This window comes from Leucoraja erinacea, chromosome 9 (genome assembly GCF_028641065.1).
Source record: "Leucoraja erinacea ecotype New England chromosome 9, Leri_hhj_1, whole genome shotgun sequence".
Lineage (NCBI taxonomy): Eukaryota > Metazoa > Chordata > Chondrichthyes > Rajiformes > Rajidae > Leucoraja > Leucoraja erinaceus.
The window spans coordinates 43,566,789-43,638,877 of NC_073385.1; positions in this window are offsets into that span (position 1 = coordinate 43,566,789).

The window sequence follows — 72,089 nt, forward strand, 5'->3', positions numbered from 1 at the left end:
CCTTTGAACGTGGAACATCCCTCAGGCTTGGACAAAATGTGGGCACAAGGAACAGTGGACGCTTGTTTACACAAACAGATAAAAAGTGCTAGAGTTACTCAGCGGGTCAGACAGCATCTCTGGAGAACATGGATGGGTGACAATTCAGGCTGGGACCAACCTGAAACATCACCAACCCATGTTCTCCAGATATGCTGCCTGATGCATAGAGTTGCTAATGTATCCCAGATTTTTAAAGGGACTAAGGGTGGAAATGGCTTTATTTCTTTTTTTTTAAATCATTATTTTGGTCATTATTTTGTAATCATTAGCTGAAGGCATGTTGCCAGAAGACAGGGAGGATGGTACAAGGGTAAAGTTGTTAAAAAAGATAGTAAAATATTTATTGGGGCCTTGAATGCAGAGCTGGTGAATTTCAGTGGTAGACATATTTCCAGACAAAGAAAACTCTGTTAATATTCGTGCAACAGGGAACAAAAACTGTCATCATGTGTTTGTAAGAGAATACTCGTACTCATAATCACATACTCTTATGTGAGTAAACTTTCCTTCCTTGAAACAATAAGGAAGATGAATAAAGAGAGGAGATTTGAAATACACATCAGCGAACAATTTAACAAGGTATCAGACAGAAGACTGGTTAAAAATCAAAAAGATACAGGAGGAAATGTCAAATTGGATACTAATTTGGGTTCAATGGCAGGAAACGAGGGGCGATGATTTTCAGGAGCTCCGGTAACTGGAAGGCTGTTGGCTGTGGGGTTACACAGGTTCCACGGAGTTTAGTTTAGAGATACAGCTTGAAAACAGGCCCTTCGGTCCACCGAGTCCATGCCGGCCCGTGATCATCTGTTTGCTAGTTCTATCCTGCATACTAGGGACAGTTTTACAGAAGCCAATTATCCAACAAACCTGCACGCCTTTGGAGAATGGAAGGAAACAGAACACCCAGAGAAAACCAATGCAGCCATAGGGAGAACATACAAACTCCGTACAGGCAGCACCCGTTGTCGGGATCGAACCCGGGTCTCAGGTGCTACAAGGCAGCAACTCTGCTGTTGCCCTATTGTGCTGCCCTTTGCATTTCATAGATAATAATAACTGCTTGAGGGTTAATTGCTGGAGCCATATTGAGGGAGTTTTTATAGCTGTTATGAAAATTAGTCATATTATTAATAGTGAGAAAAATTGTGTAATTTGCTGGGGGGGGTGAAATGGGCATTAATAGGCAGGAAAGTGGTGAATGCAATGCAACCCAAGGATATGTAAGAGAGTGTACTTTGGCAGTGCAATGTAGGAAAGAATGGCCTGCAAAAATCTGAGGACTAGAGGTAAAAATGAGTCTGTAAGACTGTACAAGAAGAAAAAAAATGCATCTGTTTCAAACTTGGGAGAGAAACAGAAACTGCTGGAAATACTGGACAGATTGGGCAACAGCAGTGGTTAGAGAGTTAATGTTTCAGATGTGATGTGCATATCCTCATGTCCCTGAAGGTAGCAGTATTGGCTGATACAGAGAATAGGAAGATCATACCAATTAGGTCACAGAGTACTGTTTACAATTCTAGTCACAACATTACAGGAAGGATGTGGAGGTGAATTACAGGGACATTTTCAGGCTGGCGAATTATAATCGTGGAGAGGGATTAGCTAAGCTATTGTTGTTTACTTTGGAGCAATGGGACCTGCAGGGATATGAATTGCGATGTATATACATATGAGATACCTCGAGAGGAAGGGCATGATTCTCTTATGAAGGTCAATAAGCAGGGGATGCAAATTTAAGGTACAAAAGCAGAAAACACTTGAAAGACAGCGCAGCAAGCATTCATGGGCAGAGAAAATACATTGATGTTTTGGGTCAAGAACCTTTCATCTGATAAGGAAAAACGAGGAGACCAGTTGTAAGACAATGTTTTAATTGCAAGGGAAGGCTGGTAAGAACAGTTGCAGTCTCAAGTTCTCCAGGAAACATTTACTTTAAAACCTATTACTTGGAGACATAAGACAGGATGAAAAAATTAAAACAGAATGGTGGAGCCACTCTGTAGAAAGAGGGAAACAAATGAAGGGTTAAAATCCCAGGGGTTTCAATGCACCCAGATGGAAGATAAAGAGTTTGTTGGAGCAATTAGAGTCATAGCGTTTAGGTAGACAAAAACGCTGAAGAAACTCGGCGGGTGAGGCAGCATCTATGGAGCGAAGAAGGGGAGGAGAAAGTAGGGACTACCTGAAATTAGAGATGTCAATGTTCATACCGCTGGGGTGCAAACAGCCCAAGCAAAATATGAGGTGCTGCTCCTCCAATTTCCAGTGGTCCTCACTCTGGCCATGGAGGAGGCCCAGGACAGAAAGGTCGGATTCGGAATGGGAGGGGGAGTTGAAGTGCTGAGCCACCGGGAGATCGGGTTGGTTATTGCGAACCGAGCAGAGGAGTTGGGCAAAGCGATCGCCAAGCCTGCGCTTGGTCTCACCGATGTAGAGCAACTGACATCTAGAGCAGCAGATGCAATAGATGAGGTTCGAGGAGGTGCAGGTGAACCTGTGCCACACCTGGAAAGACGGCATCCCCTACTCCCAATTCCTCCGTCTACGCTGCATCTGCACCCAGGATGAGGTGTTCCACACCAGGGCTTCGGAGATGTCCTCATTCTTCAGGGAACGGGGGTTCCCCAATTCTACTATAGATGAGGCTCTCACCAGGGTCTCTTCTATATCCTGTGACTCTCCTCTCACTCCCCATCCCCCCCCCATTTGTAACAAGGACAGTCCCCCTTGTCCTCACTTCCACCCTACCAGCCGTCACATACAACAAATAATCCTCCGACATTTTCGCCACCTCCAACGTGATCCTATCACTTGCCACATCTTCCCATCTCCTCCCCTGTCTGCTTTCCTCAGAGACTGCTCCTTCCACAACTCCCTGGTCAATTTGTCCCATCCCACCCCAATCACCCCCTCTCCGGGCACTTTCCCTTGCAACCGCAGAAAATGCTACACTTGTCGCTTTACCTCCCTCCTTGACTCCATTCAAGGACCCAAGCAGTCTTTGCAGGTGGGACAGAGGTTCACCTGCACCTCCTCCAACCTCATCTATTGCATCCGCTGCTCTAGATGTCAGCTGCTCTACATCGGTGAGACCAAGCATAGGCTTGGCTATCGCGTAGCCTAACTCCTCCGCTCGGTTCGCAATAACCAACCTGATCTCCCGGTGGCTCAGCCCTTCAACTCCTCCTCCCATTCTATATCCAACCCTTCTGTCCTGGGCCTCCTCCATGGCCAGAGTGAGGACCACCGGAAATTGGAGGAGCAGCACCTCATATTTAGCTTGGGTAGTTTTCACCCCAGCGGTATGAACATTGACTTCTCTAATTTCAGGTAGTCCCTACTTTCTCCTCCTCTTCTCAGCTCTCCCTCAGCCCACTGGCTCCACCTCTTCCTTTCTTCTTCCCCCCCCCCACCCTGAAATCAGTCTGAAGAATGGTCTCGACCCGAAACGCTGCCTATTTCCTTCGCTCCATAGATGCTGCCTCACCTCACCCGCTGAATTTCTCCAGCATTTTTGTCTACCTTTGATTTTCCAGCATCTGCAGTTCCTTCTTAAACATAGAGTCATAGAGTTGCTGCCTCACAATGCCAGATACCCAATTTCGATCCTGACTAGCGATGCTGCCTGTACGGAGCTTGTACGTTCTCCCTGTGACTGCGTGAGTTTTCTCCGGCTGCTCCGGTTTCCTCCTGCTTTCCAAAGAGATGCAGATGTGTAGGTTAATTGGCTTCTATAAATTGTCCCTAGTGTGTAGAATAAACACAGTGTGATCTCTGGCCCGTGCTGTGGTGGGCTGAAGGGCCTGTTTCCACACTGTACCTCTAAACTAAATCACCTTCTCAGTATTACAAAGGTATCATTATCTCTACAATTACTTTCCATCACCACTAAGCCCTCCCTTTGTCTCGGCCCTTACCCAAGCTTCTATAGAAGTTGCAAAAATTACCCCTTTTACTCTTCATTTCTCACCATTCAGGATTCCGGACACTCGGTCCTGATGACACGGCGATTTACCAGACCGCCTTCCAACTTGGTAAATTGTCTTCAGTTCTCACATTGTTGCTTCCTCACATTGTACAGCCAAACTAATTTGCCAAAAACCTCAGTCCGGCTCACAAGGGTGACCCTGAGCTTTCAGCTTACCTTAGGTTTAGGTTTACGCTTGAGAAACATCACAGAAACTGGCCCTACGGCCCATCGAGTCCATGCTGACCAGCGATCCCCGTATACTTGCACTATCCTACACACCAGGAAACAACTTAAGGGCCTGTCCCACCAGCATGCGATTGCATGCGTCTAGCGCGACCAAACGTAGTCGCTTGAGGCGTACGGCCACGCGGGGCAGGTCCCACTTTGAACCGCAGAGGCGAATGGAGTTGTTCGGGGCTGGTCCCGACATCATACTCACCAATCAGCTGGGCAGGAGGCGGGCCAACTGAATTTGGACGTCGCACGGCCTATCGGTCCGCAGGCGCATTGAGGGCGTACGCAGCGTCTTGTCGTCGTATGCAGCGTCTTGACGTCGTACGCAGCATCTTGGCGTCGTACGCCTAGCGCTTGGCGTTGCGCGATCACTTCACCGCCCGGCATGCCGTTGCGTGATGACATCACAGCCCGACGCCGTGCGACGTCCAAATTCAGTTGGCCCGCCTCCTGCCCAGAGATGTGAGAAGGTCTGCTGAGAAGTGTAGATTCATGAGGTTGGGCTATCATCTCAGAATAAGGCATCGGACATTGAGCAGAACTCTATTCAGACCTACAATTTAAGATGTAAATCTTTGGAATTCTCTTTCTCTGTGGGCAGTGGATAGTCTGTCTTTCAGTATAATTTAAGCTGAGATAGATAGATTTTTGGTCAGGAAAGGAATCTGTAAATATGGGGATAGGTAGGAATATGGATCATGTTCGATGAGATCAATTTAGCTTGGCACCTGGTTTGGCACAAAAACATTATGGGCCAAAGGGCCTGGTCGGGTGCTGTACTATTCGATGCTCTATGTTCCATGAAAGCAAAATGAGGACCAAACTATTTCAGATTTTAATGCTGGAAACCAGAATTAAAATCAGAAAATGCTGGTTATACACAACAGGTCAGGATGCATCTATGAAGAGGGAGAATTTAGGTTTCAGGTTGACATCTTTTTATCAAAGTGGGGAAAGTGAGAAATGAGATCAATTTCAAGTTGCGGAGAAATGCGGAGGAGAGCATGGTGATATGCTAGAATCCAGACAGTTTCACACAGACTGTGTGCAGGATTGGAAGGCATATCAGGAGGAGGTGTAAAATGAATGAGATGAATCAAATCTGAAATACTAGAAAAAAAGCAATCACAATCACAATATTTTTGAATGGTGGAGCAGCTCAAAGCACTACATTCCACGTTCTTAATTCTATTTTTAATGTGCATACTTATTTTATGAAATTGAATGTTCTCAGCATGATTCCTCGTGTTGCATACAAATAATTGGGTTGATCTTGCAACTAGTGAAAGTGGGTGTCTGAATGAACTATTGGTCCAGGTACTGCAACAAAGTAACAATGACGATGCCCAATGGATAGTGAGCCACTGCATGTCCATGGTCTATTTGTGCAGCTCCGCCATTAGCTGTGAGGAGGATGCTAGGAGACTGCAAGGTGACTTGGATAGGCTGGGTGAGTGGGCAAATGTTTGGCAGATGCAGTATAATGTGGATAAATGTGAGGTTATCCATTTTGGTGGCAAAAACGGGAAAGCAGACTATTATCTAAATGGTGCCCGATTGGGAAAGGGGGGGATGCAGCGAGACCTAGGTGTCATGGTACACCAGTCATTGAAGGTAGGCATGCAGGTGCAGCAGGCAGTAAAGAAAGCAAATGGTATGTTAGCTTTCATTGCAAAAGGATTTGAGTATAGGAGCAGGGAGGTTCTACTGCAGTTGTACAGGGTCTTGGTGAGACCACACCTGGAGTATTGCATACAGTTTTGGTCTCCAAATCTGAGGAAGGACATTATTGCCATAGAGGGAGTGCAGAGATGGTTCACCAGACTGATTCCTGGGATGTCAGGACTGTCTTATGAAGAAAGACTGGATAGACTTGGTTTATACTCTCTAGAATTTAGAAGATTGAGAGGGGATCTTATAGAAACTTACAAAATTCTTAAGGGGTTGGACAGGCTAGATGCAGGAAGATTGTTCCTGATGTTAGGGAAGTCCAGGACAAGGGGTCACAGTTTAAGGATAAAGGGGAAATCCTTTAGGACCGAGATGAGGAAAACATTTTTCACACAGAGAGTGGTGAATCTCTGGAATTCACTGCCACAGAAGGTAGTTGAGGCCAGTTCATTGGCTATATTTAAGAAGGAGTTAGATGTGGCCCTTGTGGCTAAAGGGATCAGGGGGTATGGAGCGAAGGCAGGTACGGGATACTGAGTTGGATGAGCAGCCATGATCATATTGAATGGCGGTGCAGGCTCGAAGGGCCGAATGGCCTACTCCTGCTCCTAATTTCTATGTTTCTATGTTTCTAAAATTGCTGGAGAAACTCAGCGGGTGCAGCAGCATCTATGGAGCGAAGGAAATAGGAGACGTTTCGGGCCAAACCCCTTCTTCAGACTGATGGGGGGGGGGGGTGGGGGGGGGGGGGGGGGGGGGGGAGGAGAAGGGAGGAAAAGGGGAGGAGGAGGAGCCCGAGGGCGGGCGGATGGGAGGGATGGGAGGAGACAGCTAGAGGGTTAAGGAAGGGGAGGACACAGCAAGGGCTAGCAAAATTGGGAGAATTCAATGTTAATGCCATCCGGAGGTTGGTTTGCGTGATGGTCTGGGCTGCATCCATTTCTTGCTGTATTGGATGGAGCTGTTCCCAAACCAGTTGCCGTTAAAATTGAATCCGGTAATTAGATGAAGAATTTTCCGTCAGTTATGGTTATTGACTGATGATCAACCTCTCTTGCCCAGAAGGTAAAACATATAGAAGTGTCTTATATCTGCATGTTGCGATTCCATTTTGGATTTAAAATATGCCTTTCCTTTTGTCTTTTAGCCTTTCTTTAGCCTATCTCTTGGACTGATACAGTGTGGAAACCTGCCCTTTGACCCAACTTGCCCACACCAGCCAACATGTCCCAGCTGCCCACATTTGGTCCATATCCCTCCAAACCTGTCCTATCCATGAATCTGTCTAATTGTTTCTTAAATGTGGGGATAGTCACTGCCTCAACCACCTGCTGTGGCAGCTTGCTCCATACGCCCACCACCCTTTGTGTGACCCCTCAGATTCCTATTAAATATTTTCCCCTTCACCTTAAACCTATGTCCTCTGGTCCTTGATTCACCTTTGTACAAGAGACTCTGTGCATCTACCTGATCTTTTCCTCTCATGATCTTATACACCTCTCTAAGGTCATCCTCATCCTCCTGCGCTCTAAGGAATAGAGTCCCAGCCTACTCAAACTCTCCCTATAGCTCAGACCCTCCAGTCCTGGCAACATCCATGTAAATCTTCTCTGTACTCTTTTCAGCTTGACACCATCTTTCCTATAACATGATACTCAGAACTGAACAGACACTCTAAATGCAGCCTCACCAATGTCTATACAACTGCAACATGACCTCCCAACTGCTATATTCAATACTCTGACTGATGAAGGCCAATGTGCCAAAAGCTTTTTTGAATTCCCAATCTATCCGTGACTCCACCTTCAAGGACCCAGGTATCTGCACTCCTAGATCCCTCTGCTCTACAACATTATCCAGTGTCCCACCATTCACGGTGTAGGTCCTGCCCTTGTTAGACTTCCCAATACCTCACATTTCTCTGTATTAAATTCTATCAACCATTCCTCAGCCCACCAGGCCAATCGATCACGATCCAACTGCAATTTATCAAAACCATCTTCACTGTCTGCAAAACCACCCGCTATTGTAATATCTGTAAATTTGCTAATCTTGCCGTGCCAATGTTCTCATCCAAACCATTGATATAGATGACAAACAGTAATGGGGCCAGCACCAAACCTGAGGCACATCACCAGTCACATGCCTCCAGTCCGAGAAGCAACCTTCCACCATCACCCTCTGCTTCTTTTCATGATGCCAATTTTCGATCCATTCAGCTCCCGTGTGATCTAACCTTACAGAGCAGCCCACCATTCAGAACCTTGTTAAATGCTTTGCTGAAGTCCATAAGTACATCTGCAGCCCTGCCCTCACCTTTTTGGTTACGCCTTCAAAACATTCAATCAGATTTTTTAATATTTTCTTTCTGCATCTACATTGACATTGAATTCACCCACTCTAATTCAACCACTTTTCTTCATCTTTCTCTTTAATTTTCCTTCAATAAATCTGTTGGGTTGAGAAGATGTACTGTCTTGTTCACCGAATCCTCTTTGCCTTCAGTACCCCGTCATCAGTTCCCCCTTCCAGCAAGTTTGTCAGCAAACTTTTTCAAATTTTTCAAATCCCAAAAGGGGAAGTTACAGTGGCACGGCGGTAAAGTTGTTCCCTTATGCCCCTGTCCCACTTAGGAAACCTGAACGGAAACCTCTGGAGACTTTGCGCCGCACCAAAGGTTTCCGTGCGGTTCCCGGAGGTTTTTGTCAGTCTCCCTACCTGCTTCCACTACCTGCAACCTCTGGCAACCACGTGTAACCTCCGGGAACAGCACGGAAACCTTGGGGGGGGGCGCAAAGTCTCCAGAGGTTTCCGTTCAGGTTTCCTAAGTGGGACAGGGGCATTACTGTGCCAGAGTCCCGGGTTCGATCCTGACTATGGGTGCTGTCTGTACGGAGTTTGTACATTCTCTTCATGACCATGTGGATTTTCCTTGGGTGGTCCCACAGTCTAATGATGTACAGGTTTGCAGGTTAATTGGCTTTGGTAAAATTGTGAATTGTCCCTAGTGTGTAGAATAGTGCTAGCACTATTTTCACGATTGATGGTCGACGTAGACAGTGGGCTGAAGGGTCTGTTTCTGCGCTGTATCTAAACTTGCATTAACAAGGTTAACTAATTATTCCCCAAGACAGCTAAACCCAACCTTCTATCTTCAAATGTTTATTTGGTAGAACACCGAGAAAACTATAATAACCTGAAACATATTCAATGTGTTATGTTTTGAAGGTCACATCATTTATAGTGTCAAACAATAAAAATCTTCATGTACCATTAACATTTCCTATCATGATATTTGATATTTTTCATAATTAATAGGATATCAATTGACATTGCTATATGTCAAATTATAGCAATGTGGATTATTATATAACAGGGAAATAAATTAGGGCATAGTGGTGGTAGTCTGCAACATAGTACGGTATTGAATTTATGAAAGTAATTAGGATTAAATAGTAATGAAAAAATGTGTTTGGTACAAAATAAGCTCTAATCCAATGTTACCATTCTTGTCATGTTACAAGCTGAACATTTCAAAGCCAAAACATGGCCTATCCATGCTATCGTGAGATGCTGCCTGACCCGTTGAGTTACTCCAGACCTCTGTGTCTTCTTTTAAACCACCATCTGCTATTCCTTGCTTCAACAGTTCCGATATCCTGTTACATAATTTCATATAATTTCTGTTCTGCTTATAAGGTTACCTCATTTGTTATTTTATTGATTTTATTAGGGATAATTGGGTAGTGTGTGTGGTGTAGCTAGTAGAGCCGTTGCCTCACAGTGCCAAAGACTTGGCCTCTGGTCCTGATAATGTGGAGTTTGCACCTTCTCCCCATGACCGTGTGGGATTCCTCCGGGTGCTCCGGTTTCAACTGCCTATTCAAAATTGCCCCCAGTGTGTAAGTGAGGTGGGGAGTAGGATGGGCAGGTGTTAGACAGGGAAGAATAGTTGATGAGAATATGAAGGGAATAAAAAATTGAATTCATAGAAATTAATGTACACATGTGGTTTGTGGTCGGCAGTATATACTCAGTGGGCTGAAGGGTATTTTTTCCATGTCTGTGTCTCTCTAGGACTCCATGAAAATACAAAACACCCATTTTAGAAGGACTCTAGAAAGGTGCATTGATATTTTTCCTGTACGGAAAGTAATTGCTAAATAAATGGTTAAATTATTTATTGTGGTTTCCTGCACTGTTTATACTTTGTAGCTAAGGCCTTTTAAAAAATTGGCATTGGCTTAGAATTCATTACTGCTCTTTCTGTTTTGACATGGTAATTACTTTTAGCCTGTCGTAAATACATGAAACACTAATACACTAACATTCAGAATGCTCTTACCCCATTTATCTTCGTTTTACTTTTTATGTAAGTAAGGCAACAAGTAACAGAGGGATTGGGAACAGCTTCTGCGAGATTGATTAGCTGGAGGCCAGAATGAAGAGCAATACAGGGGAGATTGGTTTGGTTCAGAGCATAGAATGACTCATCGCTAAATTGTGTGGAAAGGGACTCTATTGTTTGGATCTAACTGAAATGCAAGGTAACTACTTATTTGGAACATTTCCAAAGACATGCGGGTTTGTAGGTTAATTGTCTTCTGTAGGTTACCCGTAGTGCGTAGGTTCTCGAAAGTGAAATAATATGGAATTGGAGGGCAGATGATCAATGGTCAGTGTGAATTCAGTGGGCTGAAGAGCCTGTTTCCACACTGCATCGCTAAACTAAACATAATAGCAAAAGGCCTGAATAGAGTGGATGTGGAGCATGAAGCACGATAAATGCTTTATTTAGTGCTATTCTCGCCTGCCAATGAACTGGATATTTCTTCCTATTCTCATCCTGAGAAGCACCTCATACCCACAAAGTGCTGGAGTAACTCAGCGGGTCAGGCAACATCTCTGGAGAAAATGGATAAGTGATGTTTTGGGTTGGGGCCTTTGAGTCTGAAAAAGGTCCAGCATTCGGCCCATCAAGTCTACTCTGCCATTTTCCTCTCAACCCCATTCTCCTGCCTTCCCCCCATAATCCCTGACACCCATACTAATCATGAATCAATCAATCTCAGCCTTAAAAATATCCATTGATTTGGCCTACACAGCCTTCGTTGGCAAATAATTCCACAGATTCACCACCCTCTGATAAAATAAATTCCTCCTTTCTAAATGTACGTCCATTTATTCTGAGGCTATGGCCTCTGTTCCTAGATTCTCCCACTAATGGAAACATCCACTCCACATCCACTCTATTCAGGCTTTTTGCTATTTGGTAAGTTTCAATGAGGATCCCCCTCATCCTTCTAAACTCCAGGGAGTACAGGCCCAGTGCCATCAATCTCATCATAAGGGGCCTCCAACTGTACACACACACGTACACTAACACACACACGTATACACACACGCACGTACACACACACACACACGCGCGCGCACACACACACACACACACGTACACACACACACACACACGTACACACACACACACACACACACACACCTACCTTCACTGTCTCCCTGGGGCCATTGACGGTAACCTGTCAGCAGCTGCACACCAACCCTCAACTTGATAGCCTATGGCAAACTGATGTCTACGTTCCCGCGCTACCGCAGAACCCGCTAAAAAGCCCGCCGCATGGAAATTGTTAAGAGCTTGCTGCGGGCCGGATGTGGCCCGTGGGCCATAGTTTGGAGACCCCTGTGTTAACCCAATCATTCCTGGGATCACTCTGGTAAACCTCCTCTGGGCCCTCTCCAATGCCAGCACATTCCTCCTCGGATATGGGGCCCAAAACTGCTCACAATACTCCAAATGTGGTCTAACCAGCACCTTACAAACCCTCAGCATTACATCTCTTTTTATATTCTGATGTGACTGAGAACACATTTGTTTACGCAAATACTGCCCACCCGTCAGAAAGCTATTGCACAGTTGGTTGAGATTTAGGAACGGGAATCTTTAGTGAATACCCACGGAATAGCATAGGACATTCAAACATTGTCATAAAAAATGTGATAGTTATGATTGGTTAGCCATTAGCGCAATGATACCGAGGGTGGTATTGAAGTCAAGCAGAGTCAGAGAGACTGGGCTATTGTGCTCTATAGTTCATTCTCCCGAAAGCGTGGTAATCAACAACATGTTATTTTATCCTTTTGCTTTCAGTGATTCTATGCATATATTTGTATTGACTTCTTCAGTGTTCACAAGGCCTCTGTTGTGGCTGTGATTTAATAGTTTAGTGCTCTTGCCGGTTATGTTTTGAGTAACACAGTGACAACATTAAACAATAAGATTATAGCAACATTAACAGTAAATCAGAATGGCTCACAAATCACATATGCCCTTTGTGTTATTTTAATTGATTCCTTTCAGACCAACTCATTCACTGGCACCGTGTACTCTGTGCAAGTGAAACACTTTGCAAAGAGCTTCAATCTCTTTCATTTTTTAATTTAACCGATTAAAATTTCATCTTTGTATAGAAGCTGACGCAATGACGAGACTCGTGCCGTTTTTAACCACTGCAGTCATTATTTTCGTAAAGATGAGTAGATCAATTATTGATGGCATAGAGTGTGTGATGTCCCACTGCTGATGGAGTGCATGTCAGTTTATCAGCTGCCAGGCCATACAGCATGGGCGTACACAGTGGCGCAGCAGTAGAGTTTCTGCCTTACAGCGCCAGAGACCCAGGTTCGATCCTGACTACTGGTGCTGTCTGTGCAGAGTATGGACATTCTCCTTGTACCATGTACGTTTTCTCCGGGTGCTCCGGTTTCCTCCCCACACTCCAAAGATGTGCAGGTTTGTAGGTTAATTGGCTTCTGTAAATTGTTCGCCGTGTGTAGGATATAACTAGAGTATGGGTCATTGCTGGTCATCACAGACTCGGTGGGCCAAAGGGCCTGTTTGCACACTCTAAACTAAACTAAACTAAAGACTTCCCAGCCCAAAGTGATGTCAATACCCTTTCCCAACTTATAGCTCTCAGTCCTGACCTTAGCTGGCCCAAATCCTGAACCACATTGTCAGTTCACAGAGGCCACAACCATCCTTCTACTTTCCCCACCAAATTCCTTGTTGACCCAAGCTCTCAAATCAGCAATTATCTGAGACTCCAAATTATCTGAGACTCCTGATATTGATTCCCCACAGCCGGGCTACTTACTTGATCTGATCGTCAGTCACAGACCTTCCAGATGACAACACTCCACCTCTGTGCCCCCAGCGTTGACCCCGTTTCTTCCCTGACAACTCCAACCTTCTGACCCACCACCCTGATCCTTTGCAACCCCCACCCCCTCTCCTTGACTACCCCCTAAACCCTCCCCCCATTCATTACGATCCTTGGGCTCCTAAATCCAGGCTCAAATTCTTCCACTTATCCCCATTCTGACCTGTGAACCAGGATCCTACACTTGGAGGCAAAACAAGCCCCCTCTTCCACCAATCATCCCCCACCCACCTACCTTCCATACTAACATGACCCCAGAATCTGAAAATAGACACAAAAAGCTGGAGTAACTGAGCGGGACTGACAGCATCTCTGGAGAAAAGAAATGGGTGACGTTTTGGCTCAAGACCATTCTTCTGGCTGGTTAGGGATAAGGACAAGGGATTTAAGAAGAAACTGCAATGCTGGAAAATCCCAGGTACACAAAAATGCTGGAGAAACTCAGCGGGTGCAGCGGCATCTATGGAGCGAAGGAAATGGGCAACGTTTTGGGCCGAAACCCTTCTTCAGCCCATTTGCTCCACCTCTGCCTTTCTTCCTCCCACCCCACCCTCACATCAGTCTGAAGAAGGGTTTCGGCCCGAAACGTTGCCTATTTCCTTCGCTCCATAGATGCTGCTGCACCCGCTGAGTTTCTCCAGCATTTTTGTATACCAGGGAAACAAGGGATATAGGCGGTGATGTGGAGAGATAAAGAACAATGAATGAAAGATATGCAAAAAAGTAATGATGATAAACAAAACAATCTGAATCTGATACCCATTCTCCAGCCCCGTAAAACTACAAAAACTGTCCCACTGTTAAGAATATTAAACCGTTAAATAAAAACATATATGAAGAAATCAGTAGTTATAATGTTAAATCTTAGAAGAAAACAGTCGGCACAGTGGTGCATCAGTAAAGTTGTTGTCATATAGCACCAGAGACCCAGGTTCGATTCTGACCACTGTCTGTACAGGGTTTGTACGTTCTCCCTGTAACCGCATGGATTTTCTCTCGGTGCTCCAATTTCCTCCCACATCCCAAAGACGTGCAGGATTATAGGTTAATTGGCTTCTGTAAATTGTCCCTAGAGTGTAAGATATAAATAGTATACAGGTGACTACTGGTCGGCGCAGACTCGGTGGGCCGAAGGGCCTGTTTCCACACTGTATCTCTAAACTAAACAAAACTAAACTGAACTGAACTGATCTGAACTGATCCCCATCCTTTTTCTCCAGGGATGCTGCCTGACCCATTCCGTAACTCCAGAATTTGTGTCTATCTTCTCTAAACTAAACTAAATTTAAACACACTTGGTGTGTGTAAAGTTCTCTCTATATTCACAGGAATGTAAATCGATTGTGCTTTTTACAAATTAAAATGTTCCATGTATTCCAAATCTCTTCAACTGAACACAACTGCAAACCTTCTTAAATTGCTATCAAGTTTTACAATGAATGGGTCTTTAATAATGTTGATCCTTTACACAGTATATCAGATTGACAGTAGGGCCACAATTACACCCACTCATAACTTGTAAGGACAATCAGCGTGGAATTAATAAAAGACTTGTTGCACCATTCCCCGCCAAGGCATATCTTACATTTGTTCAAACACTTAGAAACTGTTTAAATATATTTTAATGCTTCATTCGAAAAGTTATCTGGTTGTGTGAAAATCTATGTGGTTGGAAAGATCGAGAAGATAAATCAATGTGGATTTGATGGTGGATGAAAGAGTGTGTCAAGCTTCAGTCCTCTTCAAAGGATTGAGCTGTTCAGAATGACAGGGGAGCTATGAGTTGGAGGAAATCTCAAAGGAAAGCTATATGAAGAGAAAGACTATAATTAATCAAACTGCACGAATGAGGAGGAGAACAATAGAGCAGAGGAAAATGGAGAGCTGGGGTAGAGGGATAGCTTACAATGCCAACAAATAGAAAATAAACTAGAAATTGCTTTGAAAAATGAAGACTATTCAGAGAAAATAATCACAAAGATTACCAAGGCATTTGTGTGATGGAAGTGGAGAGAGCATTTGAATAAGACCTTTTCATGGTGCCAAAAAATAAATCTATCACAAAAAAGCAATATCTCTGCAGCTAAATGTTTTATATGGACATAGATTAAAGCAGACCCAGGGGTGATTACCAGCCAGTAATTCCACCGAGGCAATCAGAGGATGCAATAAACAAAGGGAGGAGAGCTTGTGTAGTTTACAATCATCATCTGGACCTCAAAATGGAATTACTGCCTGGGAATCGCTCCCATGTGTCCGCTATTGGTGAGCAAGATTGTTTTGCATTCACTTTGTTTTATGCATTGCAGCAGATGTCATGCGGACCCTGGACAATGATACGCCTTGGTGCTGATAATTAAAATCCTGCAGAAAGGTGAACTGCCCTGATAATCCGCTGATAATTTGCCAGTTCACAATGAAACAACTGTCATGAGATGTTCAAAAAATATATATTCTTCTCCTGTGCTCTTTACTCTTGCATTAATCTGTCATAGTGAGGTTAAATACACGCAAATTCAAAGCATGACTTGGATGGCAATTACTGGAATAAATTAAATATTTCTCCCAAACATGTTTTGAATTCTATTTGTCCTCCGCCACTCTCCATTGCTGCTGTGTTGTACCCTTGGTTGTAGATTTAGCCACAGTTGATGCTTTAGTCTCCAGCAGCTGCCTCCAGACTAACATTCATTCCCATAGGAGAAGACCCCTTTAAATCCTTTAATTTAAAGGGTCTGAAGAAGGGTTTTGACCTGAAACGACTCCAATTCCTTTTCACCGGAGATGCTGCCTGACCCGCTGCGTTACTCTAGATTTTTATGTCTATCGTCACTTTAATTCTAACGCATTTAATACTTTCACAGGTGAATGATGTGAGCAAGCATTTTGTTCAGACTAAGATGATACCTTATCCTAATGATGATCCTATGTTCTGTTGCCCTATCCTTCTAGTTTACGGTTTTAGTTTAGAGATACAGCATGGAAACATTCTTCTTCTTTCTCATCCACTCCCTACATTCTAGGGGCAATTTACAGAGGCTAATTGACCTACAAACCCGCACGTCTTTGGGATGTATGAGGAAACCAGAGCATCGGGAGGAAACCTACGCGGGTCACAGGGAGAAAATGCAAACTCCACACAGGCAGCACACAGCGTCAGGATCAAACAGGGGTTTCAGCTGCTGTTAGCCAGCAACTCTACCAGATGCGCCACTGTGCCACCCTTGCACCCTGAGGGAGTTCCGGGACCGCTGGGCTCCGCAGGGTGTTGAATGTATCCTCAATAAGGATTGTATCATAATTGTATAATAGTTTATTATGGATATATGTTTGTATTGTATTTATGGCGGTGGGTTCTGGCTTGTTTTATTGTAGTGTAAATATTATTTTTTAATAATTGAATACATTTTTTGATTTAAAAAAAAAAAAAAAAGAAAAACTGTGCCACCCTTACCTTGATCAACTAACAAATAATAATGAGGCTGCAAACATAATGGTATTCATATTTCTATTTATTTAAATATTCTAAATAAATTAATTCAACATTTGCACCTGATATGGAAATTATTTATAATTCACAAGTGTTTTTACATTTAATATGTTTAAAAATATGAATTGATAAAAATATTTGCAACTGATTGGCATAAATAGCCTACAATTTACAATTGGGGTAGGTGGAGAGCTCAGTTTAGTTTAGTTTATTGTCAAGTGTACCAAGGTACAGTGAAAAGCTTTTGTTGCGTGCTATCCAGTCAGTGGAAAGACAATAATGCATGATTACAATCGAGCCATCCACAGTGTACTGATCCATGATAAAGGAAATAACATTTAGTGCAAGGTGAAGTCCAGTAAAATCTGATTAAAGATAGTTTGATCGTCTCCAATAAGGTAGATAGTAGCTCGGGACCACTCTCGAGTTGGTGATAGAAAGGTTCAGTTGCCTGATAACAGCTGGGAAGAAACTGTCCCTGAATTTGGAGGTGTGTGTTTTTTCACTTGTTGGGAGAGGGGACAAGAGGGAATGACTGGGTGAGACTCATCCTTGATTATGCTGGTGGGCTTGCCGAGGCAGCATGAAGTGTAAATGGGGTCAATGGAAGGGAGGTTGGCTTGCGTGATGGTCTGGGTTGCGACCACATATCTTTACAATTTCTTGTGGTCTTGGAGGGAGCTGTTCCCAAAACCATGCTGTGATGCATCCTGATCAAATGCTTTCTACGACTTATCTGTCGATGTTGGTGAGAGTTGTTGAGGACATGCTGAACTTCCAAAGCTTTCCAAGGAGGTAGAGACAGTGGTGCACGTTCTTGGCCATTACTTCGATGTGGGTGGTTCAGGACGTAGCCCTGGTGTGTGGGTAACTGCGAAGGATGAGGAAAGTTGATGGGAGTGTATGGAGTATAAGACATGTAGCCTTAGTGTAAATAGATGCTGGATGGTCAGCATGGTGAATTGACAGCTTTTCCATGCTGTATAATTCTGCGAGAAAGCTGGTCATTTCCGTTTGGATTATGATAATATCTTACCTTCCCATTCACATGAACCAGGCATATAAAGAAGGATAATCTTGCAACACTACAATTTGCCTTTAATTAATCTCGGAATGTTCTTATTTGAGAGCATTTCCCTGCAGCAAGTAATTAAGTAATAACCTGAGGTGGTAAAATCTTATTAAATACAGAATTGGTTAAATATTACTCAATATGGGCTACAGCATCTAGTATCTGGTTGATCAGCTAACATTATTAATGGCTCAAAAATCTATTTAAACGTTATTATGATTTTGGCATGTATTGTTCTAATGATGAAAATAAAGATTTGCTTTGACAAGTTGGGGAGATTAGGACTTTATTCCTTGGAGAGCAGCAGGATGAGGGGTGATCTTATGGAGTTGTATAAGATAATGAGGGGAATAGATAGAGTAGATGCACAGAGTCTTTTAGCCAGAGTGGGGGAATTAAGAACCAGGAGACATAGGTTTAAGGTGAGAGGGGGAAAGGTTTAATGGGAAACTGAGATGCGACTTTTTCATACAGAGGGTGGTGGTTAAATGGAACGAGCTGGCAGAGGAGGTAATTGCGGCAGAAACTAGAACAACATTTAAAAGACATTTGGACAGGAACATGGATGGGAGAGGTTTAGAGGGATATGGACCAAACATGGGCAGGGGTGAATTACTAGTGTAGATGGGGCAGCTTGGATGGCATGGGAAAGTTGGGCCGAAGGACCTGTTTATGTGTTGTATAAGTTGATGAATCAGTTACAATAGTTTAGCGATAATAGTTAATATTTTTTGTAAAACCATACTAATTAGAAATTGTTCAGGGGGTGAGCTAAGTTTAGTTTTGATCAATTTTAAAGGAAAGAGGAAATAATTTATGTAAAAATTCTATTTCAGCACTGTTTTTGGAAATGTTGTGGAATGAATGTAAGATCTCATAAATGCTGAATCAGTTCCACCGTTGAGTGATATTCTTGGCAGAAAAATGCTCAAATCATTTTAATGTGTGTTTGCAGGATTTGCATATGTACAAACAACATTGGCTTGGTCTAAGCATCATAAAATATGCATACATTAAAGACTATTATTCATGGAACTGTATACCCGTCATAAATTATGTATCATAAAATATATAACCATTAAATATGTATACATCATAAAATATATATTTGTTTTTAAACTATCTACACATCATAAAATATATATTATAAAATATTACTCATCAACAAATAATGCACGTGTTAAATATGTACTGTAATATAAGAGGTATAATTCTAATAGTAAACTATAACTGTGTAAGTACCCATTGAGTCATATCTCTGTCAAATGCCAATAATTCTCAATGAAGCTGGTTGGTTTTTTTTATAACAGCTGATTCTGGATTTTGATGCATGCCCTGTCATATGTGGAAGTCCCAGACTTACTGACTGATGGGTTCCCCTTGCCACTGGACTCCATAGCCCAAAGCTAGGAGGCCCAGACTTGTAGAGATGTGCCACAGTTAAGATGGGGATGGACAGTCACATCTCAGATGTAGCCAAATAAACCGATGGGATGAACATCACGCAGAGAGTCAGCATCTCTGGAGAGAAGGAGTGGGTGACGTTTCGGGTCGAGATCCTTCTTCAGACGTCTGAAAAAAAAGTCTCGACCCGAAATGTCACCCATTCCTTCTTTCCAGAGATGCTGCCTGTTCTGCTGAGTTACCCCAGCTTTTTGTGTCTATTTTCCGTTTAAACCAGCATCTGCAGTTCCTTCTTACACATCACACAGAAAGTGATGGGTACATGGAACGAGGTGCCAGAGGAAGGAGTTGAGGCAGTAACATGTGGAGAGGATGTTTCCATTAGTGGAAGAGTCTAGAACCAGTGGGCATAGCGTCAAAATAAAACAACGTTTCTTTAGAGGAATTTGTTTAGTCAGATGGTGGTGAATCTGCAGAATTCATTGCTACATGGGCCTGTCCATCCTCAATCGCCCTCCGCAGGCCCCTTCCTCGACCACCGGCCCTTTCCTTGACCAATGGCCCATTCCTCAACCCCCGGCTCCCTTTCTCAACCGCTGGCCCCAACCTTCCACAACCACTGCTGGGTCCTCTCCTGACGGATCCGCACTGTTAACCCTGTATCCAGCCGCAGGGACCCACCACCCAGCCTCTCAAGTGCCGTGGCCTCCTGGGAGCATCAGCCGCGTGTCTGATTAGTGAGGGTGTCCGGGGTCATGGAGAGAAGGCTGAAGAATGAGGTTGAGGGAGAGATAGATCACCTATGATTGAATGGCAGAGTAGACTTGATGAGCCGAATGCCCTAATTCTGCTCCTAGAACATATGAACTATCTCATCACTTAAAATACATTGCGAATGGTATGTTAGCTTTCATTGCAAAAGGATTCGAGTATAGGAGCAGAGAGGTTCTATTGCAGTTGTACAGGGTCTTGGTGAGATCACACCTGGAGTATTGCGTACAGTTTTGGTCTCCAAATCTGAGGAAGGACATTATTGCCATAGAGGGAGTGCAGAGATGGTTCACCAGACTGATTCTGGGATGTCAGGACTGTCTTATGAAGAAAGACTGGATAGACTTGGTTTTACTCTCTAGAATTTAGAAGATTGAGTGGGGATCTTATAGAAACTTACAAAATTCTTAAGGGGTTGGACAGGCTAGATGCAGGAAGATTGTTCCCGATGTTAGGGAAGTCCAGGACTAGGGGTCACAGCTTAAGGATAAAGGGGAAATCCTTTAAAACCGAGATGAGAAGAACTTTTTCACGCAGAGAGTGGTGAATCTCTGGAACTCTCTGCCACTGAGGCCAGTTCATTGGCTATATTTAAGAGGGAGTTAGATGTGGCCCTTGTGGCTAAGGGGATCAGGGGGTATGGAGAGAAGGCAGGTACGGGATACTGAGTTGGATTCAGCCTGAATGGCGGTGCAGGCTCGAAGGGCCGAATGGCCACTCCTGCACCTAATTTCATGTTTCTATGTTTCTATTGGGACAGGTACATGGATAGCAAATGTTTAGAGGGGTATGGGCCAAACTCAGGTAGGTGGGACAACTTTAGTTTAATTTAGGCTGAACTAGCTCCACTAAAACTAAAAGAAAATTCTACTGGACTCCACTGGAGTGGACGTTGGGCTGAAGGGCCTCTTTCTGTGCTGCAGGACTAGCGTCTATGAGTCTATAACATTTTCCAGTTTTCAGTTTTAGTTTCAATTTTGGAGAAACTTTGTGGAAACAGAGTCTTTGGCCCACCAAGACCACGCTGATCAATGATGACCCATGCACTAGTTCTACCCTTCCAGCCAACACACTGGGGTCATTTCCAAAAGGCAAATTAAGTTACAAAACTTGCAGGTCTTTGGAATGTGGAAGGAAACTGTAGCACCCAGAAAAAACACACGCGATCACAGGGAGAATGCACAAACTGTACAGACAGCACCCGTAGTCAGCAACTCTGTGGCTACTCCATTCTTTTTATAGATCTTTGTAAAATTATTTTGATCCTACTTAATGTAGCCAGATCATCTTGTTTGTGCTAAGTCCCAGATATATATGAAGCTGCTGTAGTGAAATTCAGGTAGACGAAAATGCTGGAAGAAACTCAGCGGGTGAGGCAGCATCTATGGAGCAAAGGAAATAGGCAACATTTTGCGGGGGGGTGAGAGAACAAAGGAAGAGGAGGAGCCAGTGGATTGAGGGAGAGCTGAGAAGGGGAGGAGAAAGTAAGGACAACCTGAAATTAGAGAAGTCAATGTTCATACCGCTGGGGTGAAAACGGCCCAAGCAAAATATGAGGTGCTGCTCATCCAATTTATGTTGGTCCTCACTCTGGCCATGGAGGAAGTCGAGGACAGAAAGGTCAGATTCGGAATGGGAGGGGGAGTTGAAGTGCTGAGCCACCGGGAGATCAGGTCGGTTATTGCGAACCGAGCGGAGGTGTTCGGCGAAGCGATCGCCAAGCCTACGCTTGGTCTCACAGATGAAGAGCAGCTGATACCTAGAGCAGCGGATGCAATAGATGACGTTGGAGGAGGTGCAGGTGAACCTCTGCCACACCTGGAAAGACTGCTTGGGTCCTTGAATGGAGTCAAGGGGGGAGGTAAAGCGACAAGTGTAGCATTTCTTGCAGTTGCAAAGGAAAGTGCTCGGAGAGAGGGTGGTTCGGGTGTGAAGGGACAAATTGACCAGGGAGTTACGGAGGGAGCGATCTTTGCAGAAAGCAGACAGGGGAGGAGATGGGAAGATGTGGCAAGTGGTGGAGTCACGTTGGAGGCGGCGAAAATGACGGAGGATTATTTGTTGTATGTGACGGCTGGTAGGGTGGAAGGTGAGGACAAGGGGGACTCTGCCCTTGTTACGAGTGGGAGGATGGGGAGTGAGAGCAGAGTCACGGGGTGTAGAAGATACCCTGGTGAGAGCCTCATCTATGGTAGAAGAGAGGAACCCCCGTTCACTGAAGAATGAGGACATCTCCGATGCCCTGGTGTGGAACATCTCATCCTGGGTGCAGATGCGGTGTAGACAGAGGAATTGTGAGTAGGGGATGGAGTCCTTACAGGAAGCAGGGTTGGGTGAAGTGTAGTCCAGATAACCATGGGAGTCAGTGGGTTTATAGTGGATATCGGGCAGGAGTCTATCACCTGCGATGGAGATAGTGAGGTCAAGAAATGGTAGGGTAATGTCCAAAATGGTCCAGGTGTATTTTAGTGCCGGATGGAAGTTAGTGGTGAAATGGATGAAGTCAGTGAGTTCTGTGTGGGCGCACACACAACTCACATTATTTTCTATAGATGGCCACCACACGGTGGATGCAACTTCACAGAGGGAAGTCCTATTGTATTTTTTTTTTTAACTTTGGTTCAATGTTTTAAATGATTTGAAAATGTTCTAATGTATTCATAATCAAATGTATTTTAAACAAACTAGTATTCTAAAACTAGTGATACCGATTCCACTGCTTTTGTAAAGGAGGGAAGGAATGCTTCCAGGCTCAAGGGTTGAATTGCAGGGAAAGCTCCGAGATATCCACGTAGTCAAGTCTGTAGAGAAGTATAAAAGGATAGAAGAATGTAGGAACGAAGAACTGTAAATGCTGGTTTACAAAACAAAGACAGTGCTGAAGTAACTAATGCTCATATCATGAATCTGTACACTAGAATTGTCCTTATTGTTATTATATGATTAATCATAGTTGCCAATTGTCTCATCGTCACAGTGTGGAAACAGGCTAACTTGCCCACACCGACTAACATATCCCATCTACACTATACCCATTCGTCTGCATTTGGCCCATATCCATCTAAACCTGTCCTGTCCGTGTACCTGTCCAATTGCTTCTTAAATGTTGCGATAGTCCCTGACTCAATTACATCCCCCGGCAGCTCGTTCCATACACCCACCACAAAAAATGCATATTCTTATAAAATCTTTCTCCCTTCACCTATGCCCCCTGGTTCTTGATTCCCCCACTCTAGGCAAGAGACTCTGTACATCCACGTGATCTATTCCTCTCATGATTTTATACAATGCTATAAGATCACCCCTCATCCTCCTGAAAAATATTTTGCACACAGATAACGGTTGACATAACTACAGCTCTGATGGTCCAATGACTAAACCTATTTACCTGATGACATTCGTTCCAATGAGAAAGCACAGATTATAGCCTAATAGTTAAAAATTACACAGATGTATCAAGAAATAACCAATGCACTAACTAGAACCCAAAACTGCAGATGCTGGTTAATACACAAAAGTGCTGGCATAACTCAACAGGTCAGGCAGCACCTCTGGAGAACATGGATAGGTAACATTTCAGTTTGGCACCTCTCCTCATCATTATTTGTTTATTTTCAATAATTTAAATTTGCACGATATCCTGTGATTTCAATCTTTAATATTGACGGGTGGTAAAACAGTTGTTAGATCATTACCAGCTACATGCTAGCTATTTGATAGACTACATATTTTATTCCTTATTCCTCAAGTTCGAACAATATTAGAAGTTGTATAAACAAGTAGAAACAGTGAACTATAGATATCGGTTTACAAATAAAAAGACACAAAGTGCTGGAGTAACTCAATGGGTCCGGCAGCATCTCTGGAGAGCATGGATAGGTGGCGTTTCATGTTTGGACACATAAAATTATGTTGAACATTGAATATCAAGTTTAAGATGGGTGCAAATAAAATAACATTTAATAACTTGACAATATTACATCAAGGTAAGAATAGTGGAATGAGAAAATATGAATGAAACAAAAGTTTAAAACAAGTCTTAAGAAGGACTCTCTAACTGTACTGGTAATGAACGATGGATGAGATCTGTTGTGCTGCAGCAAGCAAGAATTTCATTGTACTATCTGGGATCTATAACAATAAAACACTCTTGACTCTTGAAGTAAGTGCCACAGCTGATTAAGCTGCTGTATCACAGGACCAGAAACATGGGTTGGATCCTGAACTCAAGTGCTATCTGTGTGGAGTTTGCACATTCTTCCTGCGACCACATGGTTTTCCTCCAGGTGTCCGGTTACCTCCCACATCTCAACGATGTGCCAGTTTGTAGGGTAATTGGCCTCTGCAATCTGCCTTCAGTTTGCAGGTGTGGATGTAGAAGTGGGATGATATTGAAAGTGTGATTTGGTGATCAATGGTCAGCGTGGACTCCTGGACCAAAGGCACTGTTTGCATGTTTTATCTCTAAACTAAATAATGTTAACGGGGAGATTTACTGTGCACTTAATTCTAAATTAGGTATAATCAAATACAGGTGTCTAGTACTCCAAAAACTGAAAATCTTTTCTCACCCAGACCCTGTTTATTTGCTCTAATCACAAACAAAGCTAATGACTTGTGACCCCATCAATGGATGAGCTAATCAGACTCCTGGTCACAATCTAGCAGTGGCCATAATTGCAAGTTGATGTTTGCCAGCATTGAACTTCTTGATACTCAATTCCTGCTTTGGTGAGTAAATGTTTAAGTGTGATGTTTTAATTTGTTTTTCAGAATTCTGGCATTCTGTTAAAGGACAGCAGTTTGAATATAAAGGTGTAAAATATTGCAGATTGTTAGCATTGAATTTATTGCAGAAAGGGGGAAGAGTGATTGATTTTACTGGTCTGATTTACTTATTTCCTTTGATGAAACTGTTTTGACATTTCAGCTGATATCCTTTAATTAACCACACCACCATTTCAACAGCCCCAGGGTGATGGCAGCTTACAAGTATGGCACTAATAGTTAAGATGCTGAGATCTCTTCAGGCACTTGAAGCTTCATTTCACAGCCAACATGCCAGAGGCGAGCTTTGTTTAATTGCAATTTGTTTTGAGATGTTTTCAAACAAGATGAAAGTGACAAAGTTTAAAATGTGAATAATTACAGTCCCTAACTGATTGCTTGGCGGTTTAAATTGTGGTTTAAAAAAAAAATTAAGTAACACGTTCTCTGATGTGTCTGGAGAAATGATGAAATGTTTTACAGCGAGTTCTTTAAATCGTGAGACAAAAATCTTGCATGGTTCAGGTTAATTTAATTTTGGGTTTGAGATTTGATAATTTGCAATGTAGAGAAGATATGCTTTCATTGACATGAACAAAAATTAAAATTTTGCATTTTAGTGTTACATATAATCTCTGTAAACCATAGGTGCCACCTAGTGGCTACTTGCTTTGACCCCCACTCCCTCCTTGAATTTAATTTGGACAAGAATAGGGAATGCTATTAACATGAATATACATTTGGCTTCAGGGTGGGATTGCCTGCTGCTTAATGGTTAGGTTTTGGGGGAATGTCTTACCAGGGGTTGTTTTGGAAGCAAATACATTGGATTGTTTTAAGATCCAATTAGTGAAAATTGGATTGAAACACATTATTGGTTGCACCTGCTCTAAAGACAGCTGGAACTTTGACCAAGTACCAACCCCACCACTGGCCACATCTTCCCATCGCCTCCCCTGTCTGGTTTCCACAGAGACCACTCCCTCCGTAACTCCCTGGTCAATTTGTCCACCTGACCACCCCCTTTTCCTTGCAACCGCAAGAAATGCTACACTTGTCACTTTACCTCCCCCCTTGACTCCATTCAAGGACCCAAGCAGTCTTTCCAGGTGCGGCAGAGGTTTACCTGCACCTCCTCCAACCTCATCTATTGCGTCCACTACTCTAGATGTCAGCTGCTCTACATTGGTGATACCAAGCGTAGGCTTGGCGATCGCTTCGCCGAACACCTCAGCTCGGTTCGCAATAACTAACCTGAACTCCAGTGGCTCAGCACTTCAACTCCCCCTCCCATTCCAAATCCGACCTTTCTGTCCTGGGCCTCCTCCACGTCCAGAGTGAGGACCACTGGAAATTGGAGGAGCAGCACCTCATATTTTGCTTGGGCAGTTTGTACCCCAGCGGTATGAACAATAACTTCTCTGATTTCAGGTAGTCCCTACTTTCTCCTCCCCTTCTCAGCTCTCCCTCAGCCCACTTGCTCCAGCTCTGCCTTTCTTCCTCCCCACCCTCACATCAGTCTGAAGAAGGGTTTCGTCCCGAAACGTTGCCTATTTCCTTCGCTCCATAGATGCTGCCTCACCCGCTGAGTTTCTCCAGTATTTTTTTGTCTACTAAAGAATATTTTAAGTTTTGTCTTGTTTCTCCTATTGTGATTCACTGCTGTGACCCTAGGGAGCATAAAATAATAAAAAACCCTTTGCTGTATTTTTTGCCAAATCTCAGATCTCATAATGGCAGACATCTAGTGTTTGCTTAGGGCTTTGGGAATTTCTGGTCATGAATTATCTTTGCAATAGTCATCATTTGACCATCGTAGAATATTCCCACTTTTCCCTGCAGAATTGTTGGGGAAAAAAACAGCAGTTACTGTAATCTGGAATCAAAATACTAAACAAAATGTGGAAGGAAATGTGCGCAGGCAACTTGTTTTACATGGGGTGGTGGGTGCATGTAATACATGTTGGGGTGGTGGTGGAGGCAGATAAGATAGTGGCATTTAAGAGGCTTTTGGATAGGTACATGTATATACAGGGAATGGAGGGATATTGATTATGTACAGATAAATAACAAGTTGGCTTGGCATCATGTTCGGCACAGATGCGTGTGAGCTGAAGAACCTGCTCCTGTGCTGCACTGTTCCATGAAATACTCAGACGAGGTAGTGTATGGGAAGAGGGAAACAAATAATGTTTTGAATTGATGGCTTTTGTTACAATGAGGAAACGTTTAAAAATAAATGGATGTGATCCAAGCAGGGGTGAAGAGCAAGAAAAAATGGATGATATGGGTTGGTGAGGCGTGAGAGCATGGTGAATGCTTGTTAATGGAAAATCTATTTAGAGGAAGTGTTTTAACAAAAAAAGGAGGAGAACAAATAAGCTTGAGATGTAAAATATGGATACAAGGACCTGCAGATGTGGGTTACATAGAAACATAGAAACAGAAATTAGGTGCAGGAGTAGGCCATTTGGCCCTTCGAGCCTGCACCGCCATTCAATATGATCATGGCTGATCATCCAACTCAGTATCCTGTACCTGCCTTCTCTCCATACCCTCTGATCCCCTTAGCCACAAGGGCCACATCTAACTCCCTCTTAAATATAGCCATTGAACTGGCCTCAACTACCCTCTGTGGCAGAGAGTTCCAGAGATTCACCACTCTCTGTGTGAAAAAAGTTCTTCTCATCTCGGTTTTAAAGGATTTCCCCCTTATACTTAAGCTGTGACCCCTTGTCCTGGACATCCCCAACATCGGGAACAATCTTCCTGCATCTAGCCTGTCCAACCCCTTAAGAATTTTGTAAGTTTCTATAAGATCCCCTCTCAATCTCCTAAATTCTAGAGAGTAAAAACCAAGTCTATCCAGTCTTTCTTCATAAGACAGTCCTGACATCCCAGGAATCAGTCTGGTGAATCATCTCTGCACTCCCTCTATGGCAATAATGTCCTTCCTCAGATTTGGAGAACAAAACTGTACACAATACTCCAGGTGTGGTCTCACCAAGACCCTGTACAACTGCAGTAGAACCTCCCTGCTCCTATACTCAAATCCTTTTGCAATGAAAGCTAACATACCATTCGCTTTCTTTACTGCCTGCTGCACCTGCATGCCTACCTTCAATGACTGGTGTACCATGACACCCAGGTCTCGCTGCATCTCCCCCTTTCCCAATCGGCCACCATTTAGATAATAGTCTGCTTTCCCGTTTTTGCCACCAAAATGGATAACCTCACATTTATCCACATTATACTGCATCTGCCAAACATTTGCCCACTCACCCAGCCTATCCATGTCACCTTGCAGTCTCCTAGCATCCTCCTCACAGCTAACACTGCCCCCCAGCTTAGTGTCATCCACAACTTGGAGATATTGCCTTCAATTCCCTCATCCAGATCATTAATATATATTGTAAATAGCTGGGGTCCCAGCACTGAGCCTTGCGGTACCCCACTAGTCACTGCCTGCCATTGTGAAAAGGACCCGTTTACTCCTACTCTTTGCTTCCTGTTTGCCAGCCAGTTCTCTATCCACATCAATACTGAACCCCCAATGCCATGTGCTTTAAGTTTGTATGCCAAAAATAGGCCCAATGTATCTCTGAATTGAATTGAATACCTTTATTGTCATTTAGACCTTACGGTCTGAACGAAATTTCGTGCCTGCAGTCATACATACAATCGTACAATAATAAACAACGCTAAAATCTCTGGAGAACATGGGTAGCTGACGTTTTGGTTTGGAACCGTTCCTCATCATTATTTGTTTATATTTTTAATAATCTAAATTTGCACAGTATCTTTTGATTTCCCTATTTATTGAAGGGCATTAAAACAGTTATTAGATCATTATCTGCTAGATTTTAGCTATCTGATAGACTACTGAAAATACTTTGTATTCCTGATTTCAGACAGTTGTTGAGGGGAGGGGGGAGGGGGGGGGGGGGGGGGGGGGGGGATGAGAGGCAGTGCAGGACAAAGCCTGACAGGAAATAGGAGAGATCCATTTCACAGGAGTTGCTGGAAAGCTGAAATAAAGGTTGGGAAAGCCTTGTTGATCTGTGGAGACAGAACCTTGCATGATGTCAAATCTGGCAAAGAATAAAAAAGGAAAATACTGCGGATGTTGGATATACGGAAACAAAAAGAGCAAATGTTGGGCAATACTCAGCAAACAAGGTAGTATCCATGAGAAAAACCTTGCTCGATGACTTCCCCTGCCCTGGAAGGTTGTCTCCCTGCCCCCGTCTGTACAGATGCCATCTGAATCGTCCCTCGTTCACAATGCTCTTCTGTTCTTGCATTAGGATTTGTCAGTTTTTACACTATTTGAAGTCGTTGAATTCAGTGTTAAGACCAGAAGGCTGTAATGTACCAGATCAGAAGATGGGGACAAGCTACCAGTACCTGGTGGAGGTTAATGCTTTCCATAGGAACTGGGAACAAACCAAGGCACGTGTGTAAACGTATGATTTGGGGAACAATGCATTGGGCTTTGGGGGGTGTTGTAGAGCAGGTACATAGTTCCTTGAAATTGACATCACAGGCAGACAGTGGTCAAAAAGGCTTTTGGCACATTGGCTTTCCTCAGTCAGAGCATTGAGGAAAGAAGTTGGGAGGTCATGTTAGTTGTATAAGAGTCAAGAATATTTTATTATCATATGCCCCAGATAGAACAATAAACTTGCTGCACCACAATGGAATATGTAAACATAGTACACTATAAATAATATGTAAACGTGAGTACTCACAAGTACACACATATATAATTGATAAGGCCACATTTGGAGTATTTTGGTCGCCATATTACAGGAAAGATGTTGTCAAGTTGGAAAGGGTGCAGAAAAGATTTACAAAGATGTTGCCAGGACTCGAGGGACTGAGCTATAGGGAGAGGTTGAGCAAGCTAGTACTTATATAGATGTGCAAATTTATGAGAGGAATAGATTGGGTAACCGCACAGCCTTTTGCCCAGAGTAGGGGAATTAAGAATCGGAGGACATAAGTTCAAGGTGAAGCGGGGGGCAAAAGGATTTAATAAGCACCCAAGGGGTAATTTTTTTTCTACCCAATGGCTGGTGGGTATATGGAATGAGCTGCTGGGGGAGGTAGTTGAGGCAGAAACTATCATAACTTTTGGGACATTTGGACACTTACATGGATAGGGTAGGTTTAGAGGGATATGGGCTTAGTGTTGATGTGGGTGGGTGGGACCAGTAGTAGGTGGGGCATGTTGGTCAGTATAGGGAAGTTGGGCCAAAGGACCTGTTTCCACACTGTATGATTATATCTGTAGAGACTACACCCCAGGAAGAGATTAACGTTTTCCATAGGCAACGGGAACAAACCAGGTGAGGAATGTTCTTGGAGCTATCAAAATTATGTTTTCCCACTTGTCTTTGCTAATTATTTCATCTTTTGTCTTAAAGTCTGGAATTTACATTATCAGGAATTGACACGTCCAGTGAAACTTTTGCTATGCAAAAACACTGCTTCACACTAAACGTTAATAACAGTTGCTTGGAAAGATGATTGTTTCCTTTGAGAACAGAATGAGATTTATAATTGGATCTGAAATGCATTTTGAAACATTGCTGGTCCCAAGACCCTGCTTAGCCTTGTGTCCCAACAAACATTAGTTAAAGTACAATCAAGGCAAACTGTTCGATTTCTGTAATTATTGTAGAACAACATATAAATATGATTTATCTTTTCACTATTATACTTGGTTTATTTATTTGAAATGTTCCTACCCTTTATGTTTAATCTTCTCGTCCTACGTTGAAGTTATACAGAAAGCAGCTGCTGTGGTAAATTTTATGGCATTGTGCAAGAGTTCTATAGTAGACTAAAGCGGATAAGATTCTGAAGGAAGCTCATTATTATTTCTTCGAAAGATTGTGATCACAGTTATGAGCCGTAATGTAGAAGTGCACATTACTACTTAACGGCATTCTTGAAATGTATTGACTCAACAGGGTGCCTTTTAGTTGGAAAAATGCTGATGTGTTTATTTTAGAGATACAGCATGGAAACGGGCCCATCGTGTCCACACCAACTAGCGATCATCAGTATACTAGTTCTATCCTACACAATTTACAGTAGCCAATTAACCTGTACTTCTTTAGTGAAAGGAAACCAGAGCGCCCGGTGAAAACCCACACAGTCATAGGGAGAATGTGCAAACTCCGTAGAGACAACACCCATAGTCAGGATCGAACCTGGAACTCTGGCAATGTAAGGCAGCAGCTCTACTGCTGCACCATCATGCCACCCTGCTTAAAGCTTAGATTAATAATATTTAAAGGAGCATGTCCATTTAACATACTGTTATAAATAGTTTAATGAAAATATATCTGTAGGATCACTGACTTCTCAATGATCTGGGGACGTTAACATCGGCCGCTCGCAGGTCCCTGGTAGGAGACTGATTTTTGGGAGCTCCCGCAACGGCAACTTCACCCGCCCCGAATCGTGGGGTTTGAATCGGCCCGTCGCAGGGCTTTTCATCGCTTGGCGCGGCTTAATCAGCCGCGGGACTTACCATCGCCCACCAGGGGCTTTAACATCAAGAGCCTCGATCACCTCGATGCAGCAGTTTGACTGCCTGACTGTGGGAGAAGAACTGGGAAGAGATAAGATTTTTTGCCTTCCATCACAGTGAGGAAGTGTCTGGAGATTCACTGTTGTGGATGTTTGTGTGAAACTCTGTTAATTGTGTGTTTTTTTTTGCTGTTACGACTGCAGGGAACACCATTTCATTCAAACTTTTGTTTAAATGACAATAAAAGGCATTCTATTTCTATTTGCCAAGTCTGGTTGTAGCAATTAAAACTTTTTTATTAATGCACTATGATTATAGGGTGTTGGACCAAAGCATTAAAATGTCTTGACAGAAAATCATACAGTATCCCCAGGACAAAGACGTAAGGCTGGGCTAGGGCCCATTCTCCACATTAACACTTACGGATTATTTTCTATTCATTAGTCGTGACTATATGGTCAGATACAGTTCGAACTCCATCTTTAACTTGAGTATGGAAGTTGAGACGTTATGTTGCAATTGTATAAGATATTGGTGAAGCTGCATTCAGATTTGAGCACCTTGTTATGGGAAAGATGGCATTAAGCTGGGAAGACTGCAGAGAAAATTTACAAAGATGTTGCAAGGACTCTATGGGTAGATGTTGGGCAGACTAGAACTTTATTCCTTGTAGTGCAGGAGGCTGAGTGATTATCTTGTAGAGGTGTATAACATCATGAGGGCAATTGAAAAGGTGAATGCAGTCTTTTTCTCCGTGTTGGGGAATCAAGAACTAGAGGGCATAGGTTTAAGATGAGAGAAGAAAGATTTAACAGAAACTCGAGGGGTAATCTTTTCACACAAACTATGGTGGGTAGATGGAATGAGCTGCCAGGAGGTAGTTGTAGCAGGTAAAGTAACAACATTTAAAATACATTTGGACAGGTACATGAATAAGAAAGGATTAAAGGTGGTCAAACTCAGCAGGTGCAGCAGCATCTATGGAGCGAAGGAAATAGGCAACGTTTCGGGCCGAAACCCTTCTTCACGACCAGAAGAAGGGTTTCGGCCCGAAATGCCTATTTCCTTCGCTCCATAGATGCTGCTGCACCCGCTGAGTTTCTCCAGCTTTTTTGTGCACCTTCGATTCTCCAGCATCTGCAGTTCCTTCTTAAACACAAAGATTAAAGGTGCATTGGGACAGGTGCATGTGAATGGGACGAGCCTGGATGGGGCATCATGGTGGGATGTTTAGGCCGAACAGTCTTTTTCCCCTTTTGTATATCTCTGACACTACTACATCTAACAATGATATCCCAGACCATATCCACTCACTATGTAAAATAAACCCTTGCCTGATGCCGCCCTTGGTGGTTTTGTCAGTCGTTTTCAAGTTACCTTCCCTCTTTCCTGATGTTGCTACCAATGAAACTCTTTTCTTCCATTTATACCCGAACTCTCACAATCTTCTCCAATGCAAGCAGAACAGACATTGCCTCTCCAGTCTATCCACCTAACTGAAGCCCCTTTTACAAAAAGGATGAACTTGAAGAAGTTTCTATTTGGTGGTGGGCAAGAAAGAAGAGGGAAAAAACATTGCCTCAAAGGTTCTTGGAAAATCTAAACTGCTGGAAAGAAAATAATACTGGACCTGGCAGAATCGTCCAGAATTGCCTTTCACCTGACCTGCTGTGTTCAAGGACACATGTTCATTCCTGGTGGAAAGCAGCTGTGCTTGCCTTCATTTTAACATCTGTAACCGGATTAAATGATTGGGCTTGCACCCCAAATTTCCCAAAGTTCTATGTGGGTAAATCTGGTAAACCTAAATCATAAAATGGCAGCACTTGGCAAGCAAAAATGAGCAGAAATACATTCTCCATTCCAATCGGGTGGGTGCTGGATTGTAACATTTGCTGGATTGTAACATTTAGGTTGCAACAAGTTGTCACCTCCTAGTGTGCAAAGTTCTCCTTGATTCCTGGTGAATCTGTGTGTGCACAGATCTAGTTGACAAGTTCACAAGTTATAGGAGTAGAATTAGGCCATTCGATCCATTGAGTTTACTCCACTATTCAATCATGGCTGATCTAATCCCTTTTTCCTGCCTTCTCCCCATAACCCTTGACACCCATTCTAATCAAGAATCTGTCTATCTCTGCCTTAAAACTATCCACTGACTTGGCCACCACAGCCCTCTGTGGCAGTGAGTTCCACAGATCAACTACCCTCTGACTACAGAAGTTCCTTCTCACCTCCTTCCTAAAAGAGCACCCTTTAATTCTGAGGCTATGACCTCTGGTCCCAGACTCTCCCACCATTGGAAACATCCTTTCCACATCCACTCTATCTGTGCCTTTCATTATTCTGTAAGTTTCAATGAGCTCCCCCTCAATCTTCTAAACTCCAGTGAGTAGAGGCCCATTGCTATTAAAAGCTCACTATATGCTAACTCATTCATTCCTGGAATCTTTCTTGTAAACCTCCTCTGGACCCTCTCCACAGCCAGCATATCCTTCCTCAGATATGGGGCCCAAATTTGCTCTCAGTACTCCAAATGCGGCCTGACCAGCCCCTTATAGAGCCTCAGCATTACTTCTATCATTACAGGGCTTCACATAGCCTGACTTCATCGTGCCTTGCCTGTATCAGTTAGTGGGACATAATGGAGGGAAGATTGGTTTGAAATGATGTCTTGAACTTTTCATCTTGTATTAGGAATATTTCAGCCTTTTTCAGGCTATTCCGAGGATCCTTAGCAAGACTGAGTACCGCATGCACATTGGAGGATTGCCTGCGAATCCTTTCAATCTTTGCAGAATATGTGACATTTGGTGACTTCAATTCATTATCCTGTCCCTTTGTTAAATTACTGAGGCCTGGGCATTAACACACAAAACCCCACTGTAATGTGAACATCGTTTTGCCACTTTTTGTGCTGTGATGAGTATTGTTAGTAAGAAGCTAATAACTTTGGCTGGAGAGGCTGGAAGAAAGCAAAGCCTTTTCAATATTTTCATCATTATGTGGTCATGTGCTATCTTTCTGGTGGGTCTTTAGAGGAGAACAAATCCCGAGGGGGTATATTTTCCCAGGTAAATATAAATGTTGGTGAGGCGTCCTCTTATGGAGGGAACTGGAAGATAATTTACCTCCCATTTTCGAATCTGATCCAACAATTAAAAAGCTAGAGGTTTAGTATATGCCACCACTTCCTTTAACAAAGCAAAACTCGAGCGAGAGGAAGATTTGCATTGGAGGATATTTATGTAGTCCCTTCACTAGATTGTGACATTTGTATGATGGTATAGGCTCTTTGTAATGTGTACTGAAACTCATGGGCTCAAATTGCTAGGTTTTACAATTCACAGCGGTTGAGAATGAGACATTAACCTTCAGTGATTTATGATGTTGAGATATTGTTAATGCAGTGAGGTTGCTGTAAGGGCCACGGTGTCTCAATAGAGCATTCCAAACATTCTTATAATAGGATTACATAAATCTGAAGTCATGGTACGACAAAGCTTCTGGAATGCCCAAGAGTGCCTGAACTGGAATTATAACTGCTAATCTTTCCGTTGGTAGTATATAAATTTAGACATTTTGTTGCCTTTACTGCTGTCCCTGAAGCATGATTAAGCCTGGATTTACTAGAACTGTCCAAATGCATGTGAGGTTTGAAGTTCATCTTGATTGGAAACGACTTCTACAACTGCACTTTGCCCAGACCAGGAGAATACACTGTAAGATGTCCCAGTGGCAAATAAGGAGTCTGTTTATACTTTCCTCAGCATCGGTTCCTTCAAAATAACTTTCCAAGGATCTAACATGCAGGAATCTTTCATTAACTACCTTGCTATGGAACATATAATTGAAGCTGTAAGACTTCTGAGTCTGATGTGGGATGAGGAGCAACCGAGCAGAGATTGTGTGTTTAAAAAAAATTAAATTTCTTGATTCAATGGTACTTTATTGTCGCATGATTCTAGGTACAGTGAAATTCCTTCTTCCTGCAGTTCAGTAAAAATCTTGCTATACATAAGCGCAATCACACTTGAGTAAAGAATGTAAGACTAGTAGATTACACTGAGACGGTACAAAAGAGTCACCACGTTTCCGGTGCCATGTGTCTGATTCAAGTCCAAAGTTGTTAAAAATGTGGAGTCTTAACTTTGCCGTAAATGTCCGTTGTCCTGACAGTGGTACTGGGGTGGAGTTACAAGTCAGCCTTGTATTTATACGGACAAATAGTACTAGCTTAAATGAACAAGAAGACAATTGTTTTTTAACACAATGCGCATGGGAGCCTCTTCTCACAGATTATGGTGACTCTAGAATATTCACTCGCGATGGCTGAGGACGAGGGATCATCAAGGATATTTAATGAGCTGAATACTTTGTAAGTAGAGTTGTACGGGGATGTGACACAGGAGATGACACTTGGGCACATTAGCCATGTCAATAGTGAATGGTGGGGCAGAATTGAGAATAGACACAAAGCTGGAGTAACTCAGCAGGACAGGCAGCATCTCCGGAGAGAAGGAATGGGTGACGTTCGGGTCGAGACCATTCTTCATACTGCCTGTCTCACTCCAGTTATTCCAGCTTTTTGTGTCTATCTTCAGTTTAAACCAGCATCTGCAGTTCCTTCCAACATTGACTTGCAAAGCTCGGGTGAATTTGCAAATAAGCTACATCGAAATCAAGCAGTGTTATTCAGTATCTAATAACAAGGGGCTGCAGATGCCGGTTTACACCAAAGAAAGACACAAAGTGCTTGAGTAACTAGATTTAAAAGTTGAGGTGGTTGATCTCTCCATTTTATTAATAGTCCAGGGACAAAGCAAGTCAAGAGTAATAGGGGTATTCCTTTAGAATGCAGAAAACAACTGCGGGTCAGGCAGCATCCCTGGAGAACATGGATGTGACATTTTGGGTCAGGACTGACTGCTGGGGGTCGGGAAAGAAAATGGGAGAGAGGAGGAGCAGGAAAGATCATGGCCAGTAATAAGTGAGCACAGGCCAGGGTATTTTTAATGGGCAGATTGTTGGACAGAGGCAGAGTGTGATTCGGTAATCTGGAAAATAGGTGCTCTAATAGACTCAAAATGGTTGGAGACCTTGCCTGATTTCAACCTCTCAATCTTGAAGGTGCTTGTTCAGACCAGTACTAATCCCACAAGGAATTTTAATGATGCCTGATTTTAATGACAGCAAGTCTATAATCAGCAATAATTCATTTTTCCACATAGGCTTCAGTTTAATTTTTCAAGAATCCTGTTTCAACATCCCAAAGAGTTGCACATTTATTCTCAACACAATAAGTGACACTAATTTGTCACTTTCCATTCATTGATCATGAATAAATGATGAGTTCAGTGTTTCTAGTTCATCTTTTTGGGGATATGAGATTGATTAAGACAAGTCGGATATTAAATTTCAAGAGAGTTTGACCCAGGCTTTCTCATTAGTGTCATGATAATGCAAATGTTCTTGGGGAAATACAAATGTTTAGCATATTTAAATAACTGATGGGATCTCTGAAAGGGGGGGGGAATAGTGAGTTGGGAAATGATGAATGGAAATTGGGAAGTATATTTAATCTGTATTTCACACTAATGTTTACAAGATATTGGCAAAAATTGTAATGAAGATGGAGATGATGAGAATTTAATTTGCTGGGCTAATTGCAGGGCAATGGGATGCACATTATATTTCAATTTAGGTTGAGTTTATTGTCCCATGCACAAGTATGGTGAGGTACAGGTACAATAAAGTTAAGATGTTATTATTTACTCCCTTCTGCAAATTCACTCAACCAAGGTATTTCACTGACAAACTATTTGCTCGATGTACATGGTACACAAATATAAAACTCACGGCAGTGGTTCCCTTTAATATTTTGCAATGTATGAATTTGCTGATTGTGTGATTCGGAAGCAGTCTGCAAGATATCCCAGTTCTAGCACTATCAGGACAGGTAAAACAGCATCTGCTAGAGAAGTTGGTGAACTGAAGGAAGTCTTTCATTGGCCTTAGACAATTAAGGGGCAGCTGTTAAAGATTGAGACAAGTTACAATGTATTGACCCTTTTGCTATTGCCTGCTTGTTTTCAGACTTTTTATCTCCTTTTTATCCAGAAAACAAAATTTCAATGATTTAACATTGAAAACTAAAGAGTAAAGATATTCCAGTCTACATGTTTCATCCTTGATACATGAGACCTAAACTCTCAATTATGCTTAATACAATTGTTCTTGAACTCTGCAAGACTTAGAAGAAAGGCCACTGTTGCATCTGTGCAAAGCACCTTATTATATCCCACCGAAACATTACAAAACTTCTTGTAAAATTGGCAAAGATGTGACAATGCTTAGATGGGTCTTAAAGTAGATGCATCACCAAGAAACGAATGTAGCCTTGGTTGCTCAGGGAAGTAAGGACCAAAATCACTCGCCCTACATCCACATATAGTTGTTCACCATTCTACCAGTGGAAGCAGTTTCTCTCGCTCTTCACTCTGCATAGATGCTTCATGTCTTTGGACATCACAAGGAGACAATCCTCCGCTTCTCCAGTCTTCTACCAACTCGAGTTGTTCATCCCTGAAATGATTCCACTGAACCTGTCCTGCAACTTCATATCCTCTCAGACTGCTCGCACGCTCTCTCTCTCGCTCGCACGCTCTCTGTCTCTCTCTCTCTCTCACATATTCTGGCCACCTTTGAGCATTCACAGTACTATTATGCAGGTATGATGTGAGATGACATTTATTCTTGCTTTCTATGTGCACCTATTCATTATACAAAGAGTTGAAACTTGAGGTACTTTGTAGGGTTGAAGATGACATGGTAATTTATGCCAGTGAGATGGAGCATAAAACAAAGAACAACACAGGAACAGGTCCTTCAGTGCCCAATGTTTGTACTGAACATGATGCCTGGCTGAACTGATCTCATCTGCCTATACATGATCCATATCCCTCTATTCCCTGTACTTCTATCTGACTATCTAAAAGCCTCTTAAAAGCCACTATCATATCTGCCTCCACCACCACCCATGGCAATGCATTCCAGGCCCCCACCACCTTACGTATAAATTAAAAACCTGCCCCATTATACTTTTCCTCTCTCACCTTCTAGCTACGCCATCTAGTGTTCGACATTTCCACCCTGGGAACAAGCTTCTGCCTGTCTATCCTCTCTATTCCTCTCATGAACTTGTATACTTCTATCAAGTCTCCCCTCAGCCTCCAACCTTCCAGAGAAAACAATCCAAGTCTATCCAACCTCTCCCATGTAGTGAAACCCTGTAATCCAGGTAAAATACGTCATATAATTCCTGCCACCTTTGAGCATTGCTAGTACTACCATGCTGGCATGATACAATGATGTGGGACAATGTTTGTCCTTGCTTTCAATGTTTATGCAGCACCTATTCATTATATAGCCAGCTGAAATTTGAGGTACACTATGGGCAGCGTGGTGACACAGCAGTAGAGTTGCTGCCTTACAGCACCAGAGACCCGGGTTTGATCCTGACTATGGATGCTGCCTGTACGGAATTTCTCCCCATGACCTGCATGGGTTTTCTCTGGGAGCTCCAATTTCCTACCACACTCCAAAGACATACAGGTTAGTAGGTTCACATCAGTCTGAAGAAGGGTTTCAGCCCAAAACGTTACCCATCTCCTTCGCTCCATAGATGCTGCTGCACCCGCTGAGTTTCTCCAGCATTTTTGTGTACCTTCGATTTTCCAGCATCTGTAGTTCCTTCTTGAACAGGTTAGTAGGTTAATTGGTTTGTTTAGTGTGTGTGTAGGATAGTGTTAGCGTGTGGGGATTGCTGGTTGTCACGGACTCGGAGGGACGAAGGGCTTGTTTCAGCTCTGTATCTATAAAACAAAATATGTAGAGTTGAAGATAACTTTGTGATTCATGCCGTTGAGATAATTCAGAAAAGTCAATTGAATCATGAAACGCTAGTTATTTAATGTCCCATGAAGAAATGCGTGACCTTAAAAAGAACAATTCCAAATAAATAGGCAATCATTTTGTCTTTAAATCTCTTCACCATTTTTGCAGCAGCATCTGAACAATGATGTGAAATAGCTACTCTGTAGATGAACAGTAACCATGGCAGTGAATAAGAAGCAAAGTGCCGAACACGAGATTCAACTGCTTAAAACTGTTCTCAAAGCAGTGGTAGCACTCTTGCCTCTGAATAAGAAGAATGGGGATTTATGTCCCAATTCAGAGACTAGGATATATTTACATAATTGAAAAGGAGATTTTTATTCTTCTGGATGAAATTAAACAGATCAATGGCAATATTTTGACAGAGCAATAGAACTCCTTTACAATCTGAAGGAGGGCCCCAACTCGTTCATGTTCTCCAGAGATGCTGCCTGACCTGCTGAGTTACTCCTGCACTTTGTGTCCTTCTTAGTAAGCCAGCATCTGCAGTTCTTTGTTTCTAAATTAGTCGGCGGCACAGTGGCTCAGCGGTGGAGTTGCTGCCTTACAGCGCCAGAGACCCAGGTGCGATCCTGACTACTGGTGCTGTCCATGTGATGTTTCTACATTCTCCCTGTGACCGCATTGGTTTTCTCCGGATGCTCCGGTTTCCTCCCACACTCCAATGACATACAGGTATTGAAGGCTAATTTGCTTTGATAAAATTGTAAATTGTTCCTAGTGCGTAGGATAGTGCTAGTGTTCAGGGGGCCTGGTGGATCAATGTTTCCGTGCTGCATCTTTAAAGTCTACATTCGAAAGGAATTACCCTGTTCCCACTCTTGACTTGATTTCACCTTGGACCTGTATCATTAAGTCTATTACTTTCTCCACAGATGCTGCCTGATTTGGTGCATATTTCAAGCATTGACCATTTCTATTTTGCAATGAGTTTATTGGTAATAATCGCACTATTGTTTGTGGAAAATGTTGTACATGAATCTGCGTCACATTTACAACAATGATTAGAGTTTAAAACATGTGCTTCACTGGCTTCAAAACCCTTTGGGATGCTTGAAAGTTCAGTGGGAATAAACAAGAGTGCAATAATCCACAGCTGCACGGCAATTTGCAATAATAGCTGTGTATAATGTGCAAACACTTTCTCCCCAAGTACAGATGGCAATTAGATTTTTAGATTTATTTTAACTTTCTTAGAAATGTTGTTGCTGATTTTTTTCCAAGTTAAACATATTGAATATCATGTCCAGATAAACTGGTAAAGCTTTGTATAGATTGAGAATGAGATATAGAAACATAGAAACATAGAAATTAGGTGTAGGTATGTTACAAAACCTACCTGAATCGTCATTGGGAATCTGCCCTCAGCCATGTCGGCGATTTTGGCGCTGTTTGGAGGGGGCGGGTTTAAAACGCGATTTTTACTAGGCTGTACTAATCGCACATGTTCAGCCTAGTAAATCATTAACGAAAAATCGCTGCAAGACCCGGTCGCAAAAGGTATTATTAGTTTTATAGGCCTCGATAATATAGTTATAATAGTTTTAAAATTACTCTCTGATTTCGCAACCTCTCGCAGCCCCAGGGTTTTATAAAGCAAACAATTAAAGGTATGTACCTTATTTTTACATTAAATGGGGCATATATATATAACCCTGAATATCAAGTTATTTATAACGAATAGTTCATTTTGGGCTTTTTATATCCCGCAGTATTTTTCTCGGCATTTGAGGGCACTAATCCAGCGCTATGTCAACGTTCTAAACCAGCGCGTTCCACATGAACCCACTAGAAAGCCGATTTAAATGGGCATTTATTTACAGCAATTGAACACTAAATTCCTTCCATTTGGCCTATAAATTAATGTAAATTAGATATAAAAATCATGTTATATTGTGAATTATTTGTGAATAATCTTTGGACACTTAGGCTATTTAAAAATGTTAATCTTTCCTTAAGAAATGGGCGTTTGACTATCCAAGATCACAGCTTTTTTGTAATGTCCATTGAAAATCAATAGGGAACAAGATGCTAATTTCCGAGTATGAAAATGGTCATAACGTTTTTAATACTTGAGATATGAAAGTGAATTTGGTGTCAAATTAAACTTATTGTTATGCTTTATCTGATGGGATAAATTGCAGACTTGATTTTTTAAATCTCAAAATTTTGTAACATTGCTATTAGGTGCAGGAGTAGGCCATTCGGCCCTTCGAGCCTGCACCGCCATTCAATATGATCATGGCTGATCATCCAACTCAGTATCCCGTACCTGCCTTCTCTCCATACCCCCTGATCCCCTTAGCCACAAGGGCCACATCTAACTCCCTCTTAAATATAGCCAATGAACTGGCCTCAACTACCCTCTGTGGCAGAGAGTTCCAGAGATTCACCACTCTCTGTGTGAAAAAAGTTCTTATCTCGGTTTTAAAGGATTTCCACCTTATCCTTAAGCTGTGATCCCTTGTCCTGGACTTCCCTAACATCGGGAACAATCTTCCTGCATCTAGCCTGTCCAACCCCTTAAGAATTTTGTAAGTTTCTATAAGATCCCCTCTCAATCTCCTAAATTCTAGAGAGTATAAACCAAGTCTATCCAGTCTTTCTTCATAAGACAGTCCTGACATCCCAGGAGCACTGCAATTCAACAGATGAATGAAGGGAACACTATTTTTATGATGTAGAAAAAGAACTGAAGATGCTGGTTTACGAAATGATACCAAGTGCTGGAGTAACTCAGTGGGTAGGTGACATTTTGGGTCAGGACCCTTCAGATTTATTATGGGGGAGGGGGGGAAACAGAGCTACGAGAGGCAGGACGGAGTGTGGCAGGGGATACTGTAAGTAGATGCAGGCAAGGGAGATTTCTGATAGGCAGATGGTTGGAACAAAGCCCATAAATTAAAACTGATGGTGTGAGCCAAAAGGATTGAAGAGTTTCAAATTGTGAAGCCAGAGACAGGAATGTTGGGGAGGGGAGAGATAGATGCGAGTCTGGGGAGGGGGGAAAGGGACATGTGGGGGAGGGAGAGTCATTGTAGGGAGTTGCCTAAAATTAGTTGCCTAATTTTAAATTGCTAAATAATAAGGGTTACTATCTTTGATATTTGGTGAAAGACATTATCCTGCAGTTTCTTGTGATTTGCCAGACAGGATGACTAACAAAGGAATTACCAACATGCATAAACAGAGTGGATATTTTGCGTCGTATACACTTCATCAGACCTCTCTATTTCCACAGATGGCTTCCAGTTCTTCCAGCATTTCCATGTTTGGCTTAAAATCTAGCATCTGCAGTTTTACTTGCTTATCATTAGTGCAGATTATTTTACACATCTTAGACTGTTGGTTCATTTCTATGCTGTTATTGGGCAAACGAGCCATCCTATCAACAACTAGAAAGTGGTCCTGAGCTACTATCTCTCATTGGAGACCCTCAGACTTTAGTGGATTTTATCTTGCACTAATTGTTATTCCCTTCATCATGTATCTGTACACCGTGGATGGATCGATTGTAATCATGTATAGTCTCACTGACTGGTTAGCACACCACAAAAAGCATTTCACGGTACCTCGGTACATGTGACAATAAACTGAACTCTATAGGTTACAGAGAAGTTGCATTAGAGTTGATTCCTGAGGATACAGCATATTCACCAGTGTGGCCAAAACATTTACTCCTAAAGAGCAGTCCTGGAGCAGAAATCCAACCCGTTTGCTCAGTGTGACAGGACTCCTGAATTTTAACATTAAGTTAGTGTGCCAGATAAATTTTTAAGAAGCTACCATTACGTTGTGGAAAGTAACAACAGTTTGGGTGGCATGGTGGAGCAGTGGTAGAATTGCTGCCTTACAGCACCAGATACCTGGGGTCGATCCTGACTGTGGGTGTTGTCTGCATTGAGTTTGGATGTTCTCCCTGTGACTGCATTGACACTCCAAAGACGTACAGGGTTGGAGGTTAATTGACTTTGATAAAGTGTAAATTGTCCCTATTGTATAGGATAGTGCTGGTGTGTGTGTTGATCGCTGGTCGGCATGGACTCAATGGGCCGAAGGGCCTGTTTCTATGCTGTATCACATCTAAAGTTTATCTGCAAGTCATTGGATGGCCTGAAAGGAGACACAATTGGAATGAGTTACTGTGCTAGCATTGGCTCATGTTAATATAAACCAGCATTTCAATCACACCAGTATCTTAAACCGGATCTACAGGAGAGAAATTGGTTAATAACTTGCTACTAACCAGGTTGGGGATTAGCATTCACTTGACAACAGGAAGTCAAGTGAAACAATTTGTGGGCAAGAACCTATTTTCCTCTGTTTTCAAAGTATAAATCCCCAGAAGCGTAGGATAAGGTAAACATATCTGCTGACTGCTAGATCACTGCAGGTCTTCAACCATTTTATGGCATTTCCATTATTAGCATTGTAAAGAATTGCACCTCGTGCTTAATCTTGCTGTGGCTTTCATAGAGTTGATGCATTTGTTGAATAATTATCCATCAAATGCACGGCATGAAATTAAGTTTAATAATTAACAGTATTAGTCATCTTTAATAACATGTTATTGTTAACATGACAGCCAAACAAAATTTTGTGCAAAAATAGAACACAAGTGTGAGCTTCCATATTCATCTGGCTATAGAATTGTGTTGGGAATTAAATATTTAACAAAATATATTACATTTCATTTCTGTCCTTTCTCCTGGTAGTCAAATCTTTATTTCTTTTCTTCACAATATTTACTTAATTTGATGTTGAAATCACATGCATAACATGTATTAACTCATCTCCCATTCCCAAACTTGTATCCATTTTTTTTAAGACTTCCAAGATGGCGCTCAACACAGATGACTATTTTCCTGCAAGGCACAGAAGCAGATCCACGAACTTGTATTACAATCGCCCCACACTCATAAATGTCTATTCCTACAGCAACATTTAGGCAATAGGTGCAGGAGTAGGCCATTTGGTCTTTGAGGCAGTACTGCCATTCAATGTGATCATGGCTGATCATCCACATTCAGTACCCTGTTCCTGCCTTCTCCCCATATCCCCTAACTCCGCTATCTTTAAGACCTCTATCTAACTCTCTCTTGAAAGCATCCAGAGAACCGGCCTCCACCGCTTTCTGAGGCAGAGAATCCCACAGGTTCACAACTCTGTGTGTGTGAAAAAGTATTTCCTCATCCCTGTTCTAAATGGCTTACCCCTTATTCTTAAACTGTGGCCCCTGGTTCTGGACTCCCCCAGCATCAGGAACACGTTTCCTGCCTCTAGCGTGTCCAAACCTTAATAATCTTATGTTTCAATAAGATATCCTTTCATCCTTCTAATATCCAGAGTATACAAGCCCAGCTCCATTCTATCAACATATGATAGTCCCGCCATCTCAGGAATAAACCTGGTGAACCTACGCTGCACTCACTCAATAGCAAGAATGTCCTTCCTCAAATTTGGAGACTAAAACTGTGCACAATACTCCATGTGTGGTCTCACTAGGGCCCTGTACAACTGCAGAAGGACGTCTTTGCTCCTATACTCTTGTTATAAAGGCCAACATGCCATTCACTTTCTTCACTGCCTGCTGTACCTGCATGCTTACTTTCAGTGACTGATGAACAAGGATCCCCAAGATCCCATTGTACTTCCCCTTTTCGTAACTTGACACCATTTAGATAATCCGCCATCCTGTTTTTGCTAACCTCACATTTATCCACATTGAACTGCATCTGCCCACTCACCCAACCTGTCCAAATCGCCCTGTATTCTCATTGCATCCTCTTCACAGTTCACACTCCCACCCAGCTTTGTGTCATCTGCAAATTTACTAATGTTACTTTTAATCCTTTCATCTAGATCATTAATGTATATTGTAAATAGCTGCGGTTCCAGCACCGAGCCTTGCGGTACCCCACTAGTCACTGCCTGCAATTCTGAAAGGGACCCGTCAATCCTACTTTTTGTTTCCTGTCTGCCAACCAATTTTCTATCCATGTCAGCTCTGGCTCTCCCTTGTCAATTTTCCTAGTTACATCCTCAAAAATTCCAGAAGATTAGTCAAGCATGATTTGCCCTTCATAAATCCGTGCTGACTCGGACCAATCCTGCTACTGCTATCCAAATGTGCCGCTATTTCATCTTTTATAATTGACTCCAGCATCATCCCCACCACCGATGTCAGGCTAACTGGGCTATAATTTCCGCCTTTCTTAAAAAGTGGGATAACGTTAGCTACCCTCCAATGCACAGCAACTGATCCTGAATCTATAGAACATTGGAAAATGATCACCAATGCATCTACGATTTCCAACGCCACTTCCTTAACTACCCTGGGATGCAGCCCATCAGGCCCTGGGGATTACCTGCCACACCTTGTCCTACCTCTCCTCTGTCCCAGCTTTCCTCCCCCTCCCCTCCCCCCAACAATCAATCCAAAGAAGGGACCCGACCCAAAAAGTCACCCATGCATTTTCTGCAGAGATACTGCCTGACCCACTGAGTTGCTCCAGCACTTTGTCTTATTTTGTGAACCAGCATCAGCAGTTCCTTATTTCCATAATAGCAACATTGTGGACTAAACAAAAGGACTATAAAATGGAGCTGTCAAAAGATTACCTGTAAATTGCATTGGTACGGCAAATGGTAAACAATTACATTTAATATTAGTTTGCCAAATCGGTGATTGATGTATTATTCAAGTTGCCAGGCCCTCTATTTTCTCATGCAATGACTAGCAATAGCAACACAATAGCCCACTCTCACTGAGAGATCATTGTGGCTTAGGGAACAGTTTTATTCTGGTCTGGAGAAATCACGACCTGAAACATGGCCTGTCCTTTCTCGACAGGAATGCTGACTGTCCTGCTGAGTTAATCTAGTTGCAACTACAGAGCTGCAAGTTCCTTCAATCTTTGTCTTTTAAAAATAAAATGAGAAGACATTAAGAAAATCAAAGGATTTTGGCTTGGTGGAGGAAACAAGCTAAAAGATGGGCTGTGATCTTAATGAATGGGTAGGTGGGAATGCAGCGCCAATTGGCCTAGTCCTGCCTCTGTTTCTTTATTCCTATGTTGCATGCTAAGGAATTGAAGTTTTTTTTTAACTGTACTTGTTTCATATTCTTCAGGTTAATGTTGGTAGCTCTGTGCAATAGTGGAATTTCAATGTCATGACAAACTAAGGTGCTGAGGCTCATTCATAATTCAGTCCAGGTTGCCGGGGTCTATCTTTCACTGTGCATGTGACAACCATACTCTTTGCCTGTATTAACCTTGGGACCTCTTGAGCTGATATCATTGAATGTGGGCCAACTTCTGTGCTTTATATCCATTCCATTAAGGATGAGGCCAAGAGAATAGCATTCATGTTCCTTACTGCCTGAAGAGAAATATCATTCACAAGAGGCGCTAAATTGAAATAATGATGTCCAACCAGAGATTCACTTAACCCATACATGCAATAGGTTTACAGGAAAAATATCCCCATGTAAAACACAAAGCAAAAATACATTCCTTCAGTGCTGAGAATCAGATTCTGAAAATTTGGGGCAAGATTGGAAAAATGAAGTCAATGCTTTCCAACTAGAAAACCCATTGATCATTTGGTCTGCTATATATTGGCTTGCTAGTGCACAGACTGCACTCTGTTTTCAATTTAGATCGGTGTCAAAAGCAGAAATTCAACAATTACCATTGGCAGACTTGAAATGGATGAAAGACACAAAATGCTGGAGTAAAAGGTATGAAGAGGTACAAACAATTTAGTCCTTTGTACCACTTCGTATCTCTAGTTTCCCTCTCCCCTTACTCCCAGTCTGAAGAAGGGTCCCAACCCGAAATGTCACCAATTCCTTTTCTCCAGAGATGCTGCCTGACCCGTTGAGTTACTCTGGTGTTTTGTGTCTCGTGTGTACATGATGTAAACCAGCATGTGCAGTTTCTTCCTACACCATGCATTTGTACTGAATCGATTATGAAATATGAGCACCACGACTGTTAAATTTGAACTACTGTAACATAAGGAAAATATCAAAAGATTACTTCCAGACAGAAGAAAATAAACAATCTGGTATTTTTATGACAACTGCTGTGAAGTATAGCCAATTGCTTTTATACTTGCTACAATCTCCAATATTAATCTTCAGGATTCTTAAAGTGGTGAATTTACTTGAGAATTCACTGGTTCTGCATCTGTAAGTAGTTTCAACACAACTTTTTCCACTGAACCTGCATTGAGTTTACAGTTCGACAGTTTGAGAGGCCATAGGAAAATATTAAATCCAGTGCCATGCCAAGATATCCAAGATATTTAATGGAGGGCATTAGCAAGAGGGCATAGCTATAAGGTGAAAGGGGGAATGTTTAATGGAGATGTGTGGAGCAATTTGTTTACATTTTACAATTTTAGTGGGGGCCTGGATCGCATTACCAGGAGTGGTTGTGGAGGCAGGTACAATAGTAGCATTTAAGAAGCTTTTAGAGAGGCACATGCAAATGCAGAGAATGTCCAAGATATATTGGATTAGGACCGATGCGCTATGGATTTAATTTATTTTATATAATGATATTCTTTCTTTTCAAATGGTGAACCCTGCAAGTATAGTAGCATAGAAATGGCCATTCTTCCAATTCCATCAATGCCAGCATGTTATTTTAACAAATCAGGTTCATGATTATTTTATTCCATGGTTAGTTGTTCATTGAAGGAGTCTTGTCAAGCAGCTGAATAAGGAAAACTAATCTATTTGTGCCCTTTCTATTTGTTAACAACACAAATACGTGCTTTAGCATCTGTTGAAGTGTTTGCCCATACGTTGCAGTTCCACCCTTTTTTTTCCCCAGTGGTAATGTCCAACACTAGAGGGCATAGCTATAAGGTGAGAGGAGGAAAGTTCAATGGAGATGCTCGGGGCAAGTTTTTTTTTGTCTTGAATGAGGGTCGTGTCTATGTATGGATTCTTGATTGCTGTTAGTTTAATGTACAATGTTCATACCTTGAGTGGTCAACTGTAAGAGCCTTAGCTGTGATGCATCCATGGGCAAATTATTTTTATTTAAATCTCATTATTCAGATATTTTGTGGATGAAAGCATCCTAGTGTTCCCTTAGAGTTGTGCAAGTCTCAAAAATACCAATGTCTTTTCCAGTCATAAGTTCCAGGAGCAGAATTAGACCATTCGGCCAATCAAGTCTATTCTGCCATTCAATCATGGCTGATCTCTCTTCTCTCTCAACCCCATTCACCTGTGTTCTCCCCATAACCTTTTACACCCCTGCTGTCAATCTCCATTTAAAAATAGTCAAAACTGGAATCTGAAAAATGAAAAAATCTAAAAATAGAATTGGTTTTATAGTATTTTCTTCAAACTAAAGTATGAAGCAATAATCTTAACTGGAAGAGTGCTTCAGATAAGCAGCGATGAATGAATCTGTGGATGGAAGTGGTCCTTATCTAACACTAAAGCAAATGACAGGGAATCATTTGGAGGAATGAAAGACAACTAAACTGCAGTATTTCTTCAGCAAATAAAATCATACCATCACTGAATTGGTGGTCTATGCCTCTCAAAAATGAAGGAAATGTTCTTAGTAGAAATATGTGTAACGCTACCCAATTTCCTCAATACCAGAAAGGCTGGTCTATAGGAAAATAATATGCACAGGTCCACTGGGCAGCGCAGAGGTAGAGTTGCTGCCATACAGCGTCAGAAACCTGGGTTTGATCCTGACTCTGGGTTCTGTCTGTATGGAGTTTGTACATTCTCCCTGTGACCACATGGCTTTCCTCCAGGTGCACCAGTTTCCACCCACATTCCAAAGACTTGCACGTTTGTACGTTAATTAGCTTCTGTTAATTGGCTTCGGTAAATTGTCCCTAGTGTGTAGGATAGGACTGGTGTGCATGTGATCGCTATTCAGCATAGACTAGATGGGCCGACTAGATGTTTCCTTGCTGTATCCTTAAACTAAAGGTTGATAGCCTGGTTCTTTTATTTTCAATTTAGATTGTAAAAACATCATTAGTTAAGCATCAGGGCCATAGAAAATAATGTCCATAACTTCTGCATTTGGAAAAAAATATTCCTGATATTTATGTTATTGATGATGAAGGGTTCGCCGTCAAATTCAGCAGTCTTTACTACTTGGTCGTTATGAAAGTTCAAATTGGATCCTTTCCAGAAATTTATGCTCAACAATCAAGGAATAAAATATGCTTTCATTTCTTCCTTGCTGCAAGAATCATTTTTTTTCAGAATAGCCAAAGACGATGAGTCCATTGCCATTCACCAACCCACTCAAATCTGCTGGACTAGACCTGCTGAAATGATTCTCTCCTTATAGGCAGTCATCCTGTCAGCAGTCAAAATCTGACTGTCATTGTAATACAATGCAGAAGTATTGGGGTTTAACACAATTGGATGTATAACTAAAGGAGATGTGCTGGGCAAGCTTTTTACACAGACTGGTGGGTGCCTCGAATCTGCTGATGTAACCCAGTCAATCACACCAATCAGACTCGCTACCATTGGCTGCATCTACACACCATGCTGCCTCAGAGAAGCAGCTAAATCTACCTGCGCCCGTCCAGCAGAAGCTTTAAAGTGTGCCCCACCAGACTAGGGAGCAACTTCTTCCCCTCTGTAATCGGTCTTCTCAACGGTCCTTCATAGCTAGGGTACTGTCTGATTCTCCTCCACCCCACTGCCACAGACAGTGGACTTTGCCTCTGGAACTGGTGCACTACAATGCTGAGAACTATGTTCTGCACTCTGTATCTTTCCCTTTGCTTTACCTCTTGCACTTCAGTTTGGCCTGATTGTATTTATGTATAGTATTATCTGACCTGTTTGTGTAGCATGCAAAGCAGATATAATAGTGGCACTGGATAGCCACATGGATATGCAGAGACTGGGGGAATATGGATTGAATGTAGGGAGAGGAGATTAGTGTAACTTGGCATCATGTTCAGCACAGACATTGTGGGCCGCATGGCCTGTCCTGTGCTGTTGTGATTACGTTATTTTCGAACATAGAACATTGCACTTAATGCCATGCGGAAAAGCTAAAGTGATCCACATCGAACGTCATATTTTTTAAATGTTTAAATATTTTCCTGTGTAAAATGACAGAACAAAACTAGTGGATTCTGATGTTTACTGTCAAGGTGGCGAAAAGGAAATCAGATCTTGTATTACTCCTCCATAATTGTAAGACTCCTCCATAATTAACGTTTAAGTGCAGAAAGGTTCAAAAGAAAAAAAGCAGCCATTTCTAAAGTAGCTGATTGGTAAATTAGCCACAGCCTTTTCCTTTCAATGCTTTCAGTGGTGGTTTGGGGTGACATAATTGATGAAGATACTGAAACATTGAAATAAACTCTGTGGGTGCAGTAGCAGTACGGCTTGTAAATCCTTGGAAATTATTGTGAAGGCAGGAGTGGTATGCTGGTTTTTGGGACAGACATACGATCTCCTAAAAGATTCATGGCACGAGATGTCTGGCTAACGATGTGATCTTTTGAATTACCCCAAGCCCCTTGAGCAGTGTGCCATGGTACAGCAGCCTTCTGCTTATCTACAGTATTTGTACAGGATTTCAAAGCAATGGCTATACGATGCACAAAGTGTTTGGCTTGCAGCAGCATCACAAATCACCTGGAATGCTTTTATGCCTTGCACATCCCTTTGCTTGCAATTATGTCTGCATTGGTAATAAATAGTCGCTCACTGCTATTACCTAAAAGAAGCCTAATCTTGAACCGGATCATCAACAGCAGTTTCCCTTTGCATCGAGGAAGTTGTGCATTCATCTTTTTTACTTCTGTTCAAGGATTTTAAACTAGTCCCACCACACTTTCATATGAACGCATTTTAGTTTAATTTAGAGATGCGGCAAGGAAACTGGCACTTCGGTCCATCGTGTCTGTGCCGACCAGCGATCCCTGTACACCAGCACAGGTGCTGAGCTTTGTACTCTTGTTTATTAGGATAAAAGCCTTTTTATGTACAAGATCATGCGAGGAATAGATGGGGCGAATGCATAGTCTTCTACACAGGGTAGGAGAATGAAGAACCAGAGGACATAGTTGGGGGGGGGGGGGGGGGGGGGGGGGGGGGGGGGGGGGGGGAAGAGGTAATGGGACCCTGAGGGGCAACGTTTTTTACGTAAGGGATGGTTGGTGTATGGAACGAGCTGCCGGAGGAGGTAATTGAGGCAGGTGCCATTGCAACATTCAAGAAACATTGAGACGGGTACATGGATAGGACAGGTTCAGAGGGATATGGACCAAGTGCTGGCAGGTGGGACTAGCGTAGATGGGACATGTTGGTTGGTGTGGGCAAGTTGGGCTGTAGGGCCTGCTTTCACACTATGACTGTATGAGTTTAACTTACTCCGTGTCTTCTCTGCGCTTGGGTCGACAACTTACCCTTTCGTTGTCTGATAACCCTGTATTTTCAAAGATGGTTGGATTCCCCTCAAAATGTCTACTGCCTACATTAATGTAGCTTTTACTGTGGGACATAGCTAACACGGACCCTGTGCGAATATTTAGACATACAGAGAACTGGATTCAATTCCCATCATTGTGCTAACTCTATGCCATGCCTTTGCAACTGGCATTGGTACAAGGCAGAGTAAGTTTTGGCTGGAATGTTCCTTTTAAAATGAAGCCTCATCTGTTGACAGATGGCACTGAAGCAGGTGGGATGTGTTTAACACAGTGATCATCCACAGGTTGGGGATGGTTCAATTCCTAACTTGGACTTTAGATTTCTCGTGTCTAAATGGATGTGATGCACCTGTGATTCTGTTAACATATTCCAGTAATATGTCGGTGGTAATTGGAAATTTCAAATTAATTAACGATTAGCTTGAAGACTGACTGACTTACTCGGCCTGCACTGCAGAAGATTAACAATCATCATAGGCTTAACCAGTTCTGGGTACATTTTTAAAAAATAGTAGAAATTTAGCATCTTGCATATTTAAAATAAAGATAAACACCAATCAAGGAAAGTTACCTTTAGCCAACTGAATTATGTGAAATAAACGAGCAACTTTCATTAGAGTCTGCTGCTATTGTATATTTTTGGACCTGTGGTGTGAAAATTAAAGCTGTACAGGGTACTTGCATCAGCCATTGTCTGTGCACAAATGTTTTCTCTGGAGACCATTGGCAACCATGATTAATCCTATATTGGCAATAATGTAATGAACAAATTCATGATATAAGCGTTAAAGTTTCAGAAGACATGATTAAATGTTCAAACATGTACCATCACATTGCAATCTAGATTAGTTTAAAATCTATTTTGTTATTGAAATAAATTTGATATATATATATTCTGGAGTATGGTGTACAATTTTGGTCGCCAAATTATAGGAAAGATGTCGACAAAATCGAGAGAGTACAGAGGAGATTTAGCAGAATGTTGCCTGGGTTTCAGCAACTAAGTTACAGAGAAAGGTTGAACAAGTTAGGTCTTTATTCTTTGGAGCGCAGAAGGTTAAGGGGGGGACTTGATAGAGGTCTTTAAAATGATGAGAGGGATAGACAGAGTTGACGTGGATAAGCTTTTTCCATTGAGAGTAGGGAAGATTCAAACAAGAGGACATGATTTGAGAATTAATGGGCAGAAGTTTAGGGGTAACATGAGGGGGAACTTCTTTACTCAGAGAGTGGTAGCTGTGTGGAATGAGCTTCCAGTGGAAGTGGTGGAGGCAGGTTTGATTTTATCATTTTATAATAAATTGGTTAGGTATATGGACGGGAAAAGAATGGAGGGTTATGGTCTGAGTGCAGGTAGATGGGACTAGGGGAGAATAAGTGTTCGGCATGAACTAGAAGGGCCGAGATGGCCTGTTTCCGTGCTGTAATTGTTATATGGTTATAATTAGTTAAGAGATACAGTGTGGAAACGGACACTTTGGCCAACAGAGTCCATGCCGACCAGTGACCTCCACACACTAGCACTATCTACACACTGGGGGCAATTTACAATTTTACCAAGGCCAATTAATCTACAAACTTGTATGTATTTGGCATGTGGGAAGAAACGAGAGTACCCAGAGAAAATCCAAGCAGCCACGGGGAGAACATATGAATTCTGTACAGACACCACCTGTAGTCAGAATTGAACCCAGGTGTCTGGTACTGTAAGGCAGCAACTCTACCACTGCACCACCATGCACCCTGTTCTTTCCTTTTTATTCACTAATCAATTTGTCCCATAGATAAAGGGGCCACAGTCCCTACAACTAGAGGGTACAGCTTTCAGGTGAGAGGGGACATTTTTAGAAGGAGCATTTTTATCAGACAGAAGGTGGTGCATAGATGGATCGAGCTGCCAGAGTGGGAGAGATTAGTACAATTATAAAAATCAAAAGCCACATGGACTGGTGCATGGTTAGGAGAGGTTTGGCACAGGTGAGGCACAGGCAGGTGGGACTAACTTGGTTTGGCAACTGTTCGCCTTGGTTGATTTGGGCCTAAGTGACTTTTTCCAAATTTGAATGACTCTAAATTTTCCTTACTTTGTTTCTTTTTTCAAAAAAGTCCTTCCAACATAATGTAGTAGAACAATAGGCACAACTTTGCTAATTATAATGATAGTCTAAATTTATTTGGTTGGTGGCAAAACTGGAACAAGGAAATAGTACCTTCCTATGATTGGCACTGCACTTGCCTTACACCCATCTGTTTTCCTCCCTCCTGTCCTGAAGGCCATCACTTGGTGGGGTGGAGTTCTATGAACAATGTCTATCACCATTATCTCACCAAATCACTTAATATTTTGTTTCGCCAATGGATGATTAGATCTTGCAAACACAGCAAGCTATGCAGCATAGAAGCACCATCCTTACCCACCTCTGATGGGTACCCGTAAAAGGGACCGCATCACCCCGATTCTGGCCTCTCTCTACTGGCTCCCAGTACGGTACAGAATCAATTTCAAGCTCCTCCTATATGTATACAAAACCCTTAATGGGCTTGCCCTCACCTATATCAAAAATCTGCTTCCCACCATTCTACCTCCAGGTCCGCGAACTTGGGGCTACTGACTATCCCGCGGTCCAGGTTTAAGCTCGGGCAACAACGCTTTTGCGGTTTCAGCACCTAGACTGTGGGACAGCATCCCTCTTCTCATCAGAACTGCCCCCTCCATCGACTCCTTTAAGTCCAGACTTAAAATCTATTTCTACTCGCAAGCGTTTCTTGAGGTCCTCTGAGGGAGCGCTGTATGTATTTATGTTTGTATTGTTAGATCTATGTACCATTGTAAGTAGCACGTTAGTACCTGTACTGATGTAAAGCACTTTGGTCAACGAGAGTTGTTTTTAAATGTGCTATAGAAATAAAATTGACTTGAACTCAATACATCCCTTCCTCATAGTCATACAACATGGAAACAGGCCCTGTGGCCCAACTTGCTCATGCCAACCAACATGCCTACATCCCTCTAAACCTATCCTATCCATGTACCTGTCCAAATGTTTCTTAACCATTTTGATAGTACCTGGCTGAACTGCCTCCTCTGGCAGCTCACTCCATACACCCACCACCCTTTGGGTGAAAACAAAAACCTTCCTGTCTTTGGTTATGATTAGGAATATGAGCTTTGAACAATTTCCCCCTGTCTTAGTGCACCTGAATTTCTCATATCTCCTGTCCTTTCAGCCATGAACACCTTAATCAGAAATTAAGCATTTGGATAACTTGCTGAAGTAATTGTGCAAGTCAAAAGAACACAATGTTGGAGTAACTCGGCAGTCAGCCAGCATCTCTGGAGAACATGGATCGGTGAAGTTTCGGGTCAGGACCCTTCTTCAGATTGGTCCTGGCCCAAAACAGTTGTCCAGAGGTGCTGCCATAACCCATTAAGTTACTCCAGCACTTTGTGTCCTTTGGTGTGAACTAGCATCTGCAGTTCCCTGTATCCACATTTTACAGCTCTAGCTAATTTGCTTTCCTGCGGTAGCGGTAGAGTTGCTGCCTTACAGCACCAGATACCCAGGTTTGGCCCTGACTACGGGTGCTGTCTGCATGGAGTTTGTATGTTCTCCCCATATTCGCGTTTGTTTTCTCTGGGAGCTCAGGTTGCCTCCCACACTCCAAGGATGTACGGGTTTGTAGGTTAATCGTAGGTTTGTAGGTAAAATTGTAAATTGGCTCTAGTGTGTGTAGGATTGTGTTGGCGTGCAGGGATCGCTGGTCGACGTGGACTCGGAGGGCAGAAGGACCTGTTTCCTCGCTAAATCTCTGAACTAAACACTTCCTCCAAATAGATTATTTTCCATTAACAATCTTTCACCATGCTCTACGAATAGCGATGGAGAATTTGTTTGATGGCCCATCGTGTTCCTGTTGTGGCTCGATTGGATGTTAGCATTGTATTGTGTCCGGTATTTAATGAACATTGCAGTGAGTGCTATAAATGTAGGATTAATTTAAAATGCCTGTTCAAACACACCAATAAATGGAAGACAAGATATTCTATAAAAATAATAGTGATGTACCAATGAAACTTTCAATTGTTACAACAGAAATTTAAAATTCTATCACGAAAGATGTGAGATTTAATATTTGTATGGAGCCAGCATCTAACTGGCAGCTGAATCTTTACATTGTTCATTCGGGCATTATTGCTTCAGCTGTCAGTTTCAGTGAGATAACGCTTGTGACAAAATGAAACATGATAGAATTTGTGGTAAGGAGCTGACAAATTTGTGATAATATTCTTATCACAGATACGACACAAGTGGCTTTGGTTTTCATGGATGAATGCGTTTCCTGTTATAAAAGCCAATTTCATCCAGTGAGTAGACATGTGTAATGATTTGAGCCCGAGGGGAACCAGAACTATTTAAGAGAAAGGCATGGTGGCTCCCTCCGCATCTTGGCCATAGAAGGAATGAATCAGATTCACACTTTATTCGGCAAGTATGTTTTGCAACATACGAGGAATTTCATTGGCCAGGTCAGTCGTACAATTAAAAGCAACAGATCTCTCAAAAACACATTTTAACATGAACATCCACCACAGTGACCACTGTGATGGAAGGTGAAATAAAGTTCAAGCCCCTTCCCTTAGTTCTCCCTTGGTCATGGGCCTCGAGCCCCGGTTGACGGGATGATCTTGACTCCCGTAGCCGGTGCCATTCGGACCCTCGGCGTCGAGGCGATCAGCTCCCGCATCGGGGGGATGTCGGCTCCCCCGCGCCGGGCGATCAAACCTCGCTTTATTACAAAAGTGCAATTACAGTTCAACTACTGTACCTATCCCACCGCAGGTTCGATCCTCGTGTCTGCCTGATCAAGCCCTCAAGGTCTCGCTAGAACAGAGATACTCCAGAAGGTTACACAGTCCCAATCGCTCTCCCAGAAGATCGATGCTGAACCTCATGGTAGTGGACTTTTATATGTCCCAGGACCTCGAGGGGCCGAACCACATGGGGGTGGCCTCTGAACAATCCAGTTACAGATATCGATTAACCCCATACCCAACCCAATAATACAGCAGCTCAATACATTGTTTTCAAACCCATCTTCTCAAGGAAGCCAACTTAGAAACATTTACCCTGATCTGCTAGAAACCCAGATAAGGCTCAATACCTCATCCAATCGACACTCGGCAAAGTTGAACTCTGCAACATTATTTACAAGGTGTATGGCTGGTTTGCAGCCATCCAATCCATTCTATTCTAATTGACAGGGTCTGCCAATGTTCTTATTCTTTTCTTGCAATTTGTATCTAGGCTCTAGACACACTGGCACCACTCCGCAGCTTGTCCCAGCTCTGCAGAGAGCAATTCCAAATTAACCAAATCTCCCAGCAGCCCTGGAGCTTTTTCCCCATTTTAAAGTCCTAGCCTCTCCAATTTAGCTGGGATTCACATTCCTTCCTTTTTTTTTAATCATATATGATAACCCATCATTTATAATAACCAAAATAGTTCAATAATCAGCTAACCAGATATATATAAGTGTGTCCGTTACATTTTCCATCTATCAGCAACACAAGAAGATAATGTTTCTTCCCTGAATCTTGTCAAGCATCCTGAGTTTTCATGGGCATAACTTTACAATTGTTGTCTGTTGAGTCTTCAACTCCTGAGTTTTTGTGGGCGCGAATTCCCTTCATCCGTGTTGCCACCCATTCTTCCATCGCTTTCCAGTCGAACCTCAACCTCAGGTTCAAGTTCAAGTGAGTTTATTGTCGTGTGTCCCTGATAGGACAATGAAATTCTTGCTTTGCTTCAGCACACAGAACATAGTAGGCATTTACTACAAAACAGATCGGTGTGTCCATATACCATTGTATAAATATATACACACATGAATAAATAGACTGATAAAGTGCAAATAACAGATAATGGGTTGTTAATGATCAGAGTTTTGTACGAGCCAGGTTTAATAGATTGATGGCTGTGGGGAAGTAGCTTTTCCTGAACCTGGTTGTTGCAGTCTTCAGGCTCCTGTACCTTCTACCTGAAGGTAGCAGGGAGATGAGTGTGTGGCCAGGATGTTGTGTGTTTTTGATGATACTGCCAGCCTTTTTAAGGCAGCGACTGCGATAAATCCCCTCGATGGAAGGAAGGTCAGAGCCGATGATGCACTGGGCAGTGTTTACTACTTTTTGTAGTCTTTTCCTCTCCAAAACCTATATTCCTGAAAAAATTGGGACATAGTAAATTACCATCATGCACCCATGCTTTCCCATACATTCACTATAGTTCTGCAAAACTATTCCCATTTGAACCTATTATATTACTCTGCTACTACATCCCTATTCTGTTCCCTAATATACACTTTATTATTCTAGGATCGACACTAATCAACCTTCTTCATACTCACACGATGTTATAATATGTATATCTAATGATGGGATCTCATATAAATTTCAGCTGGGTTCAGTCCAGATTTCCCTACAGGCATGACTCTAATTTAAAGCAAACCATGATAAATGTTCCTATTTAACCAAATTCAGTCTCAGCCTTCAATTTACTATTTCAAATATCAGTGTCCATCTCATCCTTTTCATTCCTCAGCATTGTAGCCGATAACACAATTTCATTCCAATTCCTGTGGAATTCCCAGCTGTTCAAATTTAAAAAATCAATTTCCATATGCTATCAATTTCATCATAAATCCATTCAAGACTGCCAAATCCAGGGACAATTTCTTTCCACCTTGATAATAGAAGCCGCTTTACCATCAAGGGTTAAATAATTCAAATTCATTGGTCAAATATGCATCGCCTCTGCTATTCTCAATACATATTCTACTTTCCCTCTAATTTACTAAGTCTCCCCTCCAGTACCTCTTCTTATTTATGTATGACTCCTCACCATGGTAACTCGTCACTGTGTTGATTCTCTACTATATTGACTCTTCAGGTTCTTTACTATGTTGGCTTCGTTCTCTGTCTTGGGGTTCTCGCTGGTACTAGTTCTTAACTACTGAATAATTCCTTAGTCCGGTCTCTTAAAGGGAAGTCCTGCTGCTCACAATTCCTCTATTGACCGTTTCCAATTCCAACTCCAATTTCAGTTTCAATTTCAATTCCCATTTTATTTTTAAATTTTAATTCCAATTTTAATTCCAACTCTCATATTCCCTGAGTAATTTCATGTTACCAGATCTTCCCAAATTCCATCCTTCTTGATGCCGTTTGAACAACCCTTCCCATCTTTGTCTGCCTTTCTGGGGATGAGATAATAACAATATCAATTAATAATCAAACTCCAATTATTCCTAAGCCAGATTCCACAAGTCTATTCCAAATCTCAAATTTAAAGTCCCTCCAATTCATTACCATACAAATACGAGACCAAATCCAAAATTTATAAATTTATTTCTAATAACCATAATTTAGACACAAATTAGATATTTTACTCCAAACCACAGAGGAATGTTTCGTATTCAGTCAGTCCTTTAAAATGGGGCTTGTCCCAAACGTTGTGATAGGTCGTCTGAGTTATTGCTTTCAAAGATGATTAAAGTGACCTTTACTCTCCTTCCTTTTCTTTCTCCAATAGCTAGGTGATATTAAAGTTGGGCTCTCGGGTTGGTCTTCTTCTTCTTCTGATGGTAGTTTCAATTACAAGGGAGTAGGGATACCGAGGAGCAGCATGCTCTGTCTGCTGCCCTTCCCAAATCTCTTAAAGGGTCAGGACAGAATCAGTTCCTGCTGCTGGTCACCTGTTTCTGGGGAGCTACATTACCTTTTGTTGTCTTCCTACCGTTCTTAAGGGGTCTGTGCATTATTTTACCTCACTCCCCAGGTAGTGTCTTGTTGTATACTGTCCTGCAGGCACAAACTCAGTAACACATTAATGCAATATCTTCTTTTCCCACTCCCGTTCCTCCTGCAGGAAACATCCTCTCCATATCCACTCTATCTAAGCCTTTCATTATCCAGCATGTTTCAATGAGATTGCTCTTCATGCTTCTAAACTAAAGCAAGTGCAGGCCCTCCATAAGTTCCCTACCACTGATTCAGCCTGCAAAGTAATCTTTTTGGTCTCCTGCATCAGCACTACCATGTGCCTTTGCACCTCCAATATCTGAATCCTCTTCCCATTTAGAAAGCAGTCTATGCCTATTTTCGTTCTACCATTGTACCTGACTGTACATTTTTGCTGTGCTGTGTTCTATTTGCACTTCTTTGCTCACTCTCCCAACCTGTTCAAGTCCTTCTACAGCTCGACCTTTCTTCATATCATCCACAAATTTGGCCACACAACAATCAATTACTGCATCCAAATAATACAACAAGTAGCGGACCCAACACCAACCTGCGAGGAACACCACTACTCACCAGCAATCGACCATAAAAGGCCCCCTTTATTCCCACCCTTTGCCTTCTGCCAGTCAGACAATCTTCTAGATGGGGTGAATGCACAGAATCTTTCATCTAGAATACTGGAATCTGAACCAAGGCACATAGATTTAAGGTGAGTGGGAAAATATTTAATAGAAACCCGAGGACAACTTTTGTGGCTGTTGGATAGAACGAGCTGCCAGAGGTAGTTGGGGCAGGTACTACAAACAACATGTCAAATGCAGGCAGGTGGAACTAGTGTAGATGGGGCATGTTGATCGGCATGGGACGAGTTGGGCCAAATAACGTTTTGGTGCTGTATGTCTTAGAGATTTGCTTTGATTGAAAACTAGAGAGTGTCTATTCTTTCCCACCATAATTTGTATTCCTTAATTATTAGACTTTTTACCCCTGTTGCTGCCAACTGGCTGAGACAGAATTGGAGGTTTAAAGGGATATGGGCCAAACAGACTAGTGTGAGTGGGACTGCTTGATCAGCATGGGCAGGTTGGGCTGAAGGGCCTGTTTCAATGCTGTATGACTATGGTTGTGAGGCAGTTACTTCATATTAAATCCTATGAATTTTGCATGCAGGTGTGATTAATCCGAGTATGCCATTTTAAGTGGATGAAGATTATGAAATGATTATTATTCTATTGATTAACTGATTTGAACATGGTCTAACATTGCAAAATTGGATCAGTATGCAGTGCAGATTCTGTGCCTCTGTTTTTCCTTTGCAAGAAGTCAATTTAATATTTCTGCTTTATTGAATTAACATCAAAGTCATTATGATAGTTGTTGACAGTGCACCATTTATGTTTATATGGAATAATTCCCTGTGTGGATCGTCTGCTGTTCTTATAGAAGGTAACCTGTGGGGGGAAAAAATAAATTTTAATTGGGGGGGCAGGAAAGTAATTGGGGCAGCTGCTTTAATCTGCTTCTCACTGAATTAGGAAGCAGAATCCAACTAAATGAAGCTGCAAATATGATACACCACCTAAACTAAATTAATACATTTCACTTCCTGAGGGAGAAGAAAGAAAATAACAATTAAAATCTGAAATAAATTGGTTTCATTGCTGGGCTGTTGTTAAAACTGTCTGTTCCGACATTTTTGAATGAAACAAGACAAATTTATCTCGGACTCAATTATTTCTATGGTCATTCTTGATAAATGACCAATCGTATTTAAAATTACAAACCCAGGAGGAATGTTTAATTTAGAGGTACAGCGCAGAAACAGACCCTTCGGCTCACCAAGTCTGCACCGATCCGTGTACACTAACACTGTACACGGCGATCCGTGTACACTAACACTGCCTGCACACATCAGGGACAGTGATACATGTACACCAAGCCAATTAACCTACATACTTGTACATGTTTGGAGTGTGGGAGGAAGCCGAAGAGTGCGGGAGAAACCGGAGAAAACCCACAGGGAGAACGAGCAAACTCCGTACAGACAGCACCCGTAGTTGGGATCAAATCAGGGTCTCTGGCACTACAAGAGCTGTAAGGCAGCAACTCAACAGCTGTGCCACCATGCTGCCCTGTTACAGAACTAAGTGACCCAAAGTGTTCAAAAGTTAAATGTCCAAAAACCATCATCTTATACATTTATTTCCACTTTTCACCAAAAATACTCCATGTCCTATCATTCCACCCCCACCTCTTTCTACCATTCCCTCTGCAAATCCTTGGTTCATTCATCCCTTCCCACCCAAACCACCCCCTCCCCGGATACATTCTGATACAACTCCTGTCCCTATCACTCCTCCCTCAGATACATCCAGGGACCTCAGCTGCCCTTCCAGGTGAGACAGAGGTTCAAGTGGAGTTTTCTCCACTAGGGGCGCCGCATTGACGGCAGCCTCTGCCTACAGCCTGTTTGTCTTTTCAATCTTTTTTAAAATTTTTAGTTAGTTTAAAGTCTGTTTTGGGGGGAAACTAACTTTTCTATGTGGGGTAGCGGGGCAGGGTAAGGGGGAAAATGTTTCCCAGTCACTTCCTGGTAGGGACGTGACTATATCTCCGAGTCACGTCCTCGCCCCCCGCCCCCCACCTCGTGACCTACCAGCTGGATCGGAGTGGCCTTTCCTGCCGGGGACCGGGAACTGGACCAGAGCTGCAGCGGCGGAGCAGCGCTGAATTCACCGCGGAGCGGGTGATGCCTACCTGGATCGCCATTTGAAGCTCCGGAGCGTTGGGCCGCTGCTCCAACATCGTGGAGCTGTGGTTTGTGAGAGCGTCCAACGCGGGCGGTGCTGACCGTCATTGAGGCGTCCTGGGGCACTTTGCCTAGGGCTGCCAGTGTTGCATCTCCGCGAAGCCTGCGGACTTTGGGAGCAGCGGACTCTGGTAGGAGGTGACCGACTCTGATGTCCAGGCCGCTGAGGATGTACCCCAGCCCCGACGTCGGACTTGCATCACCCTGGCGAGCGGGCCAGAACATCGGGCCGCCCGTAGCGGCGACTACGGAAGGCTCAGGGAGGCCCCAACCATGGGTGAACATTGGGGAACATTAGAGGAAGATGACTGACTTTGGTGCCTTCCCTCACAGCGGGAAACTTTGATTCTGCTATGTGGGATGTTTTTATGTTGAACTCTGTGTGTGTTGTGTTTTTTAGTTTTATTGTATGGCTGTATGGTAATCACATTTCACTGTGCCACCTGGCACATGTGACCAATAAATGTATCTTGTATCTGCACCTCCACCAACCTCATCTACTGCACCTGGTGTTCCCCATGTGGCCTCTTTTACATAGGCGTGATCAAGCATCGACTCGGCGACCATTTTGCTGAACTCTTGCACTTGGTATGCCTTGGCCCACTAGATCTCCTGGTTGTTAACCATTTTAACTCTCAATCCCCATTCCCATACTGATCTTTCTATCCTGCTCATGTGGAAACATTTGATGGTGGGTAACGCTGTGCCCCTGATGGACTGGACTGAGTCCACCACTGTCAGTAGCCGCTTGCATTCCTCTGCTTGGGTACTGCTGTACTGAGCCATGATGCTACCATTCAAGAAATGCTCTACAGTACATCTGTAGAAATTTGCTAGAATATTTGTCGAAGCTCTTTAAACTTCTAAAAGTAGAGGCTCCTGCATACTTTTTTTGTATGTTAGTCACCTTTATTTATTTCCCCAGCTTCAAAGGATTTGAATTCATTCAAAATTATTCTAGCATTTGGGGCATTTAGAAGCATTAGGTATTTTTTTGCATTGCTTTTTTTTGCTGTAGTCATACAGCATGCAAACAGGCTGATCGGCCTGCTGAGTCTCCGCAGACCGCCAATCACTCCCCTACACTGGCACTATCCTACACAGCAAGGACAATGTACAGAAGCCATTAAACCTACAAACCTTAACATCTTTGGAGTGTGGAAGGAAACCGGAGCACCCAGAGAAAATCCACGTGGTCATGGGGAGAATGCGCATACTCCAAACAGACAGCACCCATAGTCGGGATCAAACCCAGGTATCTGGCGATGTAAAGCAGTAACTGTGCCAAAGTGCTGCCCCACAATGTGTACTGGCACAACCAAAAGGTGATGATTATTGAAAAGAGAGTCTTGCAACTATTTATTTTTAAACTCCTGAGGTCCCAATACACTTTCAAGTCGTGGTCATTGAGTCATACAACATCGTCAGGTTTGATCCTGATTACGGGTGCTGTATGTTCGGAGTTTGTACCTTCGTCCCGTGACTGCATGAGTTTTCTCTGGGTAATCCGGTTTCCTCCCGTACTCCAAAGAGTACACTTTGTAGGTTAATTGGCTTCTGTAAATTGTCCCTAACATGTAGGATAGTGCTGGTGTACGGGGTGCTCACTGGTCGATACTGACTCGGTGGGCCAAAGGGCCTGTTCCCACGCTAATTTTTTTTATTTCCTCTCTCCAGCAATACTTGCGAAAAATTGACTTTTAGACTTTAGGATCAAACCTTCGGGCACCTGATGGATTGGAATTATGTAAGGGGATCTTGCTGTTCACTCAGCCAGTTGTAGTGGTTTGGGCATTTGGCTCTGTCTTGTGACTGTTCCTAAAGGTGGCAGGAGATGCAGCAGCCTGAAGCAGTTTCCTGATCAAGTGGGCAGGTCATTGTTGCTCAAGGGCAATTGTGGCATGGGAATGAATGCTTCCTCTCCCTGTCAATGCACATCTATCAGTGATCCCGCTGGCTATGCTCCTGCTTTCATTCTCCCATTGGGTAAGCCCACAGAGACGTTCTGGGCTTGACAGGAATAACAGATTCCAGTCACAGAGTGATCAACTGACCATGAGAATCAGAAACCTGTCGTTCTGTTTTTTTATTTCTTCCTCAAGTCACTTGCTGCACCCAGCGCCCTCTGTACAGTGGCAAAGTGCTATTACAGTCTTTAAGAAGGAGCTGCAGATGCTGGAAAATCAAAGGTACACAAAAATGCTGGGGAAACTCAACGGGTGCAGCAGCATTTATGGAGCGAAGGAGATAGGCAAGTTTCGGGCCGAAACCCTTCTTCAGACCCGAAATGTTGCCTATCTCCTTCGTTCCATAGATGCTGCTGCATCCGCTGAGTTTCCCCAGCATTTTTGTGTACCTGCTATTACAGTCTGCCTTCTATCCACGGTGGAAGACTGGGGACATGGCCACTGACACCCACATGGCAATGATTATGATCGCCGAGGGGCTTGATTGTCCGATGGATGGAATATTTAAATGTTTCTTTAAAGTAACTGTTGTGCTACTGACCAGGAACTAGTTGATAGTTTTCAAGCTCCTGATATGTAAGCTTTAATTGCATTATACTCTGATCAGGCAGCACAGTGGTGTAACTGGTAGAGCTGCTGTCTCAGAGCTCAACCTGGGTTTGTTCCAGACCTTGGGTGCTGTCCGTGTGGAGTTTGCACATTCTCCCTGTGACCGCGTGGGTTTCCTCCAAGTGCTCGAGTGTTCGCCCACATCTCGGAGACGTGCAGGTTTGTAGATTAATCGATTTCTGTAAATAGTGTGTAGGGGATGGATGAGAAAGTGGGATAGCGCAGACTAGTCTGAACGGGTGATTGATATTCTGTGTGATCGATGGGCCGAAAGGCCTGTTTCCATGCTGTATCTAAACTAAACCTGAAATTCAGGTTTATTTGTGTTCAGACCTCACCGTGTTGTTCTGCTGTGCCCCTGAAATCTCAGTCACACAGTTCTTTGAAGTAAATTATTTTTAATTGATTTCCTGGTACTCCTGGTCTTAGATGACTCACTGATGTGAAACTGGTGATTTGGCAAACATCACATTTATAATTTAATATGCGTTGACTAAATTATCAACATGAGAAACTTTAAATTCATTCTTCATTTTATTGATATCTGAATTAAACATTTTGAAACATAAATATTTAACAAAATATGTCTGTGCTTTTTAATTGGACCCCAACTGAATAAATGTTTTTAACATCTGGGATCATGTTTTAAAGTTTTATGCCTCTGATGAAATTGGGAATAAGTCAAATTCATCACAACTTACTGATATCTTCTGTTAAAAATCTATTGCCGTGTTTAGTTTAATGTCCTAGTTTATGCCAGTGCATGCTTTCAATCTTGCAGTGATGCTCTGCATAAGTTTAATCAGTGACACAAATACTCAAACATGGTTTGATGGATTGCAGGGAACTCTTAAATACTGTATTAAGATTATCCTCAAAGTGGAACAGACCTGTCTTCAGCGAGTCCTTCATGCCACCTGCTTCATTACTGAATGAAAAATCTCTGTTGGCCAGGAATGACTGGGCCTGTATATTGCTAATCATCATAAAGGCATTAACATATAGCTTCCATTTTACAATTTTCTGTTTGGTCAATGCAAAGTTGATTGTGAAGGGAAACTGGCATCCAGACTTACGAGATGCACCTATGTAAGAAAAATACCTTGTAACTCTTTCAGTCATGATTCTTATTGTTATTGTTCTTTGTTTGTTGTGTATGTGTGTGTATGCACACTGAACTTTTATTCTCATTTCTTATATTTTTTACAGTGTACTATGTTTACATATTCTGTTGTGCTGCTGCAAGTAAGAATATCATTGTTCTATCTGGGACATATGGCAATAAAGCACTCTTGACTCTTGGTCAGGTCAAGTCGGGGGAGTAGTTCCCTCCCGTCATGAGTACCATGTAATCCCGTGCTATCTGCTCTATGGTTGTATAGTCGGCGACTAACCCGTCTTCTCCACAACCAGGTTTGCCAGGTGAGGAGGAGGCTGTGGACCCCCAGCAGGACCAAAAACAAGACCTGTCAAAGGGCGGATGAGCTCCTAGCGAGCCAACAGCCATCTACACTTCAGTAGAAGTTGCGATCACTGTTGTACATAGATTTGTAAGGGATGATGATAAAGCACACACACAAATCCTATTGGGGCACAGATCCCGTCAACGGTCCCGTTGGAAACCAGCGCCACTGCGTTGCTGATGTTTTCAATGATGATGAATGAATGAATGATTCTTGTGCCTCTCTTCTTGCTTCCGAGTCTGGAGTTGGGTGCGCCCACAGTTGAGCTAGCTTTTCATGTTGGTGCTTTTGGAATGTGATGGAGGATGTGATGGAGGAACAAAGATCAGGAGATTTGATTTGGGTTCCCGAGTTGTTTGTGCGGGCTGCTGAGGGGGCTCAAGAGTCTTGGATTTAGAACCTAGATGAAGAGTGGGGCCTTGGTATTTCTCCCCATTATCGATCAGCTTCCAGGAGGTTTAGTTTGGTTTAGTTTATTATTGTCACGTGTACTGAGGTACAGTGAAAATCGGTGTTTGTGTGCTATCGTTGTTTGTGTAAAAAAAAAAAAAAAAAAAAAACTTTTTGGCAGCATGATAGCAATCAATCAGTACACAGTGTACAGATACAGGATAAATGGTGCAAACATTAATGCCCAACATGGGGCTCAAACCCACGACCCTGGGATTAAGAGTCGCATGCACTACTGTTTCAGCTACCCAACAGTGTCCCATGCCTAACTGTGCATGCCTAAATAATGCATCACAGCATGGTTTAGGAAGAGCTCCATCCAAGACCACTAGAAATTGAAGAGAATTGTGAACGCAGCGCAGACAATCATACAAACCAACCTCTCTTCCATTGACTCCATCTACACTTCACAATGCCTTGGTGTTGTGTTTGATAACTCATAATAACTCACAATTGGTTCTTGTTGTTCCGAGCCTTCAAGACAAAATGGCTGCGTCAAAAACTAGTCAAGATGGCCCCGGACACATTCCGAGGAAAACATACATTTTGGGGCAGAGCCCACTAGTGGTGACTAAGGACAGTTACCCAGACACGACATATTTTCCCCTCCTTGTAAATAAAGGCGATCATCTAAGTCCAGTTATCCAATCAAATACGTCCATATGAAATCAGTCCAAAGTCCTTTCAAATTCAATGTCCGCTATTAATAAGTGGACCAAAAATATAATGGTTTATGGCTTTACAGCTGAAAATCTTGCAGATACTTGGGTCTCCTCTTCTGTTGCTGAGAGCGTCGAGCGGGATTTGGCTGCTCTGCTGATGCTGACTGCAATCGCTGTCTTGACTCTATCTCAGGAAAGGAAAAGCGTCCGTTTCTTCTTCCTGTCTCTGTCTGCGATAAGACGCCTCGTGTTCTATCTGGTGTCATCCTGGAGGAGGTACGCGTTCTTACCGAATCTCCGTTTGATCTGCATCGGCTTTGAGAGTGCGCGTGCAAGCTTATGCTGTCTGTTTGGGCGTCTGATTCATACCCAGTTGCTGACCTTGAACCACGGAGCTTGTACTCTGCGTTTGGCATCACAGAATGTTTTCCCTTTTGCTTGTCTGGGTGCTATTTCAGCCCTCGCTTTTGTGTCTGGATTTGGGCGCGATGATGGTTGAAGAGCATTCAATTTCGTCGCAGGTTTCGCCCTATCATCAGCTCTGCTGGCATTTTCCCAGTCAGCATGTGCGGTGTGGATCTGTAGGAACAGAGGAGGATGTGGATTGACTATTCGAATGTTTTCCCCTCTGACATGCTCGCTTTTACGCTTTCTTTGATCACGCGATTGAATCATTCAACCCCGCCGTTCGATTGGGGGTTGTATCGCAGCGTCCGCTGATGTTGAATTATTTACTATTGATATTTACTAGAATGTTGCCTGGGTTTCAGCAACTAAGTTACAGAGAAAGGTTGAACAAGTTAGGGCTTTATTCTTTGGAGCGCAGAAGGTTAAGGGGGGACTTGATAGAGGTTTTTAAAATGATGAGAGGGATAGACAAAGTTGACGTGGAAAAGCTTTTCCCACTGAGAGTAGGGAAGATTCAAACAAGGGGACATGACATGAGAATTAATGGACTGAAGTTTAGGGGTAACATGAGGGGGAACTTCTTTACTCAGAGAGTGGTAGCTGTGTGGAATGAGCTTCCAGTGAAGGTGGTGGAGGCAGGTTCGTTTTTATCATTTAAAAATAAATTGGATAGTTATATGGATGGGAAGGGAATGGAGGGTTATGGTCTGAGTGCAGGTATATGGGACTAGGGGAGATTATGTGTTCGGCACGGACTAGAAGGGTCGAGATGGCCTGTTTCCGTGCTGTAATTGTTATCTGGTTATATGGTTATATGAATGTCATAACTCACGAGGAAAGTGGAGAACTGTTCAGATATGAACTGTGGGTCATTGTCTGTCGTTATGACCTCCGGCAGTCCCCACTTGTGGAACAGCTTTTTGAGAATCGCGATGACCGAGCTTGTCGTGACTGAAAAAGTAGTTGCGATCTCGGGTCACTTGCTGAGGAGATCGTGTACTACAAGTAGAAACCGCTAGCTTCATGGCGCAGCTTGCACCTCTCCGAAGATGTCGACTTGCAAGTGCCTCCATGGTTTGTCCGGCCATGGGATTGGCTGAAGAGGGGCAGGACATAGTTTTGTTAACTTCGCTAATCACTAATTGTGCATGCTTCACATTTTTTGACGAAGTCTTCTATGCGACGATCTATTGCTGGCCACCACACTGCCTCGCGACACCGTTGTTTCATCTTAACAACACCCGGGTGTCCTTCGTGTGCCAGTTGTAACACGCAATGTTGCAGTGATTTGGGTATAACCACTCGAGTTCTGCGCGTGACACATGTATCGTCAAACATTGCCAGTTTGTGGCGTACCCAAGCCATCTGCAATCTCCTTAGGCCGGTCTGATGAGATACTTGCAGACGATTTGCAGTGTGCCGTCAGCTGTCGACTCTGCTTTCAGCTGTTCTCGCATTAATAGATTTGCCATCGCGTGTGAAATCACCGTGAGAATGTAGTCGTCAATGTCGCTTGAAGCGTCGCTACCGCGTGTGCGTGCGGGTGCCACCTTTGGCACGCGACTGAGCACGTCTGTGAAGCAATTGCATGAACCTGCGGGGTATTCGACTTTGAAGCTGTACTGATAAAGGTGATTGGACCATCTGTAGATCCGGAGCGGACTATGTCCTGTGTCTGACGTGTCCTTGGTGATCCGTGCGGAGAGTGAATGGTCTCCCGTATAGGTGCCTGTGTTCACACGTGTAGACGCACGCTAATGCTTCGCGTTCCCTGGTGGAGTACTTGCGTTCGGTTGCACTTAAGGGACGGGACGTGAATGCGATCGGTCATTCACTTCCATCGATGCACTGCGATAACGCTGCTTTGATCACGATACTGGAAGCATCTGTTGTGACGTACGTTTCAGCACCTGCGTCGAACAGGCGGAGATGCTATTTTGTCTTTCAGCGTGTTGAACGCGATGTCCTGCTCACTTGTCCATTCCCACTGTGTGCCTTTCCATAGCAACTTCTGCAGCGGTTCTGCGAACTGCGCGTACTGCGGCACAAACTTGCCGTAGAAGATGGTGGTGCCCAGAAAGGAAGCTAAATCTTTCACGTTAGTTGGGGTGGGGAGCGCGTTGATTGCTTGGACATTATCCTGAGTAGGCTCAACTCCAGTCGCTGTCACTCTGTACCCGAGAAAATCGATCTCGGATGCTGCAAATGAACACTTTGCTGCGTTGAGCGTCAAGTTGTGTTGCGCGAGACGACCTAACACTGCATGCAGTCATTGATCATGTTCCTCCTTGTCCCTGCCATGGACGACAACATCGTCGAGGAGTTTGAGTGCTCCGTCAATGCCCGACAGAACCGACGCCATGATTTTTTGAAATGCACTAAGCTGAACATTCCTTGGGAGCATGTGTCCGGTCACAATGCAGCACTGCTTGTTTGTGCAATAGTTTAGTGACTGTATATGAATGCCCTGCACTGGTGCTGTGTTCATATGATGAGATGAGTGACTAGATGTTCCCTCAGTGCTTGCCATCAAATGTTGTTTGAGCAACTTGGCATCATGCATTGCACTTTCAATTTGCACAGCTAATTATTGTGTCTTTTCGAGTGTGAGATCATCACCCTCCATTAGAAGGCGCTCTCTGAGCCGTGGGGTAGAAGTCTTTTCTATCAGTTGGTCTTTCACCAACTCATCAGTCAGTGCCCCAAAATTGCACTTTGCAGCCAGTTCTATCAATGAAGAAACAAATTGTTTCACTGGTTCGCCATGTCCCTGTGAACATTGATGAAAACGGTATCTCTCTATCATCACACTGGTCTTTGGGCCAAAATATTTGCCAAGTGCAGTAACAGCATTACTGTACTTGCTCGTTGCAGCACTGCCCAACTGCGTGAAGATCCGCTGTCCCTCCGTCCCGAGGCAACACCGCAGGATGGCTCGGCAACGAGCGTCCGATATGGCCTCGCCGTCCAGGCCACTTGCGATCAACTATGTGGTGAAGCTTTAAAACCATCGTGTCCATTGTACAGGAGGCTGTCCTGGACTTTCCAAGAATAGAGATGGGGCAGCGAGAGTTAAACTAGCCATCGTCGTCGTCAGATGTTGTGTTTGACGGCTAATAACTCACAATCGACTCTTGTTGTTCCAAGCCTGTAAGTGCATTTATTTCAAGACAAAATAGCTGCATCAAAACCTAGTCAAGATGGTCCCGTACTCATTCCGAGGAAAACATACATTTCGGGGCAGAGCCCTCTAGTGGTGACTAAGTACAGTTACCCAGACACAACACTTGGCAAGGCTACCAGCAGAATCGAGGAGGAATCTCACCCCAGACACTCCCTCTGCCCCCCTCTCCCATCAGGCAAGAGGTACAGAAGTGAGACAAGGCACACCTCCAGATTCAGGGATAGTTCCTTCCCAGTTGTTATCTGGCAACTGAACCATCCTATCACCAACTAGATAGAGGTCCTGAGCTCCCATTTACCTCATTAGACTCTCAAACTATCCTTAATCAGATCTTACTGGATTTTATATTGTACTAAACGTTCTACCCTGTATCTGTACATGGTGGGTGATTCGGTTGTAATCATGTATTGTTTTTCCACTGACTGGATAGCACACAACAAGTTTTTCACTGTACCTTGGTACACGTGGCAATAATAAACTATACTAATTTGCAAAGATCAGCAAGCAAGAAAAAAACGATTCTTTCCTTGGTGAATTTCTGTCTGTTCATTCTGCAATCATTGTAGGAGAGGGAACGGCACCAATGATCTCATCCTAACAAAAATAAATGTAGCTGACAATGCACCTCTTTCCCAAGAACTTGAACTCTGGGCCTTTGGACTTTCCTTCAATCTATGATCATACAAATGTGAGAATCAGAATTGGATGGGCAGAAGCGGGCCACTTGTGTCATTGTCCTTCTGCCAATTCCTTATATGAGTAATCCAATTAATCATCATTCACATGCTTTTAGTAAATTAGTAATTTATTTCTTCCTTTTGAATATTAATATTGCATCTGCTTCTGGCTCCCTTTCAATTAGTCTGGATCACAACAGTTCAATGTGTTTTTAAATAATCTTTCCTCGTGATGTCCCCGGTTTCTTTCTCCTTTTGATTTAACTTCAAATATTTTAACCCATTCTTTTCCAAATGACAATTAATTCTTGGCCCAAATCATTGTCTATTAAAATGTTCCCACCATTGCATCCAACATTCTGTTGGTTGCTATTTTAATCTTCGCTCATCTTAAACACGACATAATAATGTTATATCAGAGCTCTTCCGTTGTCAATCTCT